At 33.1% G+C, this 55782-nt stretch overlaps 3 protein-coding genes across 4 annotated transcripts; all 3 read left to right on the top strand.

Moving 5' to 3' along the window:
- The first annotated feature begins 6631 nt into the window (after positions 1 to 6631).
- On the top strand, positions 6632 to 15652 carry LOC148624146 (acetylcholine receptor subunit beta-like). 2 transcript variants are annotated; one of them, XM_088566682.1, is made up of 7 exons: positions 6632 to 6856; positions 8403 to 8713; positions 10145 to 10204; positions 11202 to 11246; positions 12508 to 12632; positions 12886 to 13427; positions 14841 to 15652. In XM_088566682.1, exons 2-7 carry the CDS (start codon positions 8447 to 8449, stop codon positions 15257 to 15259), a joined length of 1458 nt encoding a protein of 485 aa, XP_088422808.1. In that variant the 5' UTR covers positions 6632 to 6856; positions 8403 to 8446; the 3' UTR covers positions 15260 to 15652. The 2 variants fall into 2 exon arrangements, with proteins under 2 accessions (XP_088422808.1, XP_088422809.1); XM_088566683.1 differs by lacking the exon at positions 8403 to 8713 and having other exon boundaries at positions 6633 to 6856; positions 10020 to 10204.
- Positions 15653 to 22339: 6687 nt separating this feature from the next.
- LOC148624145 (acetylcholine receptor subunit delta-like) lies at positions 22340 to 43614 on the top strand. Its single transcript, XM_088566681.1, has 7 exons — positions 22340 to 22473; positions 35078 to 35127; positions 35546 to 35742; positions 36456 to 36500; positions 37464 to 37585; positions 38977 to 39512; positions 40419 to 43614. The coding sequence occupies exons 2-7, from the start codon at positions 35103 to 35105 to the stop codon at positions 40736 to 40738; spliced, it is 1245 nt and encodes a 414-aa protein (XP_088422807.1). The 5' UTR covers positions 22340 to 22473; positions 35078 to 35102; the 3' UTR covers positions 40739 to 43614.
- Positions 43615 to 49126: 5512 nt separating this feature from the next.
- Positions 49127 to 54779, top strand: LOC148624144 (neuronal acetylcholine receptor subunit alpha-2-like). The gene is made up of 4 exons (XM_088571009.1): positions 49127 to 49300; positions 52341 to 52465; positions 52772 to 53307; positions 53751 to 54779. The coding sequence occupies exons 1-4, from the start codon at positions 49127 to 49129 to the stop codon at positions 54212 to 54214; spliced, it is 1299 nt and encodes a 432-aa protein (XP_088427135.1). The 3' UTR covers positions 54215 to 54779.
- Positions 54780 to 55782: the final 1003 nt, after the last annotated feature.

Here is a 55782-nt window from a genome sequence, read left to right as displayed (position 1 = left end):
ATTTTAATCACAGATTATTGTATAAACCTTTGATTTATTTGTTTACACTTTAATTCCATCCACTAAAGAGAGCTATGTAATGTAATACATGTAACTTAACCGTCCACTACATGATTTATCTCTTTTGGGAATAAAGCTAAACAGTACAAGTAGTTGACAGAAGTCTGTGTAAATTTGTTTAGAAAATTAAAGCAAAAATCAATAATATACGTCAAGAAATAATTAAGTACAGAATACATTGCATTCAGAGGAAGGACGTGTTTTTTTTATTATAAACAGACGGCTCAGAAGAAATCAACTAAGTAAACATATATAACATGTTTACAGAGATTCAATTTATGAATTATATATGATATTGAAACGAATAGACGATCAACAATAACATACATATATGATTAAGTAGCAGTCTTTATGTTTATCAGACAGGAGGTGATTCATTCGTGTAAAAAAACGTCTATAATTTACTTTTTTCTAATTAACGCTTCAAGACCACAAAACCTTTCTTATTTGGCTCTTGCACTTTTGAGATAAAAATTATAGATATTACGTATGAATTTGTCATTTTGCGAGAGTTACCATTCTTGATTCAGTTTGATTTAGTTCATTTTAGTGGGAGATAAGTGTTTGGTTCTATGAAAAGTACAGATCAGAATGCCGAAAGAACTATTATTATTCAAAAGTATAGTATATGTAGCATCATTTGTTTGGTGTTTTTTTTCTACACCATGAATTATCTCTGCATTAGCCAGTGTCTGAATTTCATATGGATTGTACTTGATAAATTGAAACAGTTTTTGTAATATGCTTGTAACCTTTTCTACTTCAAAAGAAGTTCGAAAAATAACACAATACCGTTTTTGTTTATCTGTTAACATGAAGTGCGACTTGGGTAATTACTTAATTATAAATTTTGAATTCATTTTTCACATTCATATTATGAACTATATATATATGTACAAGGTTATTGGCATCTTTATCTTTGTGGGCTGAGACCTTTTTTTACTTTGTCATAGTTTTTGTGTTTTTTTAAATAGTTTTGAGTGTTGTCAATTTGGTTTTTTTTCACATACATTTATCTAGGGTTGTTGTGAATATAAGTAGTAAGTTTATGATAAACTATTTCATATATTTGTTGCTATCTTGGAATATATTTAAATAGATTTGACGAAATTTGCATATATGTTTACGAGGGCAGTCTACGATAGTGATAATATTATATTTGTTTTATTTTAATTTAAATTGCAACATATACAACTACATGAAAGAACAATGAATTTTAATACATTGATGAACAAATGCAAAAAGATTAGTTCATTATCTTAACCTTTCTTGATTATAATACAATAAATGTAATTTATGCAAAATAAATTATCCCCCCCCCCAAAAAAAAAAAAAAAAAAAAATAAAAATTGAGAACATAAAAATAGAAGTACAGGGTCAAAACATGAAGACAAAAAACAGGAACGTTCCATCAAGTAGACAATGAAATAAGACGCGTGTTACCGATTTTCGTTCGTTTCGTGGGGAAGGAAAACCCTGAATTTTTTTTTATTTCCAAGGATTATGTTCTTTAAATTGTAAGACAGGATCAAAACAACGAATTCAAGAATCCACGATCTTGTGATTTTCTCTTAACCACGAGTATAAGTACTTTCACGGTATAAACTGAACTTAACAAAAATAAGACAACACACCTATACACAACTCTAGCACTTGCAATATGACCCCCCCCACACACACACAAAAAACAAAACGACATCATGGAACGCTTATAATGTTATATTGCACGTTGACAAACTACGGTTCTGTGCGTTGTCAATAAATACAAATTTACCAAGGAAATGTATTGTACATTTCGAAATGCATGTGTTTTAGGAAGCGAAATTCATCACCGAGGGGTTATATCATGTACAATATATTGCAGGAACCCTGATATATGAAGGGTAATAACAAAACTACAAAACTGAAAAACCTAGGCAGTAGTCAATATTTCAGGGTCAGACAAGTCTGACTGCTGGGTTTGCGAATACCCCATGGGACCTATGTTTCAAAAGCAGTGGCAAGACCCAGATATATAAAGCGACATCATGGAACGCTTATAATGTTATATTGCAAATATAAAGGAAGATTAAAAAAAAAAATAAATGACAAAAAAAAATTAAGGCTTAAAATCTAACGGAAGTTATCTAGTCTCATTTATGGGATAGAAACTTTAAAGTTTCGCCCACTAAATCGTGACGACGTCACTTATGCAGTGATGATTTCAGATAATCCAGTTACAGTTTTTTGCTCTACTTAAACTTAAAAAGCCCATGTACAAAAATATATGCATAGTCTTGAAATGTTAGAATATTGTCACCAAGAAAAATCACCTTTGTTTTTAGTGGAGTCCGAGTTGCTCATTTACTTTTGTTACTTTGTATGTATGATTTTAGTTACTTTATGTTCTTTGTTGTGTATGTCTGTTTTCCATGTCTGGTCTTTGTCCCTGGATTACATTCTTTTGATTACCACTATAACCTTGCTTCCCTTGATTACTCTTTGTCAAAGTTTCGATTTTAAATTCTATATAGATTACGTTATATATGTGAAGTAGAAGTATGTGCATTAGTTTTCTCGTTAATTTCAAGTTTCACTTAGGTAGATCAAATGATTGTAATCCTTGAAGTAGGGATTTATTATATGTCATCTATACAACGGAAACTAAATTTTGAATACTGGACTTGCCGCTTTTTCAGTAATAGCTTTTGTAAAAAGCAAGTTTCATTCGAATATAGAAAAAGACCAGCAAAGAATTCGAATGGGTACTTCAATGCAATAAAGAACACCCGTCCTCAAAAGTCGACAAATATATTGTAGATCAGAAACTCTATCATATTAACAACATCCGACTCAGAGTGTTTCATTTGTGTGTGTTTGCGTGTTGTTTAAAAAACGGTTTGACCAGGATAATCGAAAATTTTCGCAAACAATATCAACTAAGCTTGCAGATAAAACCATGCACACAATACAGGAAAAACAGGATTAAGCAACAGCAATTAGTACTGGCATTGGAAAGTTAAATGATGAAAAATACAGAAATAACTAACAATTTTACTTCTATGTTATGTATATATATTTGGTACATTTTTTAAATATTAAATAGCTTTGTCTTAAAAATTATGGAAGCGAATGCAGATCTTATTATGGTTATGCTATTTAAAAAATAAAACCGTATTCCTTAGTATTCTTTACTAAGGAATTTTACTTTTGTTCATCGATATCTAGATATTGAATAAATCTAATGTTAAATGTTTGTGAATTCATTACTTTTGTTGTTTTTGGTTGATTAGATTGTTTACAAGTACAAACACACATCATCGCTGTTTCCATCTATTTAAAGGTAATCAAAGTTTCTCTGAAATTGTGCGCTGCAGGTCATGTAAGTCGAAACAGTGACAATATGTATTATTTTCCTGAGAAATTGCGTCTGATTGTTCAGATGCCTGTATAACAAAACAACTAAATAAACTTTAATGCCATAAATTACGTAGCTGTTAACTTTAATCAATACACAAATATATAATATTATACTCGGCGTCACATAAATAACATACTGTTAAAATTTGAATAAAAATTTTTTATACGACTTTATTGACACCTACCGTCGTTTAAATTGTCTTAAAATGACTTGCTCATTCATTTAGCCAAACGGCTTCTCCCTAAACATTGAATCGTTAAATTCCGGTCAGATTTTAATTCTCGTTGTGCCAATATTTACATTGTAAAAATTCGGCCATGTTTACAGTGATCGGGTTGCTAGGAGATGTTGTTTACGTTTAAATGGTTTGTCCAAAAACCGAAGAACCCAGATTGCATTTCGGCGTTATTTCGGATATCTCGGATTTATTTTACGCGAACAACGTACAATACCGAGTTGATCAAGCAGACGATTGTCACCGGAGTTCGACGGGAACTTACGAACTTCGTTTGTAAACAAATCGTCCCGTAGAAACCAACATGGTGGATATTAGTATGGGATTTTCCCTTAAGGATTTGTTACGCAAGATTTAAGCTAATAAGCGACTCGTTGGTACTAACACGTCATGCATATATGCGAACTATCTTCATATTAAATAAAAGAGAGACAACTCTGGCGGTAAGTCCCGACGGTTTAAAAAAGTAGAGCTTCAATTCGAAAATGTATTGTATGTGACGTCGAGTATAGATTTTATAATTAATATCTTGAAAAAAATCAGGTCGCTAGCTTCAACGGGTAATCACTCGATTGAAATAGTTAATACGGAGGTGCTTCAGTATCAGGTACTATAATCTCAGTTTAATACAGCTATATAATCATATTTACAAACAGTTACTACATGTAGAATTATAGAAAAAAATGCATATTATAAGTTGACGAAGCAAATGGTCAATGCAACCATCTATGATAGACATAAAAAAAACTTGTAAGACGTGTATAATATTTTAGACCTATAGCTTACTAATATTTCAAACTGCTACATATGCTGAATATGTCAGAAATGCAAGACATAGACAAATTGTGATTCTGGCTCTAACTGGTACCAGTTAATAAGTTTGTCGAGATATATGAAATGATAGTTACTATGTAGGATTATTTTTGTCATCGACAAGTTGAGCTGTCAAGATGATTATGTCAATATGTCGACATAACTATCACGACAAGTCTACATAAAAATATCGAAAAGTCGACTTGACACGAAAATTGTCTAGTCAAGTCGACATCTTTTTCTCGAAAAGTCGACATAGCACATCTCGTAATCTCGTCCTTGGGTCGACATATTGCTCACTACCGCCGTTGTGAAATCAGGTTGTTGAGATACTAATTTTGACATGTCGACATATTTATCGAAACAAGTTGACTTATCCTCTCACAACTGTCGTCGTGAAGTAAGGTTGTTGAAATACTTATGTTGACATGTCCTAATTTATATGTCGACTTGTCGACATGATTATGGGATCAAGTCTACTGATCCTTTCTGGACGCTGAAATGAAACATAGTAACCCACGTACCCCATGGACTGGGCGGAACAACCGTGCATTCTCTCACCCAATTCATCACCTTCATGTTGATTTTTAGGTACCTTTATATCTCCCTTACTGATTCAATTTGTCGCCAAAGAATATTCACGGATTCCTTCTACAGAATAAGCCTATATTTATACCCCAATGGGTAAAAAACCCAAGATCTTTTACTCAATAGCTTGAGGGTCTAAGCCTTCCGGGAACGGAACAACACGTGTAAACGTAAACAAACTACAATTGAGTATTCATCATGTAGCCCAATGTTTCAACTTTACAATGGCACCAAAAATATTGCTGTATCACTTAGGGGTAAAATGAAAAAAATGTACCCCAACCCACCGAAAAATCTCCTAAATAGACCTATTTTTCCATGTCAAAACCATCACAGTATTTATGCTTAAGTAAATATGACTTATGTGGTATTTTCTGTAAAATAATTCAGTGGGGTACAAATATAGACATGCTGAAATTAGAATCAGAGAATATTCTTTGGCGACAAATTGATTCGGTAATGGGAGGAATAAAGGTACCTAGAAAAATCACCATGTAACTGATGAATGGGGTGCACGGTGGACCTGCTCAGCCCATGGGCTACGTGGATTATTATTTTATGAGCAATTTCTCGACCCAAGGACGAGATTTTGAGATATGCTTTGTCGACTTGACTAGATAATTTTCGTGTTAAATTGACATGAAATGTCGTTAAGTCGACTTTTCGAGATTTTTTAGTAGACTTGTCGTCGCATATTTTATGGAATATTTTGGTGTGGCCGTCAATCAAATTTGTAATCCAACTTTCGGGGCATTATTTTTATTTTAATGTACATTTATTTTTGAGACTACTTTTGTCGCCCAAATATTGGATTGAGACTACACTGTTGGGCGTAACTTCAATTTCATTCAAAACTCTGTAGAAGTAGAAAGACCACCGAGAAAGAAAGAAATGAGGTAGGACAGACAGACAGACAGACAGACAGACAATTAATTCTTTATCAAAGTCAAACTTATACATATAAAATTACAATAGCCGGTCTAAAAGAGTATTGAGAGACGTTTGAAGTAAACACATTTTATTTTTTCAGAACGCATATAAAAGAAGTTTCGTATACAATATATCGTAAAATTATCGACAATAATGATACTGAACATAATAGTTATTTACATATGATAAAATCCTGGCAAGTCATGAATATGAAATACACCTCCGTGATTTTAAATTTTCAAACCGTCAGCCGTGTGCAAAACAAAAGCAAAAACAAAATCTGTAATTATTAATGGATTTCAAGAATATTATTTCAACTGATTAAATGCTAAAATGTAGATAAAGGGTAGATGGGGTCTTTAAATATACACTTTAATTCCCATTATTTCATTGATATGAATGTTTAATCAAACGAAAATACAAAAACATTATTAATTAACCCCCATAGGTGCTACATTATGTCCTTTACTCATGATTTGATCAATATGACATTATAGAGTATTGTTCAAATGCAGTGATGATTTGAACATTATCCAAAACTTTGTTTGAATTCAATTAAATGTTATTATTTTTTATTGCCTACTCTTCGTGAATTATAATTAAAGTTAATAAAAACTATTGCATCTAAAGGTGACCATTTCCGTTGTTAAATTTATAACTTGATCATTCATTTGAACGGAAAGGAGTTTGGAACGCTCACGTGATCATTTCCCTATTTAAAGGATGCGTTTCATATAGTTTTTACTTTGAAACCAAAATTCAGATTTATCCTAAGGAACTTATAATGCCGATGATCGGAATTTGTTCTTGTGTAATATTGTTCTATATTTGTAAGTAATAATCTTCAATCATTTCAGTTAAGTTTTTTTCAGACAGTCAAATCTGCTAAATAAAAAAGCAATAATTTTAAGACTATTATTTGAATTAAAGTGAAACATTCACTTAGAGAAATAAAAAATACTATATATTTATACAACCTACTTAACGTTTAATGCATTACAATTCAAATTGGAAACCTATTTCATCCAAACGAGGTTACATCCAACATTTTATTTTTGTTTGCTTGTTTGATTTTGTTGTTGCATTGCTATGTAGTTATAAACAAAATTTATTTGACGACACTAGATGAACGTATTTCTTAACAGAATATTTAAAGTATTTCAAATGATAGCTCTTAGGTGCTCGTTAAAATAAATCTTGTAGTACCGTCTGATATAGTGTTGTTTTATTTCTTTCTTTGAAATGTTTGACGAGGAATTTTAATCCGAGATAAAAACGACATAACTCCTGACAGACTTATTCCAAGATTATGACCTGATATTTATCCATTTTTTAAATGCAAATACATTACTACGGTAGAATGAAATCAATATAAATTTGACTAAAATAAATAGTTTATATTTCGTCTCGACCCAAAAGTTTATATTAAGTTATCATGGAGAAAAGAGCGTAACAACAGATGGTCTGCAAGAAAAACGAATTTATGGTTTAAATATATTATATCAATATATTACCTACTTTGGAGTTGACACAAATGCTAGGACTTATGTCTTGTTTCAGCTTTCGTGTCAATTTCCATATTGGCAAATTACTATACAATTGAAAGTAAAATTACAATTGCCAAAAGATTTTTATTCAAAATGAATTTATTTTGAAACACTTTTAATCGAAATACAGTTAATTATGAATCTCACAAAGCTTTTTATATCTATAAAGACATCTATAATAAAGGCATAAAATAAAGATACTTTTAAGATGTAATATCCAATGAAATGAAAAATAAACGCAATATTTACACGGAGTGTTTATTAATAAGCGTTCCTCATTGTGGCAGATTAAAATAAAAACATTTGGTAAAATGATTACAGGATAATAATGAATTAATGAATGGCTTTTGTGAACAGATTAATCGTTTAAACCCATCAAAATAACATATTACTTTCCTGATATTTGATCTAATGTGAATTGTTCATGATTCTTTTAATTGCTGCATGAACAGACGTTTACATCATTGACCTTTCAAAGTTGTTAAGTATAAATACTACACGTGTAAACTACATGGAATAAATTTATTTTTTTATTTTAAATTGACTGTTTGTTTTCAACAAACATAATGGTAAGATAAGAGGTTAAGAAAACCACAGGTTAAAATAATTGAAAACAAAAACAATGATAGGCAAGGAAAAAATTATAAAATAAGTGATAACCCAATTCAAAGAGACGAAATCGCGCAAACAACGGCCAAACAAAATGAATAATTGAAACTCAACGAAACTGTGATTAACGTTCAGTATGTACACAATTAAGCCTACAATTACACAAGTCTTGAGTAAATTCTGTATAAGACTTTCTGTAATCTGCTTCGATTGATTAAAGAAAGAAGTAGCAGTATCGAAGATACAAAGGATAGGAAAACACCGATGGCAAAACAACACATACATAACAAAGTAGGTAGGGGAAACAACGTTGACAAAATACCTACAGAACAAAGGAGCGGGAACACCGTGGATAAAACACCTACAGAACAAAGGAGGGGAAACACCGTGGACAAAACAACACCTACACAACGAAGGCAGGGGAACACCATGGACAAAATTTCATCCAGAACACCAATAGGATTACAGAATAACATAGTTAAAATACGTACACGCATACAAACCAACAGCGCAATGACTATTTTTAGAAAGGTGCATTCTTAAAATATAAGAATATTCAATTAAGAATTAACCAAATACGCTGTGACAGCTGGAATAGTAATACAAACTGTTGACAATTGGGAATCAAAGTCGTTTGTCATAGAGAGTTTTTGAATTGCTATCAATTGTTTTATTTTTTCTTTCTATTATTGTATATTATTTTGAAATTATGGTATCTAAAATTACAACACATTCCTATGGATAAATTGATATTGTGGTATATAAATCAAGTATAATATTAAGATACTTCTATTTCCAATAATTTACAACAAAAGTGTTTTATTGTTGATTTCTGTTATTGATGTACTAAATGTTTAGTTTCTAGTTTTTTTTTAAATTTTATTTCAAATCGTATTTCCATATCATTCAAACTACAACCTATTTACTTGTTTTCCATGTATAGTCTTTGTTTCAGACTATATTCTTTTAATTTCTGCTAGAATTTTGGTTCCCTTAATTACTCCCTAATAACTAAATCATTACAATTGATTAATTTGAATAAACAAATTTTTTATCGTTGGACAGTGAAATTCAAAGAAGAAAATGTTTAATCGGATAGAACTTAATTGTTATTGACTTAACACCAAAGCAAACTTGCTATTTGAGTACCCAATTTCTAATAGGAATGGAAGTTTCTGTAAATATTATTTACTGATAAAAATTTTCGATAAAATAACAGATCACAATATCAATTAAGAGTTCAAGCAATTCAATTCCATTTGAAATAGTTAATAATCACAATTAAATAATGGGAGATGTAGTTCATTCTAGTCAATGTTTTCTTACACTTTGTGTTAGAGGGTTTTTAGGTGTTTTTTTTTCGATCACGGTGCAACGTGACGCCAGATATAAAACATGTTTTTGACCTAAAAAAAACCTGCAGTTGTTTTAAAGTATGCAAAAATCGTAGTTTTAAAATTTTAACTAAAATTCTTAAAATATTTTTATAAGCTGGCATAAGGTAGAGAAAAGAAAAAAAACAAGGAGGCAACACTTACGTAATAAGCATTCTTTCTAAAGAGTAATCAATGGAACCAAGGTTATAGCGGTAATCAAACGAATGCAATCCAGGGACAAAGACCAGACATGGAAAACAGACATACACAACAAAGAACATAAAGTAACTAAAATCATACATTCAAAGTAACAAAAGCAAATGAGCTACTCGGACTCCACTAAAAACTGGGAGCATGGACCATGTGCACCGGTAGGGTAAGCGTCCTCTGCTTTTAAACCATTTAAAAATTACAATACATATTGCAAGATAATAATAATGATTTAAAAGGACTGTGTTTAGTTAATGAAGGGGTGAATGGATTAGGATCAGAAGGACCTGGGGGTCCAAAGGAGAAACCAGTCTACAGTACGACCTTAGAAACTTCATTAAGAAAAGAACTTTTCAGTGGTTATGAAATTTTACAGAGACCAGAACAAAGAGTAATTGTACGAGTCAGTCTGACAATTCTAACTGTAAATGATTTGGTAAGTTTAGGAAATATTCCATAAAATAATTTGTTTATTGCACTATGACCTAACGATAAAGCTTAACTATTCGGGGATTTCTTATGCAAAGATTACTCAAGTATTTATTTTGAATCTTTTGTCTCAGCACATAGATTGTAAATAAAAAAAACTATTAGATAATATAACGAGAATAGTTATGTGTAAATGTCAAAGAGAATTAGTCTTCATTTACGGCGAAGAAACCCTAATATCACAGGGCAGGCTGCAGCTGGACCCAAAACATCATTATACACAGGTACATAACATACAAATAATATTAAATTAAAGTTGTAAACGAAATTTTACACGATATACAGAGGCCACCAATTTCTGTCTTAGGACAGGCGCAAAAAAATGCGGCGGGGTTAAAGTACTTTGGTGTGATCACAACCCTACCCCTGTAAAATCTGGCCACTGTCCAAAAATTATTACGCAGCTAAGCACATCTTAAAATCAATTCAGAAAGGTCTGCGTCCCTTGTTACAATGGAAAATAAAGAATATGAATAAAAATTACACAAATGTACAAACTGAGGACTATTAGCAGTTAACTGACATGCCAGCGCCAAACCTACAAAATATATGTTTGCATCGTATGTATAATCAATCCCAATTTTTTTCATTGCAGAGTTGAGAATCACGGTACATCATAAGTCATACAATAAGGACACAACAAATGTCATGCCAAAAATTGCTTTTAAATATATTGTTTTAATTTCTAAGTCAATACCCTATGAGCAAATTAATTTTAATACCAAAAATGCAAACCTTAAGAATTTGACAACAATATCACCCTAATAAACCCTAAAGTATCATTGTATATTGACAGGAATACATTTCAAGGACCATCACATGAATATGCCAAACCTTTAGTCTAATGTACATGCAGACAAATTCGATATTACAAAAATATTGTCATTATTTAATGATCATTATATCACATCAACGAAAAAGGTATACTTTTTTTATATTTGCAGAATATCAAAGACCAAGCACTGTCCATTTCAGGATATCTCTCAGTAGTAAGTAAGGAGGAAATTTACAAAGAATGTTTTAACTTTCCTTTCGTCTGTGGCAACATTCCTTCCGCTCCTGCGTATGGAGTGTTCATATCACAACTCATACGTTATGCCAGAGCTTGTCGAAACTACGCAGACTTTTTGTATCGCACTAGAAGTCTGACAAATAGGCTTCTGGAACAGGGTTATGTTGTTACAAGATTGAAGTCATCACTACAGAAGTTTTATGGTCGTCATCATGAACTCGTCGATCGTTATGATGTATCCATCAGCACCATGAAAACTGATTTCTTCAACGGGTCATATTTTACCTTTCCTCGTTTGTCTACCCCGTACTTGACTTTTTATGAGCAACTCGGCGGGTGTTTCTAGAAAAGCTTAACCTACCGTTGCACCTGGTCCATGCTCCCAGTTTTTGAGTCCGAGTTGCTCATTTACTTTTGTTACTTTGTATGTATGATTTTAGTTACTTTATGTTCTTTGTTATGTGTGTCTGTTTTCCATGTCTGGTCTTTGTTCCTGGATTACATTCTTTTGATTACCGCTATAACCTTGGTTCCCTTGATTACTCTTTCGCTTTAATCTTTAAGATATAGGTACGAGGACACAATTAATTTCGTAGTGCATTTCAACAGACCCATCTTGACATATAAAAAAATCCACCTCTTCAAACTCATTCAAACTTCACAAATATGGAAACATGTATAAAAGCAGATTTCTATAAGAGTGCTAGAAAAATTCACCATCATATTTTATTTTTAGCAACTTTGCTTCGGAGACCCCGTAGACATGAGAAGTGACCACTGCCAAATGTCCTAAATTTTGACCTTCTTTCAAAGAACCAAATCACAACTTCCACATACAATTACAGAAAAAAAACCTTGTAAATTTGATCCTTGCCCTACATTTCTGCAGTTAGTACTAAGCAAAAAAGTTTATGAGAGCAAAGAAAAAAAATCAGGAAGAAACACACTAAAAAAAGGAACTATATACAACGAAAAGTCGAGGGGAATTAATTGTGATCTCGTACCTATAGACTGCCACTCATTTAATCCCATTATTTAATTGACGTTTATCTACTGTTTATTTTATCTCTGAGATGCAAATGGATATATATATAATTTTGTCACTTGATAGTTTTTCATATCACCATGAATAACCACATATTTCCTTTCATTTTTCACAATATGAGGACCACAATTACACGCCGATATAAAATTATATAAAAGTGAAAAGTCATTGTAATATACTTATTTATTCGTAGATGTGGCATGACGGGAGATTAGATTGGTCGAACTCTTCAGCGACAGAGGAAGACTACACCAATGTACCATTTCTCTTTAGCACCGAGGAATATGTTTGGCGACCAGCACTTATAGTCGAAAACTCGTGGGTGATTTACTATTTTAAAATAAAATAAAATTAACAAAAAAGAGAAAATCAAGACAAAATAGGGTTTATTTGTTTCATGGCTAATTAGGCATGGTATTCTACAAGAATGCTTGTAAGCAAATATTCATTGTTTTATTCCGAAAGGAATATATTTTCACAAAATATCATTTAGATCACTGTAGCCCTTTTTGTATCATTTGATAGTAATCTTATCTTTATACTGCCTCCTTCTAATTGTTTAATGTTTTAGAGTGAAGGACATAGGCATCATTAGTGACAAATCAATACCAATGCGGATTGTTAGTGACGGAACAGTTGTTTGGAATCCTTCTGGTATTTATGAAGTTAGTTGTGAATCTGATACAACATATTACCCGCTTGACACACAGGAATGTACGGTGAAGGTGAGCTCTTGGGCTTACACTGCTGGTGAAGTTTCGTTGATGTTTGACAAACAGAATGGTGCTGTCGACCTGAGTTTCTATACGAAAAACGGAGAATGGGATTTGATTGAAGCATCCGGAAGCAAGTCAGAATCCAAGTCGAGGGCTGGTATATCATTTTCTAGTCTTAGTTTTTCTATCAAACTTCAACGGCGACCAATGTTCCATATTATCAACACTTTATTTCCTGTGGCCCTGATGGCCGTACTGATTGCAATGGTGTTTAAATTACCAGTGGATTCTGGAGAGAAAATTGGATTCTCCTTAACAGTTCTTTTAGCCTATGCTGTATACCTCACACTAATCTCAGACAACATACCAAGTACATCTGTGAATGTTTGTTATTTATGTAAGTTTATTTTCGAATACAAGATAGAAGTCTTTCCGGTCAAAACACTTTTCGTTCGTTACATGGCTATTCATACAGCCGCAAAAGGCCTGCTACATTTACACTTTACACTTCAATAGCCAATTAGACCGAAACTAATGCGATCTTCAAATCGACATACAGACCTTTTTCTTGTCGTGGGAAGTGCCATGACGCTATAAATAAACGGGAAATATAGTGAGTTTTTAGTGTCATCGTACATCATATTTAGAATCCTGAAAAAAATCTAACGATGTGAAGGTCTCGGTAGTTCGGTCCACTCTGCTATGATTTTTGGAGTTTGAATGTACAAATCCTCGTTTTAATTTTACTGATATATTTAATGGCTTTTTTAATATATTGGCTTCTTATTTTGTTAAGTGATTGCGGAACAGAAATATTCATTAACCGGCTTTACTTGGGGAAAATGATTTGAAGCGAGACACCTTGTTCGTGTTTATATACTAATTGGGAAGCATGTATATGATACAGCTTTGAGGTTCTCGTTCTTATGACACAAGATGACCGTATTGGTTAAAACCACTAGTCCGAGGCTGATAATCGTTTTTAGTTCCGGTCATTGAATAAGCACGCGCTTAATTCTATCGTTTTAAATTTAGTTGTCATTAATGATGCAGACGATAATATTAAAACGTTTATTGAACTTGCAACAATGACCAGTACAAGTAATGAAATTTAAAAAATAACAATAATATAAATGCTTCGTAGTGTATTAGGTGTTAATTTTCAATTATTCCAGATCCTTCTTCTGAAAATGAGGCAACAATAGTTTATTGCTTTAAAATAATTCACCATTATGATGCATTTCTATTTAGGGCAATAAATAGGTTGGTTATAACGTGGTTCTTTTTTCTTAATTGCCTTTGGGCTATCCGCTGGCATGATATTAGAATGATATAGAAAGAGTAATCAAGGAAAAATGATATGCGTCCGTCTACTATTTTTACAGTTCAAAGTTTGTTTTTTTTGTTTTGTTTTGGGTTTATTTGCGACTTGATAGAAGCTTGATGTAGATATGTCATGAATAAGGGATTCGATTTCAAACTAAAACGACATTAATGTCCTGTATGACGCCTTTTTATATTTTGACTATATGGTTTTTCGGGGGGTTTTGCGCACTTTTTTTTAATCACAAAACAAAAATGACGGTTACTGCATACTGTATTATCACTTGAATTGTGAGCAAAAAATAGAAAAGTAACTAAACGGAATCACGTAAAGTACGTGACTGTTATAGTGTTTGTCATCGATTTTTTTTATCATGTGAACAAACGCCACAGTGAACTATAGTATATATGTTACTTGTGCGCAGGTAATCAGGAATTTAAAAATATATATATATTATATTCAATTATTTTATTTTTTTTGTTCCAGCGATTTACCTAGTTTTTATTCTAACACTTGGAGCGATGTCTGTACCTTTGACGATTTTTGTTCTGAGCTTACATTTTAGACCCAAAGATGAAGTGATTCCAAACTGGCTGGTAAAGTTGAATAGCAGAGTTCTACTAAAAATGGCTTGCAAGAAGAATTGTTCTAAGTGCTGTAAAAGGAAAAATGAAACTGAAATTGAGCTGTTTGATAAAACAATAAAACAAAACCTTCAAATGAACGACAAAAAGCAGTACCCAATGCCAATGATTGATGCTGCGGAAAAAAACGACCAGGATCTTACATGGAAAATATTGTCAAATACAATGGACAAAGTCTTTTTCAACATCTACATTGCCATCATAGTAACTATCACAATTATGTTGTTTCTAGCTGTTTTCGTCAATTATTATATTTCTTGAACAGCAGACCTATCAAACGACACGAATTGAATAATGCATTCATTTCTCCGTCAGTTACAATTGTATTGGGGTTTAATTATTGACGTTCAATTCTGATTGACACATATTTGTTTATGTTCTAAAAGGTCAAGATGCTGTCACAACAGTATGTCCGAAATGTTTATTATGTTAAAAAGTCTATTACTGATTAGAATAATATGGCATTTATAACGGCAGACGCTACGTATTGTGGATTTTTTATTTGCGACGGAAAACAGGAAAAATCATGTTCTTTTTTGACTGAAGTAGAATAATAAGCATTGAATGATATTTCATTGAAGAAGCCTCATTTTGTTATGCAATGTAATAACTTGTACTTATTCACAAACTTTAAATAAACGTCGTCAGCATTGATATTCTTATCGTCGATATAGGTTGGGCGAAACTGAATATGACGTTGGTAGAATCTCAGATGGGCGTATACAATATTTTTCAATAAACGTCGTTAACACTGATTTTTTTTGTCAAAGATATAGGATAGGCGAAACTGAATATGACTTACGTAGAATCTCATTATTTCCTTTCCTCGTTTGTCTACCCCGGACTTGACTTTTTGTGAGCAACTCGGCGGGTGTTTCTAGAAAAGCAGAGGACGCTTACCCTACCGGTGCACCTGGTCCATGCTCCCAGTTTTTAGTGGAGTCCGAGTTGCTCATTTACTTTTGTTACTTTGTATGTCTGATTTTAGTTACTTTATGTTCTTCGTGTATGTCTGTTTTCCATGTCTGGTCTTTGTCCCTGGATTGCATTCTTTTCATTACCGCTATAACCTTGGTTCCCTTGATTACTCTTCCAAAAAAAGATGGTACACTTTGATACAAATATATAGTTTCATGATAGAGATTCCTGATACTATGTAAGAAATAATTCCAAATCATCTTCCAAATATATAGAGGAAGATGTTTACAGAACACTGCAATTTTTAATCCACAACATATTTGTCCAGTGTGGTGGACGCAATTTTAAACAAACGGTCGGCATTTCCATGGGAACACATTGTGCTCCTCTACTTGCTGACATATTCCTTCACTCTTATGAAGCTGACTTTATAGCTGATCTGATCCGAAAGAAAAAAATATCGTTTAGCTAGATTCTTTAATCTCAGTTTTCGCTATATAGATGACGTATTTCCTTAAACAAACCTAATTTCGGGGATTTGAAACATTGCATCTACCCCAAAGAACTTGAGATAAAGGATACTACAGACACTGTGAGGTCAGCATCATATCTTGACCTACACTTATAAATTGATGGTAAAGGAAAAATATTGACCAAACTTTACCACAAACTTGATGACTTTTCATTCAGAATTGTCAACTTACCATTCATCTGTGGCAACATCCCTTCAGCACCTGCGTATGGAATTTTCATATCACAACTCATACGTTATGCCAGAGCTTGTCGAAACTACGCAGACATTTTGTATCGCGCTAGAATTCTAACAATAAGCTTCTGGAACAGCGTTATGTTACTACAAGATTGAAATCATCACTACTGAAGTTTTATGGTCGTCATCATGAACTCGTGGATCGCTATGGTGTATCATGAAAACTTATTTGTTCAACGTGTCATAGTTGTCACCCGGAAGTGACTTCTAAGACTTGAAGCCATTCGATGTCAATCAAAATGAAGTTCATATCCGAATATTAAAATCAAGTGTAAAAAAACACACAAATCAAGCGAGTTGACATGTTGTCTGTCTCAAATAATCTTAAATTAAAAGGCAAAGTTACGATTGTCAAACCTAAACTTTCAAAGTTATATACAACAAAGATGGATAACTCATTAATTCTCTTGATTACTTTTTCATAAACTGAAGAAGTCATAATCATTAAAAGATCCAACAGTGGCTTTCTAGGTGCTTCGGTAATTGAAGTATTTATTTAGTTAATTCATTGTTAACACACACGCAACTAATATTAAATAAATAATTTACAAATACTCATGCCTATCACTTGAGAAAGTCAATTAATTAACCCGAGTGACAGCAATGTTTTAATAACGACATAAATGAGCAGTCTATGGGTAAAAAAAAACCGATGAATTCCTTAATTCCTAAATTTTGTCTAAAAATGTTTTGTGTTATTGAACCCTATTTTTTTCTTATTCTTAAAAATAAGCCTTCGACTTTCCATAGCCATTCATTAAAATAAAAATGTATATACACTGCATTTTGATCCTGTTCTATTTGAATATGAAAGCTCAGAACCGCGATGGGACGCGGTGGTATGATGGCAGTGCGGAAGTGCGATGATAGTACGCTGAAGTGCGTTAATGATCATACTGAACTGCGATGGTTAGTCATGATTGATGACTGCCAATAGCAACGCGGAAATGCGTTGGCCACTACAAGGAGGTACGTTTTCTTTTTGGTACTTCGCTGAAATGTTTTGACTCTCATGTGTATTTTTCCCCGTAGATACGGTAAGTATACGATTATCCTTAAATTCTACAGATACGATATTAGTCTACAAGCTAAGCAATCTAAAAAAAACTTTGCTTTCATTTCGCTCTTGAATACTTCCCATTATTGAGGAAATTATAAAAAAATATTAACAATTTTACTTCAATTTTTACCTACAAATAGTATAAAATCGAGTACACTTTTACATGAAAATATTTCTGGACTATATATAGCTTAGCTAAGAACAGTTACGGATAGCTCTTCTGTATTAGCGTACAAACTACATGTACTACATAAAACACATCTAATCTTTAGTACATGTAGAATTAATTACAAATAAAATGTAGTAAAAACGGCGCGTTTTTTCTCTGTGTGTCATCCTATACACTACTGCTAAGGTTCTCAAAGAATGATTGATGCTGCATAAGTCTGAATTTGATTGATAAATGGAGTATACGCAATGTGAAGAGAAACGTCCCAATATGCATAATCCCCCAGAATTTAGTTTTTTGTTTTTGACATTCTAACACACTCATTGAACTCGTATATTGCTGTTTCTTTTTTTCACCTGTCAACTATAGAATATGCTCCTTGATTCGTTGTGAAAACATGTCTTAGTTTTTTTTCAAAATGTAAAAATACATAATCTCAAATTAAAAAAAAAGCAACATTTTTCCTATTTTTAATACAACGATAAAAAAGTGGTCCAGGTAAATTTTTAATAATATTTAATTTTATAAATGTTAAATATTAGCACCGTAGATCGAAATAATTAGTCAGTCGAATAGTACATTTTGTGACCTTCAAATACGTTTCGAACATACTGTTTAAATATTAAAACAAATTGTAGATATTGTCAACATATCATAGTTTTTTTATACAAGCATCTTAGAAGGTTAGTTTTATTATATCTAAGCCTAAAAAACCTATCGAACATGTTTCATGATGCATGCAATACGACTTTCAGTATACGCTATCTTTTGTTAGCCGTAGTTTCCCGAATTTCCTCGATTACCATTACGTATGTTTTAACTTTTGGTACATGCATGTACTGTTAACACTCAAAATTAGTTATGATGCATCATGTTTCATTTGTCTATACAGGCAATATTATAGTAGCTAAAAGGAAAAAAAATACTTGTACATGTAACTAACTTGTATTACCTGGACACGATGTATTTTACGCTATTATGCGTGAAATTAATGTCAAATAAGTCAATTGCATGTACAATCGTAATGTACAAAAAGCCACATACAAAGATTTTTTCGTGATTTCATTAATTTGAAATCAACAGTAGGTGTGAAATAAAGTAAAATGGGTGTATTTAAAGGGTCCAAGCTTTGCACAAGATCAAGGACAACATTAATTTAGCAAAAATATTGTTTACATAAAAAAAAATTATAAGATAAAGTACAAGAAACTCTAGAGGCTTAAACAGGTCGTCTCCAAAAAATCTTTCGAATTTTTCAGGACCGACCTTGAATTAATACAACTACGAGAGTTAAAAGTGTTGTGGTAGGACTGCAGACCCTCTTTGACAGCTATGAGTATAGAAGTTAAAAGTTTTGAAAGAGGTTTGGTAGAACATTTTGAAGATCTAGCCATGTAACATGGTTTGTATGGATTCTTGTGGAGTTTAGGAATCCAGTACCTAGACGGTAAATCACAATCGTCCTTGGCAGTGAGAGACCAAAAGAGGATAGCACAGATTTATGGTTTTCCACCACCTCTTCTTTTGAGAGTGTGTAAGCAGTATAGGTCACTGCTATTATTTTCTACGTCTACCTCTGACAACAAATATTGGATGTAAAACGATGTTTCTTTGGGCTTTAGAAAGAAAGGATATTAGGCAGAGATCCGTTTTTGATGATGGATAAATCTCCCGTAACGACGTGACCGGAAGGACCAAATTAAAATGAATGGAGAGTTTTTGCAAGAACAGTCAGGTGGTTAAGCCTCGAAGTTCGCAATCTCGAGGTTCTACAATAGCCTTTTATAAACTGAAAATTTTGGATGCAATGGGTGAATTGTTTGAATATGAAATAATTAGTATGGATTTGTCTTTGAAATATGAGGCATTTTACAGAAACTGGTTTAATGAGTCTGTCAAACCAATATCCAAAATAATGGCAACAAGTCTGTATAATGATGAGTTAGGTTCAGAAACAGGAGTGTTAAGATTCGTTTTGTAAAGGGAATGTAGAAGGTGCATTATTGTTTTATTGGCTTGATAGGTTTCCTATACTTTTGATGTTTTCATTGCACCCGGAAGGTATTGTAGTACCTAGCCTGCGTATCCAATATTCCTCTCTTTCTCAACTGTCGATTGTTACCCGAACAATCAATAACGAAAAATTCTCAACAATATATATAGCACCAAACTTGCTATATATTATCAAGTCGGACTTAGTGCAGGCGGTGTTACCATAGATATCAGAGAGGAGAAGGGCTTCAAATCCTGCTGAAGGAAAGACCAAATTTGCATCGCAGACTTGCGACCTCGCATCAAATTCAGAATTCTGGCGTTGTGGCGTATATACAGTGGTCTAGGGCGCTGGACTTTGTTCAGACGGTGTTGCCATATATGTCACAGCGGTACAAGTTCGAATCCCGCGGAGGGAACTTCCAAAGAATTTGACAGTTCTAACATCGTTGGGAATTTTTCAGACCCTTCTATAAGTATCAATTTGATCCGATGGAGCAGTGTAGCGAATAGAGTCGTCACATTCTGAGACATTTGTATAATATTGATTTGTTGTCACATGCATCATGAATTTGATCCTCTATCCTACATAATAACACCTAGATGAAATGTCCTGTACTACCATACATAGTGTACTAAGTTAGAGCCCTAGATTAATCCTCCGAGGAGGAATGACTCGGCCAGCGAAAGCTATATTTTTATATAGCCTAGCTGGCCGAGTGGTCTAGGGCGCTGGACTTTGTGCAGACGTTGTTGCCATAGATGTTACAGCCGTACGAGTTCGAGTCCAGCGGACGGAACGACCAAAAATTTGCATCGCAAATTTGGCAGTTCTAACATCGTTGGGAATTTTTCAGACCCTTCTATACGTTTGAATTATCTTCCTTGTATCAATGTGATCCTATGGAGCAATGTAACCCATCAATTACACCCTAACTTAAAAAATTGCAAATTTGATTGCTTCCTCAGCGGAATTCGAACCCTTTCTCTTCTCTGACATCTATGACAACACCGCCTGCACTAAGTCCAACGATCTAGACCATTCGGCGAACTAGGCTATATAATAATATAGCTTTCGTTAACAGAGTGATACTTCCTCGTAAGTAAATCTAGAGCGCAAACATTAGCACACGAATAGGACAATTTCTGATGGTATCGAGTAAGACAATGGAGACAGTAACAGTAGCAGTATACAAATACAGCCACACCAAGTATATAATACATATAAGAAGTCTAATGGTTTGAGGCAACTCTACTATCTTACTTGCTAGTAAATATATATGTGGGTATATATATAAATATATCAATTTGATCCGATGGAGCAGAGTAGCGAATAGAGTCTTTACATTCTTCGACGTATGTATAAATGATATTGATTTGTTGAGACATGTATCGTTAATTTGAGCCTCCATCCTACATTATAACACCTAGATGAGCTATCTCGCACTGCCATACATCATTTACTAAGTTATAAACTTTGATTTATCCTCCGAGGAGGAATGACCCAGCTATCGAATGCTATATTTTATATATCCTAGCAGGCCGAGTGGTCTAGGGCACTGGACTTTGTGCAGGCGGTGTTGTCATAGATGTCACAGCGGTACGAGTTCGAGTCCCGCGGAGGGAAAGACCAAAAATTTGCTTTGACAGTTTTTAACATCGTTGAGAATTGTTCGGACACTTCTATGCTACGTTATTTTTCCCTATATCAATTTGATTCAATGGGGCAGTGTAGCGAATAGTCGTCAAATATATATATGCATCCAAATTTACAGCGTTTTTAAAATTAACCGAATCCAAATTTCCGGAGTTTCGTTTTACGCGTAATTAAAAGATTTTTTATGCTCGCTGCATTACAATGTATATATTTTTTTTTTTTTGGTATTTAACATTATTTACGTCATTTCTGTTATGAAGTTATTAGAATTTCTGTTATTCATTATTTTGATAAAAACCCTCTATTTTTACCGCAGATTTATTGGAAAAGGATTGTATGTTTGTATTATCTCGGGGGCGTATAAAACAAAATGCAATGAAACTCCTTTCTTAAAATCCCATCTAATTTACAAATTGGTCGAAGATGCACTTTAGCAAAGATAAAACATTACTTAATTTCGTCAATACTGTTTTGTTAACAATGAAGTTAAAATGACAAGATAAGTTGTCCCGCACAAAAAGGTTTTTTTTTCTTTTAAAATGGTGCTAACAGTTTGAAACTGTCAATTCCATTATTATACTTTTCAAAAGCAAACTTGAAGAATCGAAAATAATTTGACGCTCCATCATTTTCCCAATTTTGTTTTTAGATAATTATTAGTCTGATATCATTGGGATGCAGCTTACATAACGGATACCTTTTATTTTACCTGTTCATTAAATATTCAATATTCACGGAACTACAACCAAGGTATCATCATTTTACGTCAGTTAGAGCGTCGGTAAAGTGAGAGAAGGACATTTAAACATGTATTGTTGCATGGACATTTTCTCACCAAACTGAATGATTACAGACAGATCTCTTTGTCTCTACTTTTAAACCTGACAATTTTAATCCAACTGCGATTCAAGTAAGTAAATAAGCACTGTTTTTTTTTCTCTTATCGTGAATTTATCAATTAGTTATTTCATTTTGTATATTATCGCACATCACTTAATTACGGAAAAGGAACGAATCATTCCGTGTAGTTCATTTTAAATGCTAAAATAGATGCTCTATGAATATATTTCATTTACAGTACTTACATTGAATAAAACTATTTTAATAAGCGGTAATCACTACATACATTTATCTTCAATTATTGTATTTAAGCAATCACTTCATACAGTTTTTTTAATTGTTCTTGTTTTTATGGTTTCATATTGTAGTACTATGGTAATCATTATTTAATTTTTTAATAAATGTATTCGCTGCAACATTAATTAAACTACATTTTCCTCTATAATGACAGGAGCAGTACAAAGACAACAAAGGCTCGGATCAGAGAAACTTATCTACAATGACTTTTATTTTCTCTGATTCAAAGCACTTTAGTCAAGTCAGTTAGGTCATTTTGTATCAGTCACTTTATTGCCGGGATCATTTATGGGAAACTTTGACAATATAAAGCATTTTATGTGCAACAAACAGTTATACTTTACTTATAAATTGCCACATTTATTAATAAATACTTCTTGTAGAAATGGCTGAAATCTAGAGATAGAAAACACAATCTTTCTAAGATTTGTACGCATGTTATTTTCGTGTTTTTGTCCTTCCATATTTAATACATTTAATTATTTAATGCAGATATTAAACTAGGAATAACATTGTTATAAAGTGTAAGGTTTTGAAAGAATCAGGCAAAATTGGAAAAATCAGAAACATGCATGTCATAAACTCACCGGTCTGACAATATAATTTCACTCAAGGATGCTTTTGAAAAGACCATTATTGGATCTCTGCAACACTGGATTTGCTCAAAAATTTTACAATAGAATATTATAAAAATGAGATTTTTTGACAAAACTATCTGCCCATGAAATTTTCATTTTTAGTGCTTCATTTCGTAAAATAGTGGATTCTTTTTATGCATTGCTTCACCAACTGACTGACGCCTAACACCTTTTGCCAATGTTTTTTTTTCTTTCTATTAACGCTGACTTCTCCTCTTTGTTGTCTGTACCACTACATGCAAGGAAATAATATAGTTATGTGAACTGTATCTCTTTTTTATCAGTCACTTTTCAATATACCTGAATAAAAATGAGACACCTAAAACGTGAAACAAAGAATGCTTTAAAATTCATCTAGATTTTTTTTATATCATTAATGGCATTCCCGAGTTGCTCATTTGCTTTTGTTACTTTGTATGTATGATTTTAGTTACTTTATGTTCTTTGTTGTGTATGCCTGTTTTCCATGTCTGGTCTTTGTCCCTGGATTGCATTCTTTAGATTACCGCTATAACCATGGTTCCCTTGATCACACTCTCTACTTTATATGAAATGATTTGATAGGGATATCATTGTATTATAATCTAATATTTTAACGTATATTTGAAATAAATGAGTGGAACATTTATGAAACAAAATGACCGACATCACACCGAATTGGACAGAAAAAAGTTTTGATCGTCAATAATGAGCAAGAACCACGAGACATGCTCATATCATTGATATAGCAAGAGATGTTAATAGTCAATAATTGAAATTCTTTTTTTATCACAACTGATATAGTCACGCCGCAATAGAAGAGGGAGGTTTTGCGCTTTAAAACCTAGATTTAATCCGCCATTTCGTCTGAAGTGCCTGTACCAAGTCAGGGCCATTGCGGTTCCAGCTGCTCAGGCGGAATAATATCTATTTTGCCAGATTTTTTTTATACTCGACTTGATTATAAATCGGATTATTGTTCGGTAATTTTGTTGTTACCCTTATTGAACAGTTTAGAAAAATAACAATTGTTGTTTTAATTGGAGAACTACTTTTATTTATGTGCTGCTAAAATAAGACGAGATAACATTTTTGTTCTTGAAATTAAGACTTTCCACAATAAGTTCAAATGATTGATTTTTCTTTATGATAACACTTTTACTCAACTCTATTGCCCACTGAATATCGTTCAAGGATGGCAACCAATATATCCTTAAAGATAATTTTGCACTTAATGTAAATAATAGTACACAAGAGAGTATAGATTGGCCAAGAGAAACAGATAAAGAGCACTTGAAATACGGAGGTAAAAAATATTTAAAAAAATGTGTAAGCTTTCATGATTGTTATTAACTCTTTTTGAGTGGAAGTAGAAGATTAATTCATAATACAGAATAAATGCAAAGCAGTTTTAAAAAGCAGTTTTAAAAGGTGAGAAATAAGAAATGGAATAAGTTTTATTTGTAACTAGATTAAATGTTTAACAACATGTTACCCTTTCGGACCACCTGATGTCACGTCCGTTTTTTTTTTTTGTTTTTTTTTCGTTTGTTTTTGTTTTGTTTTTTTTTATACGCCTGTCTAAGACAGGATTTATTATGGTATACCGTTGTCCGTCCGTCCGTCCGTTCACACTTCGGGCAATAACTCAAAAACACTTTCACCAACTTTATGAAACTTTGGTGAATTGTTCATATCTGTTGACATAAGCGGTGGTTTCCAACTTTCCTCCTTTTACCCTGATATTGCCATTTGTTATGCGGATATTCCTTTTGAAAATTCTTTTGACTATTGCCTAGATTTAATCAGTTCGGCAATTTTGATATCAACCTCCATACGTCTAAGTTATAGTGAGATGTGTGTGAGCGGTGTGGCACGGTGTTGTCTATTCTCGTGTTTTCTTTTTTTGTTATCCTTTGTAGTTCATTCACCAGTTCTACTTGTTTGACATTAATGTTTCTCAACTTTCTGTGTTCTCAAAATACAAAACAACTTTCTTCATTTTTGGCTTTTTTTTCATGATAAAAATACATATTAAGTGTCAGTCCCTGTAAGAATCAGGCAGTGGGTGAAACATGGTATGAAAAAAACCCGTAATTTTGATAGCGTAATTTGACTATTTGCACCATCAGAATTAAGGAAAACAGACAAGATTTTTTATATTATGCTGGACCATTGAGTTACAATTTCATTGAAATGCACTGAAAATGAACATTTCAAGGGCAGATAATTCTGTCAAAAACCTTATTTTTCTAATATTCTAATATGTTTTAGCAAAGCCAGTGATGCAGAGGTTAAATAGTGTTATTTTCAAATAGAGAAAATATCCTTGACTCCTATTACATTGTCAGATCAGTTGGTTTTTGACTTGCATGATTCTGATTTTTCTCATTTTGCCTGATTCCTACAAACACTTATACTTAAGAACTATTCAAAAACAAGCAGTAAACATACGTTTTTGTTTTCAAATAAAAAAGGGAGTTCTTTGAAAATATACAGTTACGAAATGAAGAAAATAGCAACGAATAACATATAATACACACTAATAGATAAAAATATATCCAGTATACATGAGCAGCATAAATTTTACTAAAATCAGAAATAGTGAGCTATGTTGCTCTATAATAGTGGGTAACTTTCCTGTAACTTATGGAAACGCGTTTTGTCTGTAAAAAAGAAATAATAAACATCAACATCAAGACAGACATTGGTCAATTTTCATGTTAGGAACTGACATTCCATATTGGCCAGTCAAGTCATCTTTGACCGTAGAATACTTAAAAAAAAACGCTGTGAAATTGTTGTCGATTAAGTTTCATCGTTTGTTGCCTTTACTTTCCTGACCATATTTGTTTTAAAATTTACATGCCTTGTTTAAATACTTTCATTATTTTTTTTTCTACATTTTTTATGGTTTTTAAATACATTTTGGTAATTATACAAAACATTTGTATCCTAATAAATATAACATCAACAACCATTTCGTTCTAGCAAATGAAATTTTCGTATCGAAGAGATTGGTGAAAAATATGCAACAATACCTGACAAAACGTAATTAAAGCAACCTCTGATAGAACCTATTACATTATTTACATTATTTACATTATTTATTGAATCAAAAGAAAAGTATTGTCTATATTCAACAATATTACAACGCTTAAACATTGGAAGTAATTAAAATAATATGATAGCGACGGCATATTAACAGCACAACATTTAATTAATTTGAAACCCAAAATAGTTGCTTTTGTCAAAATGTCTGTTGCAGTTTAGAACAAAAAAAAATCCAAAGCAAACAATAAATAATTAGTTTTGCTTTGACGCTATAAAGATCAAATTAATGTAACACAAAAGCTTCAATTTTGCCGTTACAAATATGCACATCTATCCAGAGGATAATATACTTTACGATACGTTTTTATCATTCCTCTACCCGGAGTTGTACGGGCGATTATATTTCTAATATTCGGATATAAAGGAGGACATAATTGATTAGAATGGGTTATATATTTCCTATGGCAAATGAAGAACGTTATCTCATGAGATTGTTTGCCTTATAGTAATTTTACAAGTTATATGACGTTAACCAATACATATAATTCCATTTTATAGACTAAAGTTAATTAAACACTTGTAAATGTTCTTGCGTAATTATATTTCACAATTCATAGTTTTTCTAGCCCATTAAGATACAAATTTATACGGAGGATTTTATATATTACACTTTAATGTTACCTAAAATCTAGAACTGTTGATAAAAATTTCCATACTTCATTTTTAAATCTTAAATTATCTAAATATTTGGTTCTGCCGATGAGAGATAACTCATTAAAACAACAATTGTTTAAAATACAGACATTTGACGTTTTCATTTTATAATTGGTATTTTTGTATTTCGCCAACGACATTTGTTTACATTTTCAGTTGGTCATCGATCAGCATTCGAGCACATTGTGAACAGCATTGGCTTAAAATGAAATCGAATATGCCTATCAGCTGTTTGAAAGAGTAATCAAGGGAACCAAGGTTCTAGCGGAAATCAAAAGAAAGCAATCCAGGGACAAAGACCAAACATGGAAAACAGGCATACACAACAAATTACATTAAGTAACTAAAATCATACATACAAAGTAACAAAAGCAAATGAACAACTCGGACTCCACTGAAATCTGAGACATGGACCAGGTGCACCGGTCATGTAAGCGTTCTCTGCTTTTCTAAGAACACCCGCCGAGTTGCTCATAAAAAGTCAAGTCCGGGGTAGACGAAAGAGGAAAGGAAAACTATGACACGATGAACAAATCAATTTTCATGGTGCAGTTGGATACATCGTAACGATCCACCAGTTCATGATGGCGATCAAATATCAGTCATGTATAGTAGACAATGTTTCTGCTTCATCGGGGTCTTTGAAAACTGATGTAGCATTGGCACTTATTGACCTATAAAAACTTTCATTAGTTAAAAAATTAAAGACATCACGGCTTTTATCCACTCTGACAGAGAATAAATTTCTTCTTCTTCTCGTTTTATCCATTTTCGTGCGTAGTCCTCTACTGCATCAATAAGAACTTCAAAGTTATAATTCCATTTTATGGAGCGAGGTTCACGGTACTTGGGACCTTTAGAAAGGATATTACCCAGAGATCCGTTTTCGATGGTGGTTAAATCTCTCGTGACGACGTGACCGGAAGGACCATATTGGAATGGAGAGTTTTTGCAAGAACAGTCACGTGGTTTAGCCTTGAAGTCCTCAATCTTGAGGTTCTGCGATAGCCTTTTATAATTGAAAATTTTGAAATGCAATGGATGAAGTATAGGAATAAGAAATAATCGGTATTGATTTGTCCTTGAAATATGGGGGAATTTTGTTGGTCACGTTTTTGTGATGGAGGATGTTAGCCAAATTAATTGCATCTATACCTTTGTTGACAAACGGTAGAAGAAATGATATTTTTTCATCATCTTGACTTTTACACAAACTGGTTAAAAGGGTCTGTGGTAACCAATATCCAAAATGATGGCAACAAGTCTGTATAATGATGAGTTAGGTTCAGAAACAGGAGTGTTTTGTAAAGGGAGTGCAGTAGAGTGAGCGGTATAGACAAGAGTTTTGTTCGAATATGATGAAGTCCAAGAGGTTTTTGTATAAAAGGAAGAAGATCATCTATGGAGACATCATGTATCTTTGGTGACGTATAGTGGCGATGGCCCTGACTCCATTTCCGTCTTGGATTTTTGTCAAATAAAATCATCACATTTATGCTATTGTTATATTTGCTTGAAAGGTTTCCTATACTTTTGATTTTGTCTTTGCACCCGTAAGATATTACAGTACCTACTCTGTGTATCCAGTATTCCTTTCTTTCCCTACGATAGTTTTGACTTAGAACGTGACTGTTCGTCGGATGGTAATTTTTTTTCTAAAATGCGAACTTTCATTGAGAGGATTGAATGATCTTGTTGATTAAAATGTTGATAAACTGTCGGGAATTTGGTGGTATTAATTCCCAAACGATGACCTCAATTTCTTATGTTTAACCAACATATATTAGACCGCATACGTTGCATTCTAATCCATATATTAAGTTTGATTTTCAACTTAAGTCATCGTGACTTCTTGTGAGAAAGGTTTTGTTCGTAAGGGTACTACGAAACAAAGTGTCGGTTATTAGAATGTTGCATGCTTTGCAATTTTTAATACCACATTTTGATAAAGTACAATGTGGTTCATCATCTTTGTAGTCAAATATATCATTTAAAGCGATGGAATATGGTTTGATTCCATTAATATTGTCAGAATATTTGTACTTGAATAGTTGGTCTGCAGACTGAACGTGTGATTGTATACTTTTTGTTGGAATTGACGTGTTAGCGTTCTCAACTGGGTGTGAAAGAGTAATTCTTGTTAAAACTATTTAAGTTGTATAACTGGGCTGATGATACTCTCGAGGGACAAAATCCACTACCAGAGGTATCAATCCAGTTGTGTGAAAGAGTAATTCTTGTTAAAACCTTTTAAATTGTATAACTGGGCTGATGATACTATCGGGGACAAAATCCACTAGCAGCGGTTTCAATCCAGTTGTGTGAAAGAGTAATTCTAGTTAAAACCTTTTAAATTGTATAACTGAGCTGATGATACCATCGGGAACAAAATCCACCATCAGCGGTATCGACCCAAATGTGTGAAAGAGTAATTTTTGTGAAAACCATTTAAATTAATATCTAATTTGTTAAAACTTCTTGTTTTGTGTTGTTTTGTGGTTTTTTTTTTCTTTTTTTTTTCGTTTTTTTTTGTTTCTTGTTTTGTATTTTAATTATGAAATTCTTGATTATGTTTTACGATTTAAAACCAAGAAAGGCAAGACAAAAGAATCATACAGTGTGGTCTCAATATGTCCTTAATTGATCTTGGTTTTATTTTGACAAAAACATCTTTCTAAAGATTTTTAAACAGGTCTCAAGTTAAGAACTTATCTGTTTTCGATATTTTGTTAATATGTAAATTGCATCTAACAATAACACACCATAATCAGTAAAGAATGTCCCACCAAAAATTACTGTGTAACGGGGAAAAGACACAACAGGTTTATTTCAAATTCAACGCATAAAACACTGATTTTGTAGTTGACTTCGTTGCATCCTTTAATATTTATATCGTTCGTTTGCTACGTAGTTGTCATGGCTCATAATTAGTAGAATTTAGAAAGATATTTTTAAAAGTAAAAATGAATGTGTTTTCGTTCCGAAAATATATTCACAAACTTCCGGGACTTGGTTTCAATTTTTATGAAATACGTTTGACATCATAAGCGTGTTATATTCTAAAGCCAACTGCCGGCATTCTTGATAAAAAAAAAAGACAAAATAATCATCCTGCACTATTCGATTGCAATATAAGAGTGAAACCTGTAAAAATTAGCGAAGACCGACGCAAAAGTTTCAAACTCCTCAGCAAAACAACAATAAATGTAAGAAGGTTGCTTAAATGAAGAAATGATACAACAGGTGAGACAGACTCTGTAATGCCGGCCCATCAAAGAACTTACGACTATAGATAGAGCGTCCTACAACACGAACTGTAGCCGAAAGATCTTTATTAAATCAGGCTAGCGTTTTATTGAGAGACCCATCAGAATTTGTCTCAGACAGACAGATAAGCAAGCCACACCCATGGATAATCTTGAGACCTCACGAGGACGAAACAAAAATGTCCAGACGATGAATACAGAAAACATTACCACTGAGTGATCATGCTGTTCACAGCATTTCAGAGACCGGGTATGGGTACGTTATATGATACTTCACATATTTCAAATACTATGAAAGGCAATATGCAAGGGTGTTTGGGCCTGGGTGTCGTGTAAGTAGGCCAAACAACAGATTGCAACATCGTTGGGAATCCCGCGGAGGGAACGACCAAAAATTTTTCATCGCAAATTTGACAGTTCTAACATCGTTGGAAATTTTTCATTTTGCTTGAAAATGAAAACTTGAAAAATATATGCAAAAAATGTGTGCCTTGCTCGTAAAGGGTGTGGCATTAGGCTAGGTTTCTTATGACGAACAATATAGATTTTGCAAAGTAAGGTCAAATTATCGTGGAATGTTATTGATATAGAGCGGTGGTTGCTTTATGTATCTATTCCATAAAGATCGGTTAATAACACCAGTCAACAGCCATTTGTATGTAATAATTACACAAAATGTTCATAACATACATAAAAAGGACAAATTTCTAATGCCACCTTTTTTTCGTATCTGTTTGAGCTACAATAAGGGAGATGAGCGACTTCGCAGCATGGTGAAAATTAGCGCATGAATGTTCAAAGTGCACGGATGAATGCCCCCGGCTAAATTTGGTAAAGAAATTCAATCAAATAATGGAGAACCATAATCCAAATTAACATATCTATTTCTTTGGGCTCTTCCCTTATTTTGGGTAATGTGGTCGGAAAACCACTAGAAAGCATGTTGCTAAGGAGAATACGGGTTTAAATATGGCTTCAAAATACACTATTCCGGCACAAGACTGCTCATCCAATCCCCAATGTCTATAAGTGTTTCTGAGTACCCAGAAGTAGCTCGGAAATCAATTGAAAAATAGGTAAAGCTTTGTATAGTTGAAGGACCATTCCACTCCCCCCCCGTCCCTACCAACTATCAATCGCCGAAGAGTGGCAATTTTACTAGGTTAATTCACAGTGCGTCTTATCCCTCGGTAAACGATTTTTACTACCAAAAATTTTGCTTTCCTCAAACAGATACGCTAGTTGATGACGCAGTAGAAATATGGTTAAACGTGATGGGATATACGCGCTATACTAGTATGGCAGACACAAAGAGTGCATTTAGATTGCTGAAGAGTTTCTGAATCTGACTTCCATTAGTCGGTTGTTTTTTTTTATGGAAGAGTAATCAAGGGAACCAAGGTTCTAGCGGTAATCAAAAGAATGCAATCCAGGGACAAAGACCAGACATGGAAAACAGACATACACACCAAAGAACATAAAGTAACTTAAATCATACATACATAGTAACAAAAGCAAATGAGCAACTCGGACTCCACTAAAAACTGGGAGCATGGACCAGATGCACCGATAGGGTAAGCGTTCTCTGCTTTTCTAGAAACACCCGCCGAGTTGCTCATAAAAAGTCAAGTCCGGGGTAGACAAACGAGGAAAGGAAAACTATGACCCGTTGAATAAATCAGTTTTCATGGTGCTGATGGATACATCATAACGATCCAAGAGTTCATGATGACGACCATAAAACTTCTGTAGTGATGACTTCAATCTTGTAGCAACATAACCCTGTTCCAGAAGCCTATTTGTTAGAGTTCTAGCTCGATACAAAAAGTCTGCGTAGTTTCGGCAAGCTCTGGCATAACGTATGAGTTGTGATATGAACACTCCATACGTAGGAGCCGAAGGGATGTTGCCACAGATGAAAGGAAAGTTGACAATTCTGAATGAAAAGCCATCACGTTTGTCGTAAAGTTTGGTCAATAGTTTTCACACACACAAAAAAAAACACAACTATGACAAATGGCTTCCGATTAGTGCCTCCATAAATTGCTCTATTTTCAAAAAGTTTTCGACGGTCTCCATTGTTTCAAAGTAATAATGAAAACATGATCCATTGTCTTTATGGCTACGTTATTGAGGCGGCAGACAAGCTACATTGTCAATATACACATGATATTTTCAAAAGCGTGCACGACTCGAGTGGGTTCCTTTAGCTGACGATAAATCTGTTTAACCTGTAGAAGTTTTGACAATTTTGGGCATTAAATTTGAGACCCGAAAAATGATGCTTAGACTTCCGGAAAATTTTAGCTGTAGATCATTTTATATCCGTTAAAAAGGTGACCTTGCATCAGCTTCAGCCACTTATTGAACAATGGCCTTTTTGTTGCTGCCGTTCGAGCGCTCTGTATAAGACTGATCGATGCGACGTGTAATGTTCAGAAACTACAAGATCCGAGTTTCGGATTTGATTTGCAAAAATTCAGAGCCTTTTGCACCGAAGCGGAAGAAAAATACCAGACCATCTATGGTGATGGAAGAATATAGAACATCAAATATCCAACGTACTTGATCTCGGTCTTCATGGGGCGTATATTGCAGTGGCGAATCACAAAATTACCATAGATGGGCTGGTATTTTTCTTCCGCTTCGGGGCAAAAGGTTCTGAATTTTTGCAAATCAAAAATGAAACAGTAAATTTACCGTTTGATATTCAGTTTGATATTGAAAAGTCGAATATCGAACATCGGATATCCAACGTACTTGATCTCGGTCCTAGGAAGTTCGGGTAAATATTCGCTATCTTTTCGTGGTTCGTGTTCTGTTGATCTTTTCGGTCACGGGGTATCATAGGACGTGGAGTATCGTAGTTTTTACTTTTGCCTGCGAAACAGGGCTAGACTTGCCACAACGATAAATATTTTGTTAATAAAATTGATCAAATAAAGATAAATTGTTTAAGTAAAAGTGAATGCATTTTTTGTTCCGGAAATGTATTCGCGACCTTACGTGGGTTGGTCTGTATTTTATATCAAGCACGTTTGACATCATAAGCGTACCATATCTTTAAACTACCTGCGGGCATTCTAGTTCAATACCCACCCACATTCCCTACCATCAGCTTAACTTTCAAATAAATTTTACAATGATTCTGTTGCTGCTTAGTTCTTTTTTTTCAGAATGTTGGCCGTCTTGAACTTCTTACAGGTGTTGCCTGGTGCACTGCTAAGTGCAACAGAAGAGGGGTAGTATACTGGACTTACATAATAATCTACTTTCATATGATCAAGAAACCGTGAAATCGGAAGCCATGAAAGTATTTCACGGATGTTCGTTAGTGATAACAGACTTAGACTTATTGAGCAGATACTTGATTTGAACTGTTAAAATCATAAGAATTTTAAATTGCTAAGTATTCGCCTTTTGTTTCAAAGTCGACCCGATCTATGAACTTATTATTATTATATGAAATTTTTGCATTGTTTATTTGAGTATATTTGTAAAATTACATTTGTTCTCTTTTTCAATTTCTATTTTAATAAAAAAAAATATCAGTTTTAAGTGAACGGGGTATGTCAAGACGATAAATGGGACAGGTGGTATACCCAAATTGTACGTTAACTTATATTTTGGGGTGTTGTCTTCTGTGTAACCACAAAGACTGGCATTTACCATTATATGGATGTTGTGCTGTTCTTTATCACCAGTGATACCAGTTCTTGAATAGCCAAATTGTACGTTAACTTATATTTTAGGGTGTTTTCTTCTGTGTAACCACAAAGACCGGTATTTACCACTATGTGGATATTATGCTGTTCCTTGTCACCAGAGATGCCATTTCTTGAATTGATACCAGTTCGGAACCTTTGGACTCTTTGAATAAACCGGAGAGTTCGGATAAATATTCGCTATCTTATCGGGGCTCGTGTTCCGTTGATCTCCCTTGGCTATGTGATATTTTGGGACATGGAGAATTATAGCTATTGCTGTTACCAGTAATGCACGGCTTCCCGCATTTATTATTCGGTGGTCTGACATCTTGCTGTATCCTGTTCACACGATGTTTATAACTGTGGTCTTACCTTCCACTTAACAAATAGCCTCCTCATTTAAAAGTAGCCTCATCATTTAAGCCGCCTGAATCTTTTAGTTAATAACGGCCATTAACAAGTTTCTTACTTAAAGCAAAATTAAGAACCATCACATAATTCTCTATTTTTTTTTCATAATGACTGTTATAGGAAATACTCATTTGTGGAAAATGTTTTTGATCTCTACCTTTCAGCCTCGCAATTTGTTGTCATTACAACTGCAATCCAAACCTGATGTTTTAATATTACATAACGACTATTTTTTTTTTGGTTCTTTTTAAACTGACTGATATTTTTAACATATCAGTTTTTGCGGTGTTTTAACGACCCAGAATAATATTCATGAAAAATAACACTGTACTATTATTATGTAACCATGATCGATGATTTATATTTTGATAATCACAAGCAGTTATCATCTCCCCACGGTTTGAATTAAAAAACAAGACAGCCTTTATGTGTTTATTTCTGTTTTAAATCAACAAGTGTTGTATCTGTACATTTTAATGGTCTTTAACCATTTTACCGTAATGTTGTGAAGTAACATTGACATGTAGCCTGAATTTGGCTTCATATAACTTTGTAAAACGTTTCTGTTAAAACATTCGTTTTATTGTTCATTTTTGTCACCATTGCAGATTGCACAGATTGTGAAATAACGTCATGGACCAGCAATATTTGGTTTTGTGTAAATATCATTTAACGTTAAGTTACGTTGATAATTTGTGAATTGGATTATAACATAAATAGTGCCTTCATTGTCAAATATATCTTTTATAAATTTCTTTTAAAGCAATATGCGATGCTGACGTAATGTGGAATTTGTTATATTTATCCTATTTTGTGTTCGCACTTGATCAACAACATCACAAATTGATGCTGTTTTATAGTACCTAAGTCAAAACGAGGATTCTATAAACCTTATGAAATACTTGCTGTCACTAACTGGGTTTAATAAAGAAATAACTTATACATGTAATACCTTTTTTTATTATTTTTGATAAACATGTATGCTTAAAAATAACTTGTTTTTTTGTCATGCAATATCTAGTAGAAAACTTTATTCTATTACCCCAGTTTTTGTTAATAATTTATTTTATTTTCAGTCATTGTTACCATACTATTAGTCAATGTCAGTTATGGGGATCTTTTAACTAGTATAACCGGTATTGGTTACTCCATTGCCTTGGAGTCGGGGCTCCGTGAAGAACTGTTTGTAAACAACAAATATGAGGTTCACCAAAGACCCGACAAAATAGTCCACGTATCACTCAGTCTGACCATTTTGACAGTAAATGACCTGGTACGCCATTTACTGTTTTCTTTAGCTTTGTTGCGGTACATGTTCAATTAGCTCTGAAACATCTTTATACTAAAAGGAAAATTAAAACATTGTTCCTTAAGTTTTATGGACACATTCGGGGTCAACTTTTTTTTCTTCAGTTTTGAATCATCTAGGCTGTAGAGGTTAACAAATTTATAAAAGAGCTACTCTAGATAAAATCTAAAAATAATATCAACAACATGGGCTTTCGATTCAGATATTTCAAAGGCTTATACTATATGATATTTGTGAACGATTTTCTATTTATTGGTTTTTTTTTTTCATTTGCATTTACACGGGGTATATTTTCTAATGACTATAATAAAACAACATTGTTTTGTGATCATACAAATTGTTTTATTTTAGACAACCAGAGAACTTATTCATCTGTATTCAGATTTCAGGAATTTTATCAGCTTTAAATCACCATTATAAGGATCGTATTTATGTACACTGCTTTATCATCAACTATTGTGTATTATTTGAAGGTAGTTGATTATTAGTTTGTTCACTTTTGATATAAGCATATTGAAAGTTAAAGTCCCACGATTCGGAATAATCACGTGGCCAGTTATTTTTATTTCTTGGACGGGATAAGTTATTGATACTATCTTTTAATCATTAAATATGAATAAATAACAAAGTTTGCAAGTCAATGAATTTTGACAATGTGGACAATAATTTGATTTCAGAACATTAGAGACCAAGCTCTTTCTGTTTCCGGTTACTTGTCCATCGTAAGTAGATAAGAATACTGTTTTTGATTATTGAAATGTTTCGACACAAAGAAGATATTTTGCCGTCTTGAAAACAAAAACAAAAACAAAAACAAAAACCATTTCAAATATTAAAAATATTCATATAAATAATTATATAAAGGACACTTACATCGATTTAGATCGATGTGTTCATCATTACTACAACACAATATGCAATACATAAATTAAACTTTAGCATTCAATTCGCCTTATCCCCCTTACATATATATCAGTCAATCATAAAGTATAGTTTGTCGTGTATCTACCTAACTACATGGGTTTTAGTCAGTTCGGATATTATTATTGTGATGAGTATCGTTAAATTGTAAACACTCTCTTTATAAAACAAATCACATTCTGTTATCGTTGAATGTAAACCAACGAGCAAATTCATTGTAGCTCGTCTTCACTTATGACGTGGCAACCAGTAAGAGCCCTTGGTGCAATTATTGATAATAATACGAATCCGATTTTGTAGCTCAATGTTTAATACAAGGAATAAAGCATCGGTGTTATTCAAACAAACGTAAAATGACACTATTATTATTTCAGTTTTCAATGGAAATATGTAGTTATTACAGGAGAGAAAAACAGATATAAGTCGAGAATTTAAAAGTAGATCAAAACTTAGTAACATGGGCAATCACCCTTTTTGCCCAAATGATGAAATTCAAATTTTTAAGCATATTATAAATGGAGATATGTTATGCTGCCTTAAATATATCGTTTTGTCAAAGGCACATTTTCATTTTGACAGTATTTAAATTTTGCTAAAGTACTAAAGCATTACGATTTCTCATTTGGTATTATGAATTCAAATGATGTATGCGTCTATATTTATTCTAAACTTACATTTCTAATCAAGGGGAATACCATTTTTAACTTTTGAAGGTACAATTTATAATAGACGATACTTTTTATATTCTGAATTAACTTTTATAGAATTGGAACGATGGACGGTTGGACTGGTCAAATCCTTCAAAATACTCAAACTACAAGAATATACAATATCTATTCAGCACTGAGGATTTCGTTTGGAGACCAGCTCTTGTCATTGAAAACTCGTATGTAGCGATTTATGTACTACGTGTATTTAGAGTGTACTATTTTTAATTTGCAAATCTCAAAATTTTTCAAACGTTTTGTTGTTGTTAATGAGCAAGAAGTAATATGTTACAAGCTTCTACTACCGACAAGCAGTTTTAGGCAGGAAAACGTTGTTACTCCTTTACGATATAGGGAAAAAATATCAACTTCTGATATTAGTATAGCAGTATTCCATTCTGTTGAGAAATCTCAATACAAATATATAAACACATGAACTTTAAATAGCACGCTTCTAATTGTACCGTCTGTAACAATAGAAGTGAAAATAAACGACTATCGATGGTAGAAATATTATTTTCATCATTAGCTACAATGTCCATTAAAATTGATAATGAAGAAATGATATTAATCCTGAGTTAGTTTAAACAATTTTTCTTTAAAATGGTTGAAAATAAACTCTGGATTTTCTCGTTGCACTTAGAACACTGATGTTACTTGCACACATGCACAGTCAAGTCGGACATCTTTTTTTTAAGAACAAAGTTCATCGCCATTAAGATGATATATTTTTCAAAAATTAAGTGATTGTCTCAATCTTATGTATTCCAAACAAAATCATGACCTACAAAAAGCGTTGGCTTTAGATTTTGTATCTAATTCAAAGTAAAATAATTTCTTTTTCATGTTTTATTAGATTTTGCAAATTCCAACCGATATCTTACGGTCATACTAAAAATATAAAGTTCGTTGGAGAGTAAATAAAGTTTCTGCAGGGACATACAATACGAATTCGTGTTCCTGGTTTATGAAAGGATATGACAATGAAATATTATAAGATCTTAGAATCGCAAATTTTCATCTGACGTAGCATTCCCCTGTATGAAGTTTTTATCTTATATACTTGTACATTGTACAAGAAATGAGTTTTTGTACCGTACTTAACTTTCATGAATAAGAGTTAAGGGAAGGGCTAACGTCACCTCAAGTTTAAAGATTAAATGGCCACACAATCAATATGGTGTGTTACTCTCTACTATGGGAACAACTTCATTTTTTCATCTTTTTTTTTTCTTTATTTTGCAATTCAAGACAAAAAGTTTGGTTTTAAAGAAGGACATAATGTAACTTCATTGAAAAACAGTTACATGCTTCCAACTTTTTCCGTGAAGTCCGCGTTTTTGTTCTGTTGATTTTTTTCTTTTGGAATTTTTTTTTTTAGGTTTTAGTTAATTCCTTTTGTACTCTTTCTACCTTTGCTACCTTTTTGACCTTTCGATTGTTATCTGTGGAATTTGCCTTAATCATGTTGTTTGTGGTTTCTCATGAATCTTATATAAAAAAGATAACATTTACATTAGAATATCTACGTGGGACAAGAATAGTTGTTCCTTCTGAAATTTTCTTATAGAATCCGTGAAATGGGCGTTATAAACAACAAACATATCCCAATGCGTATTAATCAAAAAGGAAACATCACTTGGAACCCCTCTGGAATCTATGAAGTAAGCTGTGAGTCAGATACTACATACTACCCCCTAGATACACAGGATTGCTACATCAAAGTCAGCTCATGGGCTTATACGGCTACAGAAGTCTACCTTGAATTAGGCGATAACCCAGTTATACTGAGTTTTTATGTAGAAAATGGCGAGTGGAAACTACTAAGTGCATATGGAACTAAGACTAATGATACCTCTATAGAGGGAACTGCCTTCTCCAGTGTAACCTACAATTTGCAATTGCAGAGAAGACCCCTATTCCATGTGATCAACACGTTAACTCCTGTCGCTATCATGGCGATATTAATATCGATGGTCTTTAGACTGCCTGTAGATTGTGGGGAGAAGAATGGCTTTGGTTTGACTGTCCTTCTTGCATACGCTGTTTACCTGACCATTATATCAGAAAACATACCTAGTACTTCTGTGTCTTTCTGTTATCTCTGTAAGTACCTTTTATACACCTGTATTATACCTTTCACGTCGATTGTTTTCCAGTTTTTTTTATGGATACCGTGACAGACTCATGAGATTTAAAGAAATTTAATATACCAACTCGGGGAAAATATAAAAAGCATTTGACTTTTTACAATATTTTGTCACCATAATGAAGTCATTTTTTTGTTAAAAATCAGACTTTTAAATTTAAATACTACACAAACAAACACCACTTATTTCGTTATATTTTATTATTTGTTTACACTGATGCTAAACACTTTGGTATTCGTATTCGTTAGCCATGTTGGAAAAACTAGGATTTGAATAGAAAAAAAATAGAATAGAAATCTGTCATCAACGATCTTATGCAAATCGACGGGTGATAATACTACAAATACAAATTCGACCACAAAGACATTTTACATGTCACATTTTACAAAGTGATCCCACACCCTTCTCATTCATTACATACAGATTACAGACACCTTTCTCATACCACATACCGATCATAAACACTTATCACATATCGAATACTAACCAACACACCCCTGGCATTTAGCCATTTGCTGTTCGCACACAAACACTAACTATATATCACATATCGATCATACACATCTATCATTTATCAAAAATTGATCAAACACACACTTGTAATCAATCGAACACACAAGCACACACTTATTATTTGTCACATATCGAATTCACTCATCTATCATCTAATGCATATTCATGTCACATTTCTGTCCAATATCTAATACTACCATACGTCACCTATTACTATACGAAAGGAGTGTCAGTTTAAGACACTTGGTAATTTGTTCGTGCTCTACTATTGTTTTGTAATTTGGTAAATGAAAAAAAAAACATTAATATAAAAGTTTTTAAATACAATTCCCCAAATTGTACATTTCAGCTTTGTACCTTGTGTTCATATTTGGGCTTGGAGCGATTTCAATCCTTTTGACAATATGGGTTCTCCGTGTACACCACACAAGCGATGAAGAACAGATACCAAGATGGGTGGTGGTTGTCTTTCAGAATCGGAAACAGTCTCGTCAGGTCAGCCATTGCGAAGAAAAGAAAGAAATGAAAAGCTTCAATGTGACCAAACTAACATGGCCGGTCATTGCTGAGAAAATGGACGTTTTGTTCTTCTGGATTTACATTTTACTTATTGTGTCTATTACAATGGCTCTCATTTTCATGTATGTTGTTCAATCTAACAATACCTGATTTTTAGTGAGGCTTGTACGTATATTTTGGGGAGGAAATTGATTTCAGTTAGTTTACTTGCTGTTTCAGATATTGGTATATCATATTGAGTATATGATGGGTTAAATACATTACTTTTTTCACCGTGATTTTCATATCCATGTTTCACTATATCATATATTTAAATAGTGCCATGTGTTCTTCATTTTGTAAAATCGGAATAGAAAATCTAATATCTAATAATCTACTATGAGGTCTTTCAAAGCTCTTTAGACCACAGCCATGGTAAAAAAAGTGATAAGTACACATGACCAATATTTTGTGCAACGCATTGGCTGCGTCAACTCAAAAATATGAAGAAACTAGTCACATTAGAATCAAAATAAATCACAGAAACTTCATTTTATCATTGTTTTACCACGGACTGGTCATTTATGTCGTTATATAACCTCTTGCTATTGCCCTGGGTAAAGCAATGCCACATAAATTGCCAGCCCGAGGTAAAATAATGATTAAATGTAGTTTCAGTGATATATTTCTTATATACTTCAGTACAAAAGGAGACGATTGATAAATATAGTATTGTAATTTCTTTCGGTTTTGATTTTGACACTAACGATATCAAAATGAAAGTAACTATCAAACTATTTATCGGTAATCTAATAATTGTATTCTTAATCATTTTAATGTATTTTTAGCAACATAACAAAAATGTTGGTGTGTGATGTCATTTTCATTCAAAACTCTAAAGATGGTCTCATGACATCAAGTTTTCGATATCTTGTCATATACTAGATATAGAAGAGATAAAAAAAAAAAGTACAGATTGCCGATAAGACGTTTTTCGATAACATTTAAGTACTTCTCCGTCTAAGAATCAGGCAAAATGTATATAAGGTGTGGCACATGAAGGAAAAAAGCGCAGAGATTTTATTGTATTAATCAATTATTATACCTGATAACCACCAGAAATAACCAACAAGTTGTTTGTAAAATTTGTCTTTATAAGATATTGATAGGTCAAATTTAGTTGAAATGCACTATGGAAAAATAGCGGGAAAATTTCCCGCACTTTTTCCTTAAATAAGCAATCAAAAAACATCTACGTCACAGGCGCTTCAGGTTAAATTTAAATAGCTTTTCAGATGTTCTAGATGTATTGAATATATTTGTGGCAAAAAAGACAAAATTGGGGGAAATGATGTGCCACTTATTGCCTGATTCTTACACAGAATGGTACTGAAGTTGTTTCAGTGAGTTAAATTATGTACATTTTTTGTATAATTGCAGCTATTTAACCATTTTAAGCTCTTAAAACACCATGCACTTTAATCCACCCACTAGCAACCACCATATTAAGAAGAATGTGGCAAGTGGACTAAGTGGAATGTCAGGTTCTTTTTTTATACATTTAATGGACTGATACAATGCTGAGCAAAACCGTGTCCAAAATTTGCTTATCCCTCACATGTTGGGAATGACTTTTTCAGTATATGAGAAGACCGACAAGGACTTGTCTCATTTGAACTTTTAATTGTAAATGTTTCATGCATGTGTATGACTTATAATTCTTTGATCTTTGCCGGAGATCGAGTAAAATATTAAAAGTTGATAGAAATCTCTACTGTAGAAAAATTCTAATGTTGTGTACGCTGTATATTGCACGATTTTCAAACATGTGGTTAACATAGGAGAAATGGATACAATGCTAAAAGAGCGCACGCAGAACTTTTTTTTCTGACTAAAGACAAATGAAATCGTGATCTAAGTCCGTAGATATTCATAATATCATGATATAAAGCATTTCAAGTCTATTGGGATAGAAAAGTAAAAAGAGGTGTTAATCACATAAGAACTAGATATTTAATTATTAAGTTTTGCAATGCCAAAAAGGAAGGGTTAAATGTAAGAGAGCGAATATTATCATTTGCAAAAGTAAATTTTAAAAAAATCATGAAGTTTAAGATCAGACATTTTTTAATCTCTGGATCATTTGGAGTGGATTTTATTTGTGATATTTTATTTGTTCTTACTTTTATAGTGCCACATCTAATCTAAAGATTTTCAAGCGCGAAAAGTTTTAGAAGTGACCAGCAAAATTCAAGTTTATGAAAAATTTAGGACCATTTTATTGTATTCTTGTATTGAACGTTCTGATGACAAATACAAAGTCTTTTTAACGATAAATACAAGATCAAGATAATAGATAGAATTAATCTCCATTGGCTTTGAAGATTTTTTTGTCAACGCAAATAGACCCATTAAAGCAAAAAGAAAAAAAAACATGGTAAGTCTTAGTCAACGGATACTTTTGAAAAACAATCCTAAGAACTTTCTTTATGAAAATGAGTAATAAACGGCTGGTTTTCATTCACAAGCTTCCGTCTGAAATACTTAAACTGCTAGAAGCTTACCGTTCATAATTCGTTCATACAAGTATGTCACAAAATATATATTGAATTACCAATTTTAACAGACTTTTCTAATTCAACTACGATTTGTTATCCTTCAGTTTTCATATAACGCATGCACAAATTGTGAATAGTGCTTATTTTTTTAATAGCAACTCATTCATATCATTGTCATAAACTATGTATATGATCGTTATTAGCAGTTGTAGATAACTGAACTTTTATGACTTTAATTGATAGAGTATAATCTTCAGAAACCTGTTTAACAAATTCATCAAAATCTTTGAAAGAATATTGAATGAACGTTTCGTCTACAAAGATTTGCTACCCTTAAACAATGATTTCTACGTTAACTTTAAAATCTGACGCGTAGCGTTTCAAATTCAGTTGCACCCGCCAGATTTTGTTTCACCTCAAATTCCTTTGATTTATAGATATAGTAATAAGCTTCTTTTGTTTTGTTAAAATAAATGTTGTAAAAATTGATACTTAGTAAATCAATATTGCTCTTTAGTGTTACTTTAGGCCAGATTTACTTTACACTGATCACTTATCATCTAAAACCATTAAAAACTACTGGACCACAATTTTTTAAATAAAAAAACAAAGCAAAATATGTTTTATGAGACAAAAACAGAAAGTACACTCTCCCGATTGGTCGGGAAAAAGTGATTACTGTGAAAATATTACTGTTCGTGGGGTACCAATTTTCGTAGTTGTGGGTTTGGTTAACCACGAAATTTGGTTCCAAACGAAAAGGAAATTTCCCATTCGTCTGTTTGATAGAGTTTCAAATCCACAAATTCAATAATCCACGAACTGATATTTCCGCCTAAACCACTAAAATTGGTACCCTCTAATAAAAGTACCTTCACAGTATATGTTCTAATGGATAGCAATGTTGAGCTAGAACACAGCAAAACATTATTTATGGAAAAAAGACTGACACTTATTCTATTGAATATCGACCAGAATACTAAAGCAAGAACAACTAAAAATTCAAGCACGTTGAAATCCAAATACATGGGAATAACGCGAAAACATGTAGCAAAAGACGATCTACATACACAAATTTGCGAACCAAATGAAATAGATTACGTGTAAACACTGAAGATAAGGAAAGCAGGACATAACACAAAAACTAGGAACTAGCAATATGAACTACCATAAAAAAAAAAAAAAAGGAGTGACCCCAGGTGCACCCGAATAGTCACCATGCCTTACTCAACGAGAGTCATCCGTCATATTGCAAGAGAGTGAAAACCTGTAATAGTCTGACAACAATGATGCAGCTCCTCTACACTAGTCACAAAGGGTTCCGTCAAAACATTTCACACTTGGGCGATATCATTATGAAAAGTGGTAGTCAATTACCAAACACAGATAAATTGAATTGAAAGAGTAATCAAGGGACCCAATGTTATAGCGGTAATCTAAAGAATCTAATCCAGGGACAAAGACCAGACATGGAAAACAGACATACACAACAAAGAACATAAAGTAACTAAAATCATACATACAAAATAACAAAAGCAAATGAGCAACTTGGACTCCACTAAAACATCAAAACCCACCATTAAGCATGGGAAAATTTCAACTTTATATGTAAAAAACGCCTGAATATTTGATTTTGTACTTGATCTGACATAGCAATAAATCATGCAAAATAATTACTGACATCATAAAACAGACCAAAACAAAATTATTTCGACCTCTACACTCCTCAAAATGTGCGCCTTTTACTGTAGGTCCTCAGTGTCGTATTACTAATTTTAATTCTGAAAAAAAAACGCTCGTGGATGTATGCACATGACAGAAAATGATGACGTTTAGTAAGAACGGTTTGTATAATCAATATATTTCCTATTAGTTTTACTTGTATATTCATTTATCCAATCATGTTCATTTTTACTTAAGTATATACATTTTTTAACCACCAGCCCGACTGGTGTAGTGGATTTTTCATCATTTAAAACAAGCAATTAAATCTAAATTGAAATTAAAAGTTAAAAGGAATCCTTTCTAACAATCAAGATACTGATATTTGTCACTTAACATTTCAAGTCATGTATGTTCACTAAAACGATTTAAAATCGTTCTCACGGATTTATAACTGTAGGAACAGGTAAAAATAACAATTTTATATGCCGTGAAATTGAACAATTACGAATATTTACATTGTTTAGGGTATTGTGTTTTGCCTCCTCTCTTTATAATTAATGCTTATAAATGGTGTTTCACTTGAACTTACAAGTAGTAAATCGATACGAATCTCTTTGATTTAGGTAAAGCTGGGGATAACGTGGGATGTGTGGACTTAAAACCGTGAGGGGATTTTGCATTGAGATGAATGTGACCGTGGGCAAGCATACCCTCCCCCATCCTCCACGGGATTTTATCGACCTGTAAAGGGTTCATAATTGGTGTATTTTTAAACATATTTCTACTTGTTTGCCAAAATATAAGTGCTGCTGCTAGCTCAGGATTAAAGAAACAATGAAGGTCGTCACGTGAAATTTGGTAAACTGGGTTTTCCAATAAGTGCAATACAAAAAAAGTCAGATATATATAGGTCTACACATATTAAACATGTCTTTTTTATTTTTCATTAAGATAGTTTATACAGTAACTTAAGTGGATATCATTTCCTTTATATATGTCATGTTATAAAAAACTATAAATACAAAGACAAGGGTTGTGAGATGTATGTGGTAAAGAATATCATTTAAAACAGGATACCTTTTTTCTGTTTTTTTAATAATTTTTTTTGTTTTTTTTGTTTTTTGTTGTTCTTATTTATTTTTTTTTCACTTATAGAGATAAATAGATATTGTTAGTTCCAACAATTGGATAAGATACATATTTCTCACTTATGATGGGAATTTGACATAGGTTCATCGTTCTAATATACGTTTTAAAGATTTCCCAAGTATTCAGTTTACATTGCAGATGCTATTGATTGAAACTTGGGACTACGGAGCATGATTTCCCTATGATTTGCTTTGAAATCTTTTAATCAATGAAGAAATAGTTTTAGGATTTTTTTTTAAATTATAAAATCCGAAATTGCCTATATGAAGAGAAATTCCATAGAGACCGAAAAAATATCACGAGCTTGTTGGTAAAACTTGAAGTTTTAAGTTGATGGTTATATAGTAATATGCTCTAAATCTTAAATAAGGAATTTGGGTTACATTTTCTTTTACATTTTGGAGAATCAGTTATGCCGTATTGGAAAACATAAGCTTAACGTTAAAATTGATCACAAATGTCTGTCGAAATATGTGGTGGGATGTGATATATGGTCAGCGAAAACCATATTTTTGTATAGCCTAGCTAGCCGAGTGGTCTAGGGCGCTGGACTTTGTACAGGCGGTGTTGCCATAGATGTCACAGCGGTGCAAGTTCAAATCCCGCGGTGGGAGCGACCAAAAATTTGCTTGCAAATTTGACAGTTTTAACATCGATGGGAAGTTTTTCAGACCCTTCTAAGATAACATTATCTTCCCCGTATGAATTTAACCCGATTTAGCAGTGTAGCGAATAGAGTCGTCACATTCTGAGACGTTTGTATTATATTGATTTGTTGTGACATGCATCATTAATTTGATCCTCTATCTTACATAATAACACCTAGATGAACTGTCCCGTACTTTAAGATATCCTGTACTAAGTCACACACACACACACACGTGTGTGTGTGTGTGTGTGTGTATAAACGTCTAAATATGTTTTAACATCACCGGAAGATGGTAAATATTACATTGAATATTTCGGATAACTGATATCCTTCTTCAGCATGAAACTCGTAAAACTTTATGAGCATAAAACTCATACAACTTTATGAGCATGAAACTCATAAAGTTCAAGATCAAAACAGATTCAGAAGCTGAATCACGTACGTTGTGGGTGGGTGATTGTACCTTTATCAAAGACACACATAAGCAAATGATAAGCAGCCTGAATGAAAATAACAAAGGGGGTCTTTTATCAAAATTAAAAATAAAAATTAATTGTGGAAAACAATAAAATTCAAAATAGTCAAAATATAGTTGTACTGACTATTGATGTCTAGCATTTGGTGCTGTACCAGCATTAGACCAAGACCTAAAAATGGGCTATTTTTTCTCGTTTATTCCATCTGGAGAAGTTGTTTGTAATTTCTTCATCCAAAAGCTTTCCCGAGACACTCTTTTACATTTTGACCAATTTTTATTATGTTCTATGATCGTTACAACAATGTTGTGGAGATCCTCCTGGGTGTGTCCGGCGGATCTAAGATGGCAACTTAGAGGGAGGTCTGGTTTGCATTTGTAGTCACTGCGATGACCATTCATACGCCTGTAGAAAGCTTGTTCTGTTTCGTCAACGTACTGCATACCACATCGGCACTGGAGAAGGTATATGGTATTTTCGGTTTTGCAAGTCACGTCGCAAACAATGGCAAATTACTTTCCAGTACAGTAGCTTTTAAAGAATTTGGTGTGCAGTATCTGGGTACAGGTCTTACATCTTTTATCTCCACATGGTCGACACTGGCCCGTTGTATTTTGTTTGGGTTGAGATGAAATCTCTGCTCTTACTAGGGCATCTCTTCGGCTCCTAGGTCTACGGAATGCAAGGACCGGGGCCCCAGGAAAGAGCTTGGAGAGCTCAGGATGTTTTTGAATGTCTTCCCAATTTGAATGCAGTAGCTGCGATAGTTTTCCAAAGGCTGGATGGTATGTAAGCGTAAAAGGAACCCATTTGTTCTTTTTCTTAGATTTGTATTCGAGGAGATCTTTACGGCTGATGTTTACTGACAGTAACTAAACTGTTTCATTGCATTTTTTTTAAATCTGAAAATTACCTATTTTTAGATTTAGTGGCTACAAATATGTTTTAACGGAAATAAGGCGTTTTATGCCCTTAAAACATTTCTGTTGGACTTATATTTATCAAAATCAACCACTTTTGTTCACTTTAAGTAATGTTAGTTACTTAAAAATTAAATAAATTCTTTGTTCTCTATTAGGCAATTTTTAAGAGGGATGGGGTAAAATTTTGAATATTTTTTTTAAAGATGTGCATCTATTTTTTATACTTTCATAGTAAAGAAGAATGACGTAGCTTTCTTTAGATGCTTTCTGTATATACAAAAAAGTATTTGCTTTACTTGGAAGTAAGCAAAATGTTTCAAAGTCGAGTTCCTGGAAATTACCTCGAGGTTTACTTTTAGACACTGGCTTCCTTGATCACGCTGCACTTATTTTTTTTTTCATTTTCGGCAAACAGGCGGATTCATGTTTCCAATGTAAATATTTTTCAATCTATATAGGTCTGCAAATTTCCCTCTAGGAGGGAGGGTTTCGTTGTTCGGCCCAAGGGCTATCAAGTCTTTTGTAAAAAAAGAAATTTATTTACTGATTGGTAATTATTGTATATATTCGTCAGGCGTGATTGCAGTAAAATAATATAAGGATGTATTATACTTTGGTTGCAACGAGCGGTGCATTTTTACTGTAAAGGGTCTGCTGTACCTTTCAAACATTGAGATTAGAACTTAATTAAGGTAGTACTTGAGTCATTAATATATAGGTGCATTATTAGACTTGTTCGAAATCATTATTCCCATTCCTTGTGCGCTTTAAGTCATAAACGTGTATGTGCATGACTGGGATTTAAAAAAGGATATTTGACAAATTGAAAAAGTCTTTCAAGTGAAACAATGTCTTATATTTTCTATTTCTTTAATAAACCAGAACCAAATAAAATTCATTTTATTGTTGCTGTTGATAGTTTAAAACGTTATTTTCACAACAAAAAGTGCTTATTTTAAATATTAAGATGACAAAGAAACTGGATATTTTCGCTTTAATATTACTTGGTAAGTTTTTGACTTCAAATTGCAAACGTCTGAATAAACAAAATAAAAACCCACGAAATTTTACATGTATTGGTTGAAAGGAAATATGTTTTCGTGAATGGTATAAGAAATAAAAAACAGGCAACAAAAATCATGTCTCTTACATTTGTAGGTGTGTTACACCATTGTAATGGTATCAAGAACTATAGTATAGAATTGGAGACCAGTTTAAGAGCAGAGCTCTTCACTAATTATTCCATTAAACAAAGACCAACAAAGACTGTTGGAGTTTCTGTTAGTTTTACAATACTTACAATCAACGATCTGGTAAGAGTTCATTAAATAATTACAGCAATATTGAACGAGTTTATTTTGTGTATCAAAAAGAGATTAACTCTTAAGATATTCATTAAATCTAAAATGGTTAACTGCAGCAAAAACATTGTATTTTGAGCATGCATAGCGAAAACCAGGGCTAATCAACTTTTTGTAATATCCCTCAGATAAATTCTTAATATGACCCGAATAATCAATAATATAACGCTTTCGCGTGCGACTGGCACATACACCAAAAGGTTGCTGATGTTAATTGTCTACTGACAAGAGTTTATTCCTTGAAACAGTGGTACCCATACAGAGACATGCAATATCATCATAATTGGTATCTATATATTTTAATAACACTGAGTCGATGCCACTACTGGTGGATAAAAAAGCCCAATAATCACAAATGTTTGACCCGAATTACATAAAATTATTCACCAAAAACAGCAACATTCGAAACCCTAAATTACTGAGGTTTCATTCCTTGAATTGCACTATATATAACCTTTCTATGCTGGATTTTGCTTTCTATTGTGATATTGTGTGATTTAAGTATTTCATGTCTACTGTTATTTTTTTTTTAATTTCCAATATTGACATGATTGGAATTTTTGTAGGTTTTAATTGTATACCCAAACCTTTCCCGAATGATTAAATAATACTGTGGCTATTGCATATAAGTGTATTACCGGGGGAAACTAATCAAAGTAAATCACATGTTTCTCGAAAAAAATCCACCATCCATAAATTGAAAAACACGAAACTAATATGGTTGACAAAACATTTACAAATTTGGACGTTTCTTTAAAGATTCTGGTTTGCAGATGTTGTCAAATATTTGTTGTTTTTCGGAAACGCTGACTTGTTAGTTGCATGATATCTATAATCAAAGGTTCTAGCGGTAATCAAAAGAATGTAATCCAGGGACAAGGACCAGACATGGAAAACAGATATACACAACAAAGAACATAAAGTAATAAAATAATACATACAAAGTAAGTAACGAAAGCAAATGAGCAACTCAGACGCTATTAAAAACTGGAAGCATGGACCAGGTGCACGTTTGGGTAAGCATCCTCTGCATTTCTATAAAAACCCGCCGAGTTGCTCATAAAAAGTCAAGTCCGGGGTAGACGAAAGAGGAAAGGAAAACTATGACACGTTGAACAAATCAGTTTTCATGGCGCAGATGGATACACCGTAACGATTCACGAGTTCATGATGACGACCATAGCAGTAATGACTTCAATCTTGTAGCAACATAACCCTGTTCCAAAAGCCTAATTGTTTGGAGTCTAGTGTGATACAAAAAGTCTGCTTAGCTACAGCAAGCTCTGACATAACGTACGAGTTTTGATATGAACACTCCATACACAATGGATTAATCCATGGAGAGTCACCCTACGTTCCATCTAACTAATAACGTATGTGTAAGTGGTGATATATTTTGATCTAGGTCTGGTAATGTAATACTTGAAAAAAAACCTTTTAGCTATAGGACAATCAAAGATAAGAATCAACAATCCAGTGAAACAAAGAGACACAACAAAAACTGTCTAGAAAAATTGAAAGAGTTGTTCATAAATAGTTCATTTTTAAATGATGCTGATACATAATTATTTGATATAATGATTTGGCGATCCTTCCTTAATTTTTCAGAATATCAAAGATCAGACACTTAGCATGACAGGATACCTTACACTGGTGAGATTATTACCTTGTAGTCTATTTCAAGTTTATTAAAAACTAAGTGTCGAGTTTGATTTCCGGTAGAATCTTGGTTCCCTTGATTATTCTTCGACTGGTATTTTCACTTTAACGTCCAACATCGATTTCTAAAAAAGGCTTCGCCTCTGAAAAAAGGTTTAATTACTGATCTCTAACAGGACGTCTTCACTTGCGTGTCCTTAAACTTTTCCGAGGACAAATTCTAGTTGGATTGAATTAAGAATGGTTCTAGCTAGGACCATATCATATTCCAACTAAGGATGTATAACAAAGCTATCTTATATAGTCCTTGGTAATAATGTCTTCCACACTCCCTAATATGTTCTTAAGCTAGTCCTTCGTTATAGTTGAGTGCATTGCTAATAAATTGTCATCGAAATAAAGTTAAATGAAGATAAATACACGTTGTCTTATCAGAAAGAAAAAAGAAAAAAAACATAGCAATAAAATATTTTTAAAATGTTTCATTTAACGATATTTTTCAACAAAGTCAAGAAGCTGTTTTCACATTTGTCCCTTTAACACTGATTAAATGGAAGTTTTATATCTACAAATAAATAGTTATCGACGTTGGACGCTCTAATGCATACATTCTAATACACCATTTGAGCTGTGTCATAAAATCCCTGATAATAACGCGTAAGTTGCCTTGCTCTGGCTTATGGATGTGTTGAAGCACACTTACCACAACATGGACTGAAAGTATTGTCGAGGCAATTGCATTTCTTTTTTGTCTAAAAAAAGATGTATGTTGCTCGCTCATTACGTTCGGATTTTTTTTATAATTCAGAATTTGACTAGGCCTTAATACGACTGAACAAGTTTAAGACTACTTACATCTCATTGCCTTTTGTCTGATTTGTTATTTTTATTATTTTAACATTTTTTATACACATATGTTTCTAATCCCGTTACACAAGTGTGATGATGAATAAAAGAACGATAATGACAAGGTCATTTGGAATTAAAAGGCGGAAGAATAACAAGATTTAACAAGTTTCAAGCTTTCTCAACTCACGATAACCATTTGATTGATTATAAATCCCATTTATTTCATAGATTCTGTCGACAGTTTTGTTATTTGAATAAAATATTGCGTTCGGCGATTCTAAATCATCAGTGACGTCAAATAGTGTTTAGTGGAAGAAAATTCAAAATTACGGAATTCATTGCAAATTAGAATGATCGAAAGTTTCTACACAGGAAGCATTGTCATAAATCAGAAGAAAACGAAACAAATAGCAATCAAAAAATAAATAGATAAATGAATAATAAAAACGCCAAAATAGATTATCCTTAAATTTGCATTTGTAAGGAATGGAGCGACTACAGATTAGCTTGGGATAATCCTAACTCAACGACAGAGGATTATACGAGTGTTAGCTTTCTTTTTGCGACAGAAGACGATTTATGGAGACCTTCCATAATTATCGAAAATGCGTATGTAAATATTTATTTAGTGCTTTTGATTATAACACTTATATTACTACAATTTGTGCTTATGAATTTCACCTCCCCCTGCTAATCATTGCTGAAAGCTTTGTTATGTAATATAGATATATCGTATGTTAAGGTAGAACATATTTGGTATTTCTTAAAGATATATTTTTCTGTACTTTGTTTTAGCATAACTACCAATTAACTTGTGTTCTACAAATATTCTTTAATTGATACAGAAATGTCGCCTCTTTTGTAATAAGGTACTGTGGTAAGGTCAATAGATAACAATTTTATCTTTATTTTTAGAGTGGATGGGTTAGCAGTTATCCGTGATACTGCAATTCCGATGAGAATAACACCAAATGGTAAAATTCATTGGAACCCAATAGGAATATACAAAGTTAGTTGCGAGTCTGATACCCGATATTATCCTATGGATACTCAGCAATGTTATTTGAAGATTAGCTCCTGGGCATATACCATATCAGAAATAAAGTTGAAATTCAAATCAGACCCCGTGGATACAAGTGATTATACAGTCAATGGTGAATGGGCTTTACTTTCCGTAGCAGAATATTGGTCAACAGACAGAAAACGCGATGGGAATATTTTTTCTTCAATTTCATTCGAAATAAGAGTGAAGAGGCGATTACTTTTCCATATTGTCAACACTTTGTTCCCCGTTGCATTAATGGCTATACTAATAGCTTTTGTATTTAAGCTTCCAGTAGACTCTGGAGAAAAAATCGGGTTTTCTCTGACGGTTTTACTCTCGTATGCTGTGTATCTGTCCCTTATATCTGACAATATTCCAAGCACGTCTACAACAGTTTGTTATTTATGTAAGTACATTCTTTGTTCGTCTCTTTTAATTAAAAAAAATACAATACACCAGAAAAATTCAACTCATACAACTAGACTTATAACTAATCTAGTAAAAAAATTAATTCGTTATTTTTTATCACATCGGTAGTCTTCGAGTGCCGGCTTCACATATTTATTTTATAGTCCAATTATATCAAAGGTTGTAAGTGACTAATTTATTCCACTGGGAGATAAAATACCGCTTGGTGAGCTTAATAGTATCATTACCGATAACCGACTGGATCGACATTTATTATTGAAGCCAAGTTGACCCGATGCCTATTGAATACAAAGTCGTGTACGCTGGATTGAAACGTTTTTGCTTCTTGCCAAACAATTCTTAAATATCTGCAAATATCTGCATATGAACTTTGAATTTCCACTCAATTTGAATAATGAGAGTATGATGATGATTTTTCAGCTCTTTACTTGGCCTTTATTCTGCTACTTGCTACTGTTGCCGTATGTTGTTCGACTCTTGTCATCAATTTGCACATGCGTGAAGAAGAAAAGAAGATGTCACCGTGGGTGAAACATTTTTCGAAACGATTTCTTACGAGAATCGCGTGTTGGAAACAAGGTTGTTTCTGCAGACGAAGAAAGGTGAAACATTGCAGGAATAAGTTCGATGCGGGCGAGGCAGTACACAATGGAGTCTTTCTTGAAAAAACTGGCAATCTCACAGATGATCAACTCGAAATGCCGCGAGTGTTTACAAATGAAACAAGACAATGCGTTAAAATGGGTAAAGACTATGATATGACGTGGAAGGAGCTTTCTGAAATAGTTGATAAAGTTTTCTTTAATATATATATGCTTCTTATATGTGTATCCACTGCAATTTTGTTTTTTCTAATTGTAATAGGGTATACCAATGAAGGCTGAAAAACAAAACGACAAGATATTTTGATTATTTGTATATGTAGATGACTTTTTTCTGTCAAAGTTTGTATAAATTGAATATGTGAAACGAGCGTATTAATTTGAACTTTTAACTAATGTCTTCTACTTTCCATTGGATTGGATAGAAATTTCACCTCTGGTTTACATCACTAAATGTTTAGTATATCATTAAATATCAGTTTTTTTTCTACATCGATGCATAAAAATGTTGAAATAAAGATTGATTCAGATAAGATTTTGTAATGAATCTATTTCTGTTTTGAAGAAAAGACATAAACTGTAAGACAAACATTACCCTGTTTTTAAAAGATAATTTTAATTTTTCACTTAACTTGTACAAATAAAGACATTAAAAAGATAAACAAAGGACAATGCACAATAACTGTCTTTTTTGGCACACTCTTCAAATAACTTTATATTTTCCATATTAAAAGGCAATGTATAGTAGGCCTCCAAAATGACAACTTTTTCTTGTTTATGAATATCTTTGATTGCCTAGCAACGGATTTTAATGTATACCATGATACATGGGGAAACCCCTTCTTAATTTCAGATATTGGCCAATATCAATGGATTACGCTCTGCTATGAGAATAGCCCCGTGCAGGTCCGGGTGTTAAAAGAATAAGTCTGCAGCAGCGCTAAGCTTGTCGTACGAAGCGACTAAATAGTGCTCAGAACCCTAGCCGGGGGCTAGGGCGCTCTGCCCACAGAGCAACTGGGATGTGTGCCCCAGGTAGTGGAATGGGGTATCCCTGGCGTGTTACATGCTGGGGTTGTCAGGCTATAATACGGAAAACCTGACCGCAAACCATAGTGGTGCACCGTGTTGGGAAAGATGCCACGTTCCTCGCACGTTAAAGAACCCTACTGTGGTATTCTCCCGGAGTAGGAACCATAGGGCTCCGCCACAGGAGGCTAAATTGCCCGACCCTACCCACCTCTCCCTATTTCCAGTGGCAATCAAAATTTGTCGACCCCTTTGTCCTTGAGTCCCATCCCTTTTTCATATCATCATCATTTCATGTTCATCGTCTGAATATAGCTGAAATATTGCTGCTCGGACGTTAAACCCCAACAAACAAACAAACAAACAAACAAACAAACAAGCTATGAGAATATATGGCAACTACCTTAATGTGGATTAATTAATTGGATTTTGTAAACGTCATTTACAACAGAGAATCAACTTTTCCCCCCGAAAAACCCGGTTTTTTTGCATAGCAACCATCCCGTTTCGTGGCCACCAACTATCATTTCTTTCATGTTGCCTATATATTTTTATTGAGTGTATTTTTATTACATTAGTTTTACTAAAATAATATAAACTCTTATTTATATTGTAAAAAACTCTTCATATCAACCATGAGTATATTTTGTAAATAATGGTTATATCTAATTATATGCTGACAATATTCTTTTTTATTTGTTAGATAATATCACATGGATTAAAGACCTGCAAATTCTCGAATATTGTTTTGTAGAGCTATCAGAGACATACAATACATGTATTACATGCATGTACGTAGATTTCCGAAAAATGCACATGCT

Source organism: Perna viridis, chromosome 2 (genome assembly GCF_037379345.1).
Source record: "Perna viridis isolate PV_CMFRI_1.1 ecotype Kerala chromosome 2, ASM3737934v1, whole genome shotgun sequence".
Classification (NCBI taxonomy): Eukaryota; Metazoa; Mollusca; class Bivalvia; order Mytilida; family Mytilidae; genus Perna; species Perna viridis.
The sequence above is the reverse complement of the archived record's forward strand: the minus strand, read 5'-3'. Positions and strand labels throughout refer to the sequence as shown.

Excerpts from the sequence above, each read along its gene's own strand:
- LOC148624144 (XM_088571009.1), top strand. The coding sequence starts at position 49,127 with ATGTCTCTTACATTTGTAGGTGTGTTACACCATTGTAATGGTATCAAG. Across the intron at positions 49,301-52,340 it reads TACTTACAATCAACGATCTG|GAATGGAGCGACTACAGATT; the intron begins GTAAGAGTTCAT and ends TGCATTTGTAAG. Across the intron at positions 53,308-53,750 it reads TACAACAGTTTGTTATTTAT|CTCTTTACTTGGCCTTTATT; the intron begins GTAAGTACATTC and ends ATGATTTTTCAG.
- LOC148624145 (XM_088566681.1), top strand. The coding sequence starts at position 35,103 with ATGGACCAGCAATATTTGGTTTTGT. Across the intron at positions 35,128-35,545 it reads CCAGCAATATTTGGTTTTGT|TCATTGTTACCATACTATTA; the intron begins GTAAATATCATT and ends TTTTATTTTCAG. Across the intron at positions 37,586-38,976 it reads GCTCTTGTCATTGAAAACTC|AATCCGTGAAATGGGCGTTA; the intron begins GTATGTAGCGAT and ends ATTTTCTTATAG.
- LOC148624146 (XM_088566682.1), top strand. The coding sequence starts at position 8,447 with ATGGCAAAACAACACATACATAACAAAGTAGGTAGGGGAAACAACGTT. Across the intron at positions 12,633-12,885 it reads GCACTTATAGTCGAAAACTC|AGTGAAGGACATAGGCATCA; the intron begins GTGGGTGATTTA and ends TTAATGTTTTAG. Across the intron at positions 13,428-14,840 it reads TGTGAATGTTTGTTATTTAT|CGATTTACCTAGTTTTTATT; the intron begins GTAAGTTTATTT and ends TTTTTGTTCCAG.